The 72,089-nt window shown below is 41.7% G+C and overlaps 3 protein-coding genes across 3 annotated transcripts; 2 read left to right on the forward strand and 1 right to left on the reverse strand.

Moving 5' to 3' along the window:
* Positions 1–26,907: 26,907 nt before the first annotated feature.
* rrn3 (RRN3 homolog, RNA polymerase I transcription factor) lies at positions 26,908–50,160 on the reverse strand. Its single transcript, XM_086288082.1, has 17 exons — positions 49,850–50,160; positions 49,569–49,625; positions 49,406–49,495; positions 47,421–47,550; positions 46,478–46,537; positions 46,272–46,335; positions 43,619–43,688; positions 43,002–43,100; positions 41,431–41,526; positions 39,900–40,023; positions 39,366–39,496; positions 34,751–34,881; positions 34,464–34,651; positions 33,222–33,330; positions 32,764–32,916; positions 30,650–30,734; positions 26,908–27,532 (listed from the first exon to the last, which is right to left on the reverse strand). The coding sequence occupies exons 1-17, from the start codon at positions 49,943–49,945 to the stop codon at positions 27,383–27,385; spliced, it is 1,833 nt and encodes a 610-aa protein (XP_086144208.1). The 5' UTR covers positions 49,946–50,160; the 3' UTR covers positions 26,908–27,382.
* A 10,036-nt stretch (positions 50,161–60,196) lies between these two features.
* On the forward strand, positions 60,197–63,243 carry LOC147331814 (uncharacterized). Its single transcript, XM_086288083.1, has one exon. It carries the CDS (start codon positions 60,323–60,325, stop codon positions 61,184–61,186), a length of 864 nt encoding a protein of 287 aa, XP_086144209.1. The 5' UTR covers positions 60,197–60,322; the 3' UTR covers positions 61,187–63,243.
* Positions 63,244–66,169: 2,926 nt separating this feature from the next.
* On the forward strand, positions 66,170–68,170 carry LOC147331815 (uncharacterized). The gene has a single exon (XM_086288084.1). The coding sequence runs from the start codon at positions 66,354–66,356 to the stop codon at positions 67,188–67,190; it is 837 nt and encodes a 278-aa protein (XP_086144210.1). The 5' UTR covers positions 66,170–66,353; the 3' UTR covers positions 67,191–68,170.
* The last annotated feature ends 3,919 nt before the right edge of the window (positions 68,171–72,089 follow it).

The following is a 72,089-nucleotide window of genomic DNA, read 5'->3' on the forward strand; positions in this document are numbered from 1 at the left end:
AGCAGGTTGTTTCTGTCGCACCACTCAGCCAGACGATCCACCTCCTCCCTGTAGGCGGCCTCATCGTTGTCACTGATGAGGCCAATCACCGTGGTGTCATCTGCAAACTTAATGATGGTGTTGGAACCATCAGCAGGTCTGCAGTCGTGGGTGAAGAGGGAGTAGAGGAAAGGGCTCATCACACAGCCTTGTGGTACACCGGTGTTCATTGTGATGGTAGATGAGCAGCGGTTATCCAGCCGGACATGTTGGGGGCGGTTGGTCAGGAAGTCCAGTAACCATTTGCAGATGAGGGAACTGATGCCCAGGTCTGTCAGTTTCCTGATGAGTTGTGAGGGGTGGATTGTATTGAATGCTGAACTGAAGTCTATAAACAGCATTCTGGCGTAGGTGTTGTTGTTGTCCAGGTGTGAGAGGACAGAGTGCATTGCGATGGAGACTGCATCCTCTGTGCTCCTGTTCCGGCGGTATGCGAATTGGTGGGGGTCCAGGGTGGGGGGAAGACAGGATTTGAAGTGTGCTAGGACCAGTCGCTCTAAGCACTTAGTGATGATGGGGGTGAGTGCTACTGGGCGGTAATCATTGAGGCAAGATGGGTTGGAGTTTTTGGGTATCGGGACGATGGAGGTGGATTTGAAGCAGGCCGGTACCACAGCGTGGGCCAAGGACAGATTGAATATGTCTGTGAGCACTCCTGCAAGCTCCCCAGAACACGCTCTGAGAACACGCCCGGGGATGCCATCAGGGCCTGCAGCCTTGTGGACATTGATCCTGCTCAGCACCGCTCCTACATCGGTGGGGGAGAGAGTCATAGGTTGGTGGTCTGGCGTCATGTCTGCTTTGGTTGTGGTTGTGGGGTTCCCTCGCTCAAAACGAGCATAAAAGTTGTTGAGCTCGTTGAGGAAGGAGACATCAGAGGATGCGGGGGAGGGTTTGGTGGTCCTGTAGTCTGTGATGGTCTGGAGTCCTTGCCACATGCGTCGGGGGTTGGAGTTGGAGAAGTGTTCTTCTACCTTCTTTTTGTAATGGTGTTTGGCTTTTTTGATGCCCTTCTTTAGATTAGCCCTGGCTGTACTGTAGGCGTGTGCATCTCCTGACCTAAAGGCAGTGTTGCGGGCCTTCAGGAGGAGACGAACATCCCGGTTCATCCAAGGCTTCTGGTTGGGGTACATGGTGATCCGTTTCTGGGTGGTGACACTGTCTGTGGTTTTGGAGATGTAATCCAGTACAGATGAGGCGTACTGGTCCAGGTCTGTGTGGGTGAACATATTCCAGTCTGTGTTTTTAAATCTGTCCTGGAGCACTGCGTCTGTCCCCTCTGGCCACACTTTAATTGTCCTCACAGCAGGTTTCACACGTTGGATGAGTGGTGAATACCGAGGTGTGAGGAACAGGGAGAGATGGTCCGATTGTCCAATGTGGGGGAGGGGTGTGGCTTTGTAGGCTCCAGCCAGGTTGGAATACACATGGTCTAAAGTCTTGTCTCCTCTGGTGTGGCAGGAGACATGTTGGTGGAATCTGGGGAGGACTGTCTTTAAGTTGGTGTGGTTGAAGTCGCCAGCAACAATAAAAGCAGCCTCGGGGTGTTTATTCTGGTGTTTGTTAATGGCTGCAGAAAGTTCTTTCATGGCCAACCTAGCATTAGCGTCGGGGGGTATATACACGGCAGTGAGTATGATCGAAGTGAATTCTCTGGGGAGATAATAAGGTCTGCATTTGACCATTAAAAACTCCGCATTAGGTGAGCAGTGACTCTCAGTAGTAGTGGAGTTCATGCACCAAGCATTGTTAATATAAATGCACAAACCTCCACCTCTGGTCTTGCCGGAGTCATCTGCTAGCCTGTCGGCTCGGTGTGTGTGGCGTCCTGCTAACTCGATAGCATTGTCCGGGCAGCTGTTGTTCAGCCATGTTTCGGTGAAAAACATGACATTTGAGTCCATAATCCGTCTGTTGTTAGTGATGGAGAGCCGTATCTCATCCATTTTGTTTGCCAGAGAACGGACATTGGCGAGAAAAATACTGGGTAAAGGCAGCCGGTGTGGTGTTAGCTTTAGCTTAGCCCGTAGCCCTCCGCGCCTACCTCGCCTTTGTTTACGATCTCGGCGCCGTCTGCGTGCACTTCCGCCCAGCCGGGGAGAGTGGGCAGCCTCCGGTGTTCTGGAGATCTCTGGGATGAGTCGGAGATCGGCGATAAAACTGTTGGAGTTGTGAGTCCAGATGTCCAGAAGCTCTTGTCTGCTGTAGGTCAGCAACGCACAGCAATTCTGGACGAATAATCCGGTTAAAAGTAGATAAAAAACCGCTAAATAGCAGATTCTGGAGAGACACTGAGCCTCGCGTTGTTCACGCGCCGCCATCTTGGATCTGTAACGGTCGAGGAGAGAGACCCTTGCCAAGGCGTTGGAGTTATCCAGGTGAGTGCTCTGAAGTTAATCAAAGATTCTGACACTACTCAGTCTTTTACACCAGACCAGATTTACAGAGCCCAGGAAGCAGCTGAAGTTCTGGCAAGGGTGCTCTGGTATAAGTCGCTGGGTAGAAGACCGAGTAGAACTGAGGTGAAGTCAGAGCATCCTGCAGTAGCTGGACTACTCAAGCAGTGGTTGAAGCTTCACGTCGACCAAAATGGTGTCTTGCATTGCCAAACATCACGCCGAGAGCAGCTACTGGTCCCTAAAGCCTATCGTCCCCTGGTTTTTAAAGAACTCCACCAAGACATGGGCCACTTAGGGGTGGAAAGGACGCTCGACCTGATTTGAGACAGGTTCTACTGGCCGCAGATGGCGAAAGAGGTTGAACACTTTGTTACAGAAGAATGTGAGTGTTTTAAGAAGAAGAAACCGAGTAAGCAGACCCGTGCACCTCTGTCCCCGATCCAGTCCACTTACCCATTCCAGCTGGTGTCCATAGACTTTCTTCACCTGGAAAAGTGTAAGCAGGGCTACGAGTATATACTTGTTGTCATGGATCACTTCACGAGGTTTGCCCAAGCCTATGCAACAAAGAACAAAGCAGCTAAAACAGTCGCTGACAAGCTCTTCAATGACTTTGCACTCAAGTTTGGCTTCCTGACCAGACTACACCACGACATGGGCAAGGAGTTTGAAAACAAACTCATGGCAAGATTGAAAGAACTCTCAGGTATCCAGGGCTCCCACACAACACCCTACCACCCGCAGGGTAATGGACAGGTGGAGAGATTCAACCACACCCTGCTGTCCATGTTGCGGACCCTGGAGGACAAGGAGAAGAATGATTGGGAAGAGTCGCTAGCTAAAGTCGTCCACGCGTACAACTGTACGAAGAATGACGCAACAGGCTACGCTCCATATTACCTCATCTTCGGACATTCCCTACACCTGCCCATCGACTTGCTCTTCGACCTGAAAAGTGATGAAGCTCATGTGGACTATGATGACAATCTTAGCTGCTGGAAAAAGAGAATGCAGGAGGCGTACACAGTGGCTTCTCAAACTGTGACCAAGGAAGCTGCTCGAGGCAAAGCATACTATGACAAGAAAGTTAAAGGGAAGGATCTTCAGCCTGGGGATGGAGTGCTCCTCTGAAATCTCACTCCTAGAGGTGGACCCGCAAAGATCCAGTCCTTTTGGGAGAACCAAGTGAAGGAGAGGAAAGTAGATGACAGTCCAGTGTATCTGATCAGCCCTGAAAATGGCCAAGGCAGAGATAAAATGGTGCACAGAAATCTCCTACTGCCCTGTGACTTCCTGCCATCAACATAGACTATTCAGTAGGGCTGCCACAAACGATTATTTTGATAGTCGACTAGTCACCGATTATTTTTGCGATTGGTCGACTAATCAGATCATCATCCATTGGACGTAAAACGTACAGCTTATTGCACCAGCAGCATCTGCTCTTATATAACTATCATTAGCTTACAGCTTTAAGTGTTTAAGGTGCTAACTAAAAATAAAGACAAGAATGATAGTTTATTAAATTTTAATGAAATTTGCAGATTGTTTCGGTGAAGTTTAATAAACTCCTTGCTATCTAAAATATAACAGGACACCAGAGTAAATTCTTGAGCATCTCACACTTCTGATAATCAGCTGTCTGCTTGACGTTTATTCAGCTGTGTAAAAACTATAACTTTAATCTCAGCCAAACCGATTTACTCAGGAACAAATAAAATACTAAAAAAAAGCCAAACAATAACATTTCTAAGTTATCTAAGTGACTTATATATATTTAACCTGAGTAGCGAAAGACGGCGGTGGGTTTGAAAATGATTTGCCGGGACTCCGGTGTTCTCACGGCTCTAGTGACCTTGCCCCCGGCTAGCTATCGAGCTAGTGGGTAACAGACGTCTCCGGAAACGTCGGAGCGCTTTTGAAAATATGTGGTGTCTTGATAAACTGAGCAGATATTTGAGGTTTCCACAGCTACATTCTCGCCTGAAAATATGTTAAACGTTTATTTTGTGACCCAGAAAGAATAATAAGAGTAATATTAAAACTAACTGGTTGTAAACTGAGCTCTTAAATCCTACTACTTATTCCTGCGTCTTTTGTGATCTTTCAAATGACGCGTCGACTATTAAATCAGTCGTCGATGATTTTGATAGTCGACGTAATCGTGACTAGTCGACTAATCGTGGCAGCCCTACTATTCAGCCCCAAAAAGACTCTCCGACTGTGACACGGAAGAAGTTCAAACCTCCACGTAGACAGCAGCAGCCAGGGAATGGCGACACATCAGATGAACACACCATGGCACCTACCAGTGGTACCTCAGGCTGGTTCCAGGGAGACGACAGAGGCAGACTCCGCTTAACCCTTTGGCAGAGTCCTTCCAACCTCAACCTCTCCGCTGTCAAGAAGAGGATGTGCCACTACAGAGCGAAGAGACTGTGCCTGGGCAGATCCAAGGCCCTGACCCTGACATTGACAGGCCACTGAGTTGTGATGCTATGACTGACATTCTAGCTGCAACTGGTGGTGAGACTGACTCTGTGAGGCAGCGACCTCAAAGACAAAGACAGCAACCAACTGCACTGAGCTATGACACTTTAGGTCAGCCAACTTTGGTTCAAAGGAACTGTACAGTGATTACTGCTCAAGTTATTGACTGTAATGGCTTCTGGAGACCATGGGCTGTGGGAGTGTGTTAAAGCTATGGTTGAATAGATGATGCAGACAGAAATGTCAGGAGACATTTAACAGTCAATCGGAGCGGGGCAAGGAAAACCCGACGGCGTCCCTGGCCGTCCTGTCAGTCTCTCCGCTCCGGAGTACTGGAAAAGAGAGGGGCCAGCGACAGTCACTGTTCCTTCGAGTGGACCGGATTATTGCAGCGCAATACGTTTCGGGACTTACCCCGGATGGGCAGAGCTCTCAACTCCGCCCGCCACCTTTCTGTGTCACGCCAGCACTGTGGTCTCGCCGCAGGAGGTAGGGCGCTGTCCCGCTGCCCACCAATTCCCCACTGTAGTGTCGTCTGGCATCAAGCTACTTCAGCAGCAGCACAGCGCCCTCTGCCTCTCCGCTCACTGGTCGTCGTATGCCGTCGCCACGCACTGCTGCACCAAACCGCACCAACGCCGCCACCTCTTGTGGCCGCCGCCGCCTGCCACCATCCGCCATTTCTGCTGCTCCCCGTCTCTTCTTCTGCTTCTTGCCTTCTGCTCGACAGCATAGCTGTACATGCATACAACAGCCCATTTATCTTCATTACTGACACTGGATTGGCCAATCAAATATCTTAATGCGACCGGCCCCTTCTATGCCTTCACTGTCCTCATGCAGCTTGTCAAAAAGTTTTAGTGTGGAAGAAGTGGCGAAAAAGTGGAGCTGAAAAGCTGACAAAAAACAATAAAAAACAAACAAACTAAAAAAACTAAAAATAGATGAAGTAAATAAAATATATGAAGGGGGTGTTTTTTGTTTGTTTTTTCGACTAGTGTTTAAAAAGAACAAGAAAGAAATTAACTGTGTAGCTGTCGATTTGAAATGTAATTATTATGTGACTGCAATGTTCAAAGTTGGGTGTTTTCTCTGGTTGCATGTTGTGTTGTTGCCACCTACTGGTGGACTTGAGAGTTGAGAGTGCTTGTGGTGTGCATGCTTTTGGCGGATGTTCAATTAAGCGGATATTCCGCCAGAGACAGAGGACTTGAGCCAGAAAGAGCAAGCTGGCCGTGTACCGATATTGTGGACTGAAAGTGCCCATGGATGTTTGGTAGAAAGGCGCACACACGTAGACATTGAGGGCTAGCAGGAGGGACCATGCGCTTACCTGCTGCTCTCTGGCAGGTAGCTCCATGCCCTCCTGGGTTTTAAATGCACCTTAGAACACACATGCATCAACACTACAATGAGCGGGTGGAGGGAGGTTTGGAGTCTTCTCTCACCCCCGTTCTCTGCGACCTGCTGGAGCGGGGGGGCTAAGAGGAGGAGTTGGCCGTCCGACTGCGGTCTGGAGTGTGGGGCCTTCCTGCTGCTGCGGAGTCGGGGCGGTCTGCCTCCCCCCACCGCAGGGAAAAGGGTAACACCACCTGGGTCTGGGTGCAGTTCCCCCCTCCAGGGGCAAGGGTACCTAGACCCGGTTTGTAGAGTACGCTTGGGGAGTGTGATCATGTGTACAGCGTCTCTTTATGTCTGTCTCCACGTTGGTTGAGTGTGGAGTAAGTGCATATGAGAGCATGAGGGTGGGAATGGATGTTTGTATCTGTGTGTGCCTGTATGTCTGTGTCTATATGTCAGGTTGGGTGTCAGGCGCCACCTCTCTGGGGACATCTCAGGCCCTCCAAGGTTTGGAGGCCTATCTCCCCCTACCACCACTTCCCCTGCCAGTGGCGGACCCCCTCAGACATCGGTGCGTTGGTGGTTCTTTGTGTCCGGGGATGGGCGTCCAGGTACACACCGGCTCACTCCTTGGCGGCCGCTTATCGGGGCCTGGAGCCTGGGGCTCGCTCGGGCCACTTCGGAGGTGGGGTGCCCCCGGCCTCTCGGCCTGGGGCTCGGTCACTCAGGCGCGGCTGGCTGCCGGCGGAGCTCACGGGCGCGTCACTGCAACTCCCCCTGGCTTCTGCTCCGCGGCTGCTGAGTGAGCCCTCATCTGGGACTCTCCTCAGCTCTTTCTGGGACAGTGGCGCGGCTGCCCCTCTGTTGGTCTTCCTTGGTCTCTTGTGTTCTGGGGGCCTCTGGATGTCTGGAGTTTTGATCTCCTCCATACCTGCTTCATGCCCTGGAGGACGGGGCTGTGGCCCCCCCACACTCCCTAGCAGATCGTTACATGAACCTTTTAAAAAACAAAAAACAAGCGCGTTCATGCTCACAGGTGTACACACGGGTGATCACACCCACAAACTACACCCTTTTTAGCTCCTACCTCAAAGCACACTGTGTTCTGTTGATCTTATGTGCTGCACAATAATGTTTAACATTTAGTATTTACTGTCATATTCCCATATATCATTGTGATGTTGTTTATTCTGTTACTCTTGTTCTCTTCTGCTTGCTTTCTTTTTTCTTTCTCAGCAGGTGATCCAGGTGATTGATATCTGCATTTTTTCTTCTGCCCGTTCTGTTGGTTTTTGTCTTTTGCCCTTCTCCCCCGTCCCTCTTCTCAGCTGTTTCTCTTTCCCTCTTTCTTTCTCCCCTTCTTTCCTCCAGTCAAGTCTGTCCCGTATTCAGTAAGTGAAAATAAAATAAACAATAAAAGGTGAATCAAATGGACCATTACGGCAAGGCTGGGATGGTCAATTTGGTAAAGTAAATCCATTGGGCATCTTTCTTTGCCTTTAGACAATAATTCTGATGGCAAAAGAGCCAAACGGGACAGGCAAAAAAAAAAAAAAAAAAAAAAAAAAAAAAGGCGCACACAGTACGTTTGTATATTTTACTTTGTGTACATTTTATGTTGTAATTTTATTTTGCTGACATAATATCCGTGTTTTCATTTCTTATTTCACCGTATATTTTCACGGTGTTTGCTGGTGAAAAGAAGATTAAAATACTGGTTAAACATAAGTTGGAGCATGGCCCTTTATTCTACTCCAAACATCAAAAAGAATTACCTTCAGGAGCAGTTATAAACTGGACAGTCTGAGCTACCAGAATTTTTTCTGTAATTTTACACGTTTATTTCTTACAATTTAAGACCAAAGAGTTGTGCTGACAGATGTCTTTCTTTGTTGCAGCAGTTTTTTCTTTGTCCTGTGGAAAAACAGTTAAACATGTAACTTATTTATACTGACTGAAGATCCCTGTGATCTTCAGTCAGTATAAAAATCTTTACTGAGGCTGAAGATCACTGAGGTCTGCGGATCACTGAGGTCTGCTCCTGGTTGTCCCGAGATCCAGATTAAAGCACAGAGGAGTTCGGGCCTTTGCTGTAACTGCTCCTAAATTGTGAACCGAACTGGCCCTTCACATCAGGACCTCCCCAACACGGGACACTTTTAAAACCCGTCTGAAAACACACTTTTACGCCATGGTTTTTAAATCAGAATGAGTTTGTTTTACTTTTATTTATCTTACTTCTTGCTCAAATCTTCTTATTTTATGATTGTTTCCTTAACTTTTATCATGTCTGTTTATCATGTTTTATTGCTTTTGATTATCTTAATTGTACAGCACCTTGATCAACATTTGTTGTTTGTTGTAACGTGCTATATAAATAAATTTGACTTTGACTGACTGACTGGTGCGACCCACTTAAGGTCATAGTGGGCTGTTTGACACACCACAGTTGAAGTGTAGCTTTTAATTATTGTAACATTGCTACGGTGTAACTAAGAAATAACCCAACAATAATTGTACCAACCTGATTAACACCCATTTCAATATCAATAATAAAACATATTTGATTAAAAACAAACAATCAAAAGTGTTTGCCCGAATCCTTATTCTAGCAGATAAAGACCAACATTTCTCAAATATAGGACTGCAAAAAATGTTTGTTTTTTTAAAGGCCGGGTTGTAGTACTTCTATAGTCAGTGCAAAGGGTTTTTTTTTTTTCAACCCCTGTAATGTGATGCCTTCACAGCGGTGGCTTTAAGTTATGTATCAACACAAACATACATCCATAGGCTAGAATACGATGGTCGGTGGTGATGGTTTGCGCCGCTTTGGAAACAGAAACAGTTGGTTTGAAAGCCTGTAGTGCCTCCTTGTGGCGGGACTCCGTAAGATGTCCAACAGTGTCAGCTGTATGCTAGAAAGTCATACAAGAAATTTTCTGGGGTCACCATGAAGAGCTTACTTCTTTTCTTGCTCAGTCTACAAAATGTGGCAGTTAATGGATTGAAAAGAAAAAAGATGACACCCTTTAGTTCACACTAGTGATGATGATTCAGGGTTTTAATTTGTCAGGTTTCAATTTTGAGTCGTCATAAATTTTAACCTCCTAGGACCTGGCATCCACATATGGGGACATCCCATTTTGGGTTGTCTAGACCGCAATACTAAATTTGGTTCTTTCAAATGAGCCATATTGCTCAAAGGGACACAATTGTTGCTTCTTGTTTTGTTTTTGTACTCAGGAAAAATGCAGCTGTTTTCAGACACCAAACACAGACCTATCCGGGTGCCACTTGTGTCAGCTAAGAACAGAAACCTGAGGCTATAATTTGTGCAGGCTCACCAAAATTGGACAATACAAGACTGGAAAAGTATCGCCTTGTCTGATGAGTCTCCATTTGTGGTATTGGGTCAGATTTTGGTGCAAACAACATAAAGTACAGAACCATCCTGATCAGCTCAGGCTGATAGTGGTGTAATAATGTGTGGGATATTTTCTTGGCACACTTTGGGATCATTAATACCAGCTGAGCATTGTTTAAACATCACAGCCTTCCCAAGTATTATTGCTGACCATGTCGAGCCCCTCAAGATCACAGTGTACCTATCTTCTGTTGCTTCCAGTTGGACAATGCAACACATGACAAAGCTCAAATGATCTCAAACTGCTTTCTTGAACATAAATGACTTCCACATTCACCAGATTTCAGTCTATTAGAGCATCTTTGGGATGTGGTTTAGCAGGAGGTTCATGGATCGTGAATGTGCAGCTGACAAATCTGCAGTTTTGCAGCTTTTTTTTGCAACTTTGTGATACTGTTATAACATAGTCAAACACAGAAGCCTTCTTATCTCAAATTAAAGCTGCCATTTGCTCCAGGTTATAAATTAACATGTAGGATTTTACATTTGAGCTCATGTTTCCTGTCTTAATGGTTTCAGATAAGTTAAACTCTGTAGTCCATCCATCCATCCATTTTCTTCCGCTTATCTGGGGCCGGGTCGTGGGGGCAGCAGCCCAAGCAGAGAAGCCCAGACCTTCCTCTCCCCATCCACCTCCTCCAGCTTATCCGGGGGAACACCAATGCGTTCCCAGGCCAGCCGAGAGATATAATCTCTCCAGCGTGTCCTGGGTCTGCCCCAGGGCCTGCTCCCTCCCGGGTGAGGTTTTCCGGACATCCGGACATGCCCGGAAAATGCCCGGAAAACCTCACCCAGGAGGCGCCCAGGAGGCTTCCTTGTCAGATGCCCGAACCACCTCAACTGGCTCCTTTCAATGTGGAGGAGCAGTGGCTCTACTCTGAGCCCCTCCCAAATGGCCGAACTTCTCACCCTATCTCTAAGGGAGAGGCCAGCCACCCTTCGGAGGAAGCTCATTTCCGCCGCTTGTATTTGACCAGTAAATTGAGAGCTTCACTTTTACACTCAGCTCTCTCTTCACCACAACAGACCGGTACGGTATCCGCATCACTGCAGCCACTGCACCAATCCGTCCGTCGATCTTCTGCTCCCTTCTCCCATCACTTGTGAACAAGACCCCAAGATACTTGAACTCCTCCACTTGGGGCAGGAACTCATCCCCGACCTGAAGTGGGCACTCTACCCTTTTCCGGCTGAGGACCATGGCCTCAGATTTGGAGGTGCTGATTCTGGTTCCCACCGCTTCACACTCAGCTGCGAACTGTTCCAAGGCAAGCTGGAGGCCATCACCTGGTGAAGCCAACAGAACCACATCATCTGCAAAAAGCAGAGATGAGATCCTGAGACCACTGAAGTGATAGCTTTCAGCCACTTGGCTACACCTAGAAATTCTGTCCATAAAAATTATGAACAGAATTGGTGACAAAGGGCAGCCTTGGCGGAGCCCATCACCCACCAGGAACAAGTCTGACTTATTGCCGGCTATGCGGCCCAAGCTCTTGCAACGGTCATATAATGACTGAATGGCCCGAAGCAATGGGCCAGGCACCTCATAGTCCTGGAGCACCCCCCACTGGACCTCCCGAGGGACACAGTCGAATGCCTTCTCCAAGTCCACAAAGCGCATGTAGACTGGTTGGGCAAACTGCCATGCACCCTCAAGTATCCTTGAGAGCTGGTCCAGTGTTCCACGACCAGGACGAAAACCACATTGTTCCTCCTGTATTCGAGGTTTGTGCTACTACAAATTCTGTAGTAAAAAGTAAAATGTAACCTCTGCGTCCAATGTTTTCTTGTGTAATAAAGTGTAATAAATGAGAACCCTAAAGGATTTTAGTCACTTCTTACCTGTACTTACCATCAGAGCTTCTGTAAAATGGCACAAATGCTTGCAGCCAGTTCAAAAACTCCCAGAAATGTAGACTTTATTTAAGAATCAGTCACTTTTAGACCATATAAACATATCATGTATCAATGTTGGTGCTAATTTAAAAGCTGAATTGTGCAAAACAAAAACAAACAAACAAAAAACCTGCTCCTTTTAAAGCAGTCCATTCAGTGGCCAATATTGACGACAGCTTTTGTTTCATTATCACAATGAATACATTTATCACTGAATTCCTCATTAACAGACCACAATAAATAATCACTGGTCCAATACACAGTGTGTGTGTATACAGTGTGCTAAGCCAATTAAGTAGATATTATACATGCATAGATGTCCTTTGTAGTTAGACACTTTCAGATTTTATCCTGCAGAAAAGGATCATTGGGACAGCCATGGCACATAAGTGAGGGGAAGAAAAGTTTAAAAATTTAAAAACTAAGGTAAGAAAAGGTGCTAAAATGAGAAAAATGAAACATCCATTCACCACATTCATCTTAATACAGTGGGGCAAAAAAGTATTTAGTCAGCCACCGATTGTGCAAGTTCCCCCACTTAAAATGATGACAGAGGTCAGTAATTTGCACCAGAGGTACACTTCAACTGTGAGAGACAGTATGTGAAAAAAAAATCCATGAATCCACATGGTCCCCTCAGGAGGCAGAAGCTGGAGGATGTCTGGTCATTTGTTCTAACACAAGCTGTTGGGGAATTATATAATATTTTTAACCAGTTTATGAAAGAGGATCCAAAACCAAATTTGTGTAAAGTTGCAAATAGAAATTTCCAGTTAACTCTGTCGAATGCTTTTTCTGCATCTAAAGAGAATATTGTAGTTTCTAGGTTTTTACTGTATGAGTAGTCTATCAAATTAAGTAATCTACGTGTATTTGTTGATGAGTGCCTACCTTTTATGAAACCAGTTTGGTCAGGATGAATTAAGAGGGGGGTTATTTTCTCCAGTCTCTTTGAGAGAGCTTTGCAGATTATTTTAAGGTCTACGTTTATAAGGGATATTGGACGATAGCTTGAGGGATATACAGGGTCTTTGCCTGGTGTTAGCAGGAGATTAATGTTTGCAGAATTCATATTTGATGGAAGTCTGCCCTTTTCTTTAATTTCCAACAACGTTCTGTAGAAAACTGGTGCTAGAATCGACCAGAATTCTTTGTAGAATTCTGCAGGAAAGCCATCTGGACCTGGAGCCTTATTATTGTGCATACTTATCAGGGCTTCCTGGAGTTCACCTGGTGTCAGTGGTGAATCCAGTGCCATTGCTTGAGTGTCTAATAATTTTGGAAGAGTTATGTTGTCCAAAAACTGATCAATTTCTTTTTTAGATGGGTTTATTTGTGGTGAATACAACGTTTTATAAAAATCCCTGAAAATGTTGTTTATTTGTATCGGATCATATAATGTGTTCCCAGATGAATCTTGAACAGCACATATAGTTGTTTTTTCTTTATTTATTTTTAGCTGGTTTGCTAGAAATTGACCGGATTTATTACCATGTTCATAATTTTGTAGGTGTAGTCTTTGTACTAAGAATTTTGTTTTTTTTTATCAATTATCTCATTTAATTCTAGTTTTGTTTTCTGTATTTTGTTCAATGTTTCCTGATCTTGGTGGGACGCGTAGGCTTCTTCTAGGGATTTGATGGTTTTTTCTAATTCCTGAATATTTTTGTTTTCTTTTTTCTTTTTATGTGATGAGAAAGAAATTATTTTACCTCTCATCACAGCTTTCCCTGCTTCCCATAGAACAGAAGCTGATGTTTCGGGAGTGTCATTATAGTCCAAATATGAAGTCCACTCTTTTTTTAAATATTTAATAAAGTCTTCATCTTTAAACAGTGATGTATTAAATCTCCAGTTCTTACTTGGCGTAGTATTATTCTTGTGCATTAGTGTTCGCGATACAGGAGCATGATCGCTGACAGCTATAGGGTGAATCTCTGTGTCTGAAATGTCACTCAGCAGTGAGCTGCTGACCAAAAGATAATCCAGACGAGAGTAGGAGTGATGGACATGTGAGAAAAAAGTATATTCCTTACTGGTGGGGTGAAGGGAGTGCCATGCTCCAAAGGGTATAATACTTACTGCTAAGAATTATTGTTCCAGCAAAGAAATAATCAACTAAAAACAAATTCCCTGACGTTTGGTGACAAGTAATAAGGTTATATAATGCAGGTAGTGATGTTTTTTAACGTCAGCAGGCTCTTTGGTAGCAAAATACCTAAAATGACTGATCTAAAATTCTAGTTCTACTCTACATTCTAAAGTACATTCAGATCCAGTGCCCATTACAGAGGTTTTTTTCATGAAGTTCTAGAAATGTACTGTAGGTGAAGATACAAAAATAATTACCCAAGTGTTAAAATCACGTATTATCTGTGAGACAATACAATTAAAACATGGGAAACTGATCTGATCTGTTAGCATCTACCAAGAGGCAAATGTCAGAATTTTTACCTTTTTGTAGGTAAAAATTGTTGACAAAGAATATTTGTTTCTTGTTAGTTTCGCTGCAACCAAAAGACTGACCAGGAAAATACAGGGATGGGTAATATACCATTCAGCACTTTCATGAGAGTAAAGTCATAGCAGCCCTCAGTCTGCCCACTGAAGCAAGGGCCTGCTTTGCAGGTGTCAGTTAGGTAGAAAACAAAAAGCGCAGAAAAAAGTGCTTTTATGAATAGGTGAATGAGTCAAGTTGTAGAAAGTGCTCTGAGTGCTCAGCATATCACATCTTCACCTGTCTGTATTACCTGTCTCCACTAGTTACTGGTGATCTGTTGTTGACACATAGGATATTAAACACGTACGTAACAGTAATCAATATGTAGCTTTTTAGGTGATAATCATAATATCAGATTGGGGCAGCTCTAGGACTTAGTCCATCTGTACCCCTGTTCAGCCCAGTTTAATCTGAGCTGCATTTAACACCAACAATAACTCATATAGAGCTGCTCATCACAAGATTGTGGCTTTTGTGTGTCCTGATCATTCTAGTAAGCTGCTTTGCTCATCTGCCCCCCCCCCCCCCTTTTTTTTTTTCAAGGTTCAAGGTTCAAGGTTCTTTATTTGTCACATGCATAGTTATACAAGTATAACACACAGTGAAATGTAGCCTGACACATGTGCAAAAATTGGGGGGGGGGGGGGGGGTAGAGGAAGAACATTATATATATATATATATATATATATAGTATATACACTGGGTGAATGTGCAGTAGTAGCAGCAAGCAGGTGAATTCTGTACATTAATATGAATAGACATCTGACTATTTTACAGGATAGACAATATAAACATATTTAAAATTAAAGGAATTGAAATGTACATTGTGCCTTGGTTTAGTGTCTGGAAGAGTCCTGACTCAGTCAATTATAGATGATGTGAGAGGGCGGGTGTGTGTGTTTAGGGCACGGATGGCTTGGGGATAGAAGCTCCTCTTGAGTCTCTCTGTCCTTGCCCGGAAGATGCGGAACCTTCTACCAGATTGCAGAAGTTGGAACAGTTTGTTGCCTGGATGGGACGGGTCCTTCAGTATCTGCGCTGCTCTAGTCTGGCATCTCCTGGTGTAGGTGTCCTGAAGCGGGGGGAGAGCAATCCTGCAGCAGCGTTCTGCTGTACGGATCACTCTCTGGAGAGCTTTTTGGTCCTTCACACAGCTGTTCCCGAACCACGATGTCATGTTCTGTGTGAGGATGCTCTCCACAGCGCCTGTATAGAAAACCCTGAGGATCTTTGGAGAAACCCTGAACTTCCTCAGTTGTCGTAGGTGATACAGGCGCTGCCTAGCCTTTTTGGTCTGGACCTGAATGTGGGCAGCCCATGTCAGGTCTGAGGAGATGTGGACACCAAGATACTTGAAGGACTGCACCCTCTCCACTGGAGCTCCATTGATGATAATGGGCTTGTAGTCTCTGTGCTGACCCCTTCTGAAGTCCACCACCAGCTCCTTGGTCTTGCTGACGTTCAGCTGGAGGTGGTTGTCCTGGCACCACGATGCCAGATTCTTCACTTCATCCATGTAGGCCGCCTCATCGTTGTTGGAGATGGCACCCAACACCACTGTGTCGTCAGCAAACTTCACAATGGTGTTGGAGCCATGGGTGGCCACACAGTCTGAAGTGTAGAGGGAGTAGAGCAGTGGCGAGAGGACACATCCCTGAGGTGCTCCTGTGTTGATGGTGATGCTGTTGGAGAAGCACCTGCCCACCCTCACCACCTGAGTTCTGCCAGTGAGGAAGTCCAACACCCATGCACACAGACGGCTGTTAAGTCCCAGATCCCTCAGCTTTGTGAACAGTCTGCAGGGCACTATTGTGTTAAACGCTGAGCTGTAATCAACAAACAGCATTCACACATAGTTACCCTGTTTCTTGTCCACGTGGCTGAGAGTGGTGTGTAGGACGTGGGCGATGGCATCCTCTGTGGATCTGTTGGATCTGTAGGCGAACTGCAGCGGATCTGTGGTGTCTGGGATGGAGGAGGAGATGATGTTCTTCAGCAGCCTCTCAAATCTTGGTCCAAGATGGCGCTGGAGTGACGGCAGCCTTTCCAAGTAGCTCTGCAACACCGCACCTTTTTTGTTAACTTTAACTTTTTTAGACTAGGCTTTTCAAACTTTTTTTCACCTTCCTCTACTTATACCTCTTAGATATAGCGATACAAGATGGATAATGCACTTTCAAAACTTCTGGAACCAGCTCCTTCATCTATTCGAGAGCGGAGCTGCTGGCACTAAGAACAAAGGGACAGACCGGCATGCGACACAACATCCCGGCCGAACTAAAGAGGAGCTACAGAGGCTGCAAAGCTGGAGCGAGGAGAGCGGATCACCGGAGGCGATTCAAACCATCAATCCCGACAGTGATCATGGGCAACGTGAACTCGTTACAGAATAAGATTGACGAACTGTGCGCTCTGAACAACCACAGACTATACCGTGAGTGCAGCTTGTTTATCTTCACGGAGACGTGGCTAACCGAGCTAACGCCGCAGGCTAACGTAGACCTATGCGGTTTCACATCCGTGAGAGCCGATAGGGACACGCAGGCCAGCGGGAAAAGCAGAGGTGGGGGACTCATTGTCTACGTTAACAACAGATACTGTAACCCTGGACACGTCTCCGTTAAAGTTTCGGTATGCCGTCCGGACCTGGAGCTGCTAGCTGTTAGCTTGCGGCCATATTATCTACCTCGGGAGTTCAGTCATGTGATCTGTGTGTGTGTTTACATCCCTCCGAGGGCCGACGCAACAGCTGCCTGTGAGAAAATACACACAGTCACAGCAAGACTTCAGACACAAAACCCCGAGGCTTTCATTATTATATCTGGAGACTTTAACCATGCCACACTGGACTCTACTCTGGCTGCTTTTCACCAGTTTGTGAATTGTCCCACAAGGAGCAACAGGACAATTGACCTACTGTATGCTAATGTGAGAGATGCATACAGAGCCACCCCCCTCCCCCCACTAGGGAAGTCAGACCACAACCTGGTTTACCTACAGCCACAATACACACCCCTCGTCCAAAGGCAGCCTGTCACAACGCGCTCCATCCAGAGATGGACCCCAGAAAAGGAGGATGCTCTGAGGGACTGTTATGACACCACAGACTGGGATGTGCTCCTGAGCCCACATGGTGAGGACATAGAGGGGGCGACACACTGTCTTACAGACTACCTCAACTTTTGTGTGGACACAGTCGCCCCTGCTAAGATGGTACGGTGTTATCCTAATAACAAACCGTGGGTAACACAGGAAGTCAAAGCTGTCCTCAACATGAAGAAGAAGGCTTTCAGGAGCAAAGTGAAGGAGGAGATGAAAGCAGCACAGCGGGAGGTGAAACGCTGCCTGAGGGAAGCAAAGGACACCTACAGGAGGAAGGTGCAGAAGTTGGAGAGGAACAATATGAGGGAGGTCTGGAATGGTGTGAAAACCATCACAGGCCACAACACCAAGAAAAGCACAGTGGGGGGGGACTGTGGAGAAGGCAAACGAACTTAACAACTTCTTCAACAGGTTTGACCAGCCCACAACCCCCCCACCCTCACCCTCACCTTCACTACAGAGTCCTCTCCCCACTCTCCTGCCTCCCTCGCTTCCCCCCCTTCCTGACACCATGACACCCCCCTCCTCCAATCAGCAGCAAGACATCTCCCCCCCTCCCCTCCTCCCAAACATCTCCCAGTGTCACAGTGGATCAGGTCAGGAGGCAACTGAGGAAGCTTCGCCCCAGAAAGGCAGCAGGCCCAGACAAGGTGTGTCCTAGGATGCTTAAGGCGTGTGCTGCTGAACTTGGGGAGCCGCTACAACGAGTCTTCAACCTCAGTCTGCGACTGGGGAGAGTGCCCGCCCTATGGAAGACATCCTGCATCGTCCCGGTCCCCAAAAAGAACCGGCCCAATGAGCTGAATGACTTCCGACCGGTGGCACTGACGTCACATCTTATGAAGACTCTAGAGCGGCTCTTCCTCAACTTCCTCCGACCACAGGTACAACATGCCCAGGACCCACTACAGTTTGCATACAAGGCGGGTGTCAGAGTGGAGGATGCCATCCTGTACCTCCTACACAGAGCCCACTCACACCTGGATGAGGGAAAAGGCACGGTCAGGATACTGTTTCTTGACTTTTCCAGTGCCTTTAATACCATCCGGCCCTGTATGCTTCAGGAAAAACTGAACAGGATGGAGGTGGACCCCTGCCTGGTGGCTTGGATCTCCGACTACCTCACCGACAGACCACAGTACGTCAGGCTGAAGGACATCACGTCTGACACAGTGGTCAGCAGCACAGGAGCACCACAGGGAACTGTGCTGTCCCCCCTTCTCTTCACCCTGTACACCTCTGACTTCTGCTACAACTCTGAATTATGCCATATTCAGAAGTTTGCAGATGACACGGCCATCATGGGGTGTATCTGGGATGATCAGGAAGAGGAGTACAGAGGTCTGGTGAGGAACTTTGTCGCATGGAGTCACACAAACCACCTGCAACTCAACACCTCAAAGACTAAGGAACTGGTTGTGGACTTCGGGAGGTCCAGAGAAGGTCCACTGCCGGTTCAGATAGAGGGGGAGGAGGTGGAGGTGGTCAACAAGTACAAGTACCTCGGGCTGTGGGTGGACAATAAACTGGACTGGTCATGCAACACAGAGCACCTGTATAAAAAAGCCCAAAGCCGACTGTACTTCCTCAGGAGGCTGAGGTCTTTTAACATCTGCAGGAAGCTCCTGAGGATGTTTTACCAGTCGGTGGTTGCTGGAGTACTTTTCTATGCTGTGGTGTGCTGGGGGAGCAGCACAGCAAAGAGGGACTCATCCAGGCTGGAGAAACTGATCAGGAAGGCTAGCTCTGTGGTCGGCATGAAGCTGGACACTCTGGTGACAGTGGCAGAGAAAAGGACATTAAAGAAACTGATGGACATTATGGACAATGCTGGGCATCCTCTGCACACGGCCATTAACAACCAGAAGAGTCTGTTCAGTGACAGGTTGCTTCTCCCCAAGACAAGAACTAACAGACTTAAAAACTCCTTTGTCCCACACGCCATCAAACTGTTTAACTCCTCTCTGGAGGGGAGAGGGAGGGGAAACAGGAGGACAAAGGAGGGGGGAACAACTAAGCTGTAGTGCCTCTTCACCTCACTGTACAATACCTTGTGCAATACTTTTTGTAAATAGTCAACGGTGCAATAGACTCAATACTTGAAATGTGCAATTCACTTGTATTTTTATTTTTTATTCCTATTTATTCTATTTATCCCCTTTGTATATTTTATTTATATTTGTCTCTGTATTTATATATGTGTGTGTGTGTGTATATATATATATATATATATATATATAACAATTCTGTAACTGTAACTTCGGTCGTTGCTGTGCTTTTTGGAAGTCGAATTTCCCAGAGGAACCCACCCGAGGGATTAATAAAGTTCTATCTTATCTTAAACACCTTCATTACTACCGAGGTCAGTGCAACTGGCCGGTAATCGTTCAGGGATGAGGGTTTGCTGTTCTTGGGCACAGGGATGATGGTGGATCTTTTGAAGCATGTGGGGACCACAGACTTCGTCAGGGACTCGTTGAAGATGTAAGTGAACACACCTGCTAGCTGGTCAGCACAGCAGCGCAGCAGACGGCCGGTGATGCCGTCTGGCCCCGCCGCTTTCCTTGTGTTCACTCTCCTCAGTGCCGCTCGGACGTCATGCTCCGCGATGCTGGTCACCGGTCTCTCGCTGATGACGTCACTGTCCTCGGTAGTCAGGCGGTAGATAGCATTAGCCGCCTGGCTAACCTTGAAACGGGCGTAGAACCGATTCAGCTCGTTGGTGAATGCAGAGTCGGCGTTGATCGGCGCAGTGTCCCTGGCTTTGTAGTCCGTAATGGTGCGTAGTCCGTGCCACATACTCCGTGTGTCGCCCTGGTGGAAGCGGGACTCCACACGTTCCCGGTACCGGCGTTTGGCATCTCTCACCGCGCGCCGCACGCCGTATGAGGCCGCTTTTTTTCCAAATCCAACAAAAGTGGTATCAAACGTTTGTGCTACATTTGTGCTGGTTTGTGCTGCAAAACATTTTGTTTGTGCCACTATCATTTTAAAGATATTAAAGAAAATTTCTAGAGGTCATCGGAGGTCAAGCAGCCCCCCCACATTAATTAAATCCAACAAAATTTATGTCAAACATTTGTGCTACATTTGTGCTGGTTGGTGTTGCAAAAATTTTCGTTTGTGCTGATATCATTTTAAAGATAATAATAAAAATTTCTAGAGGTCATCAGAAGTCAACCAGCAGGTCGTTGTTGCTGCACCACTTGGCCAGATGTTTAGCTTCATTCCTGTAGTAGGCCTCATCATTGTTGCTGACGTGACCTACCACAGTTGTTTCGTCTGCAAACTTGATGAAAAGGTTGGAGCTGTGTGATGGTGTGCAGTCGTGGGTAAGCAGAGTAAAGAGAAGGGGGCTCAACACACATCCTTGGGGAGTCCCCGTATTCAGTGTTCTTGGGCTGGAGGTGTTGCTGCCGACCCGTACTGTCTGCTGTCTTCCTGTCAGGAAATCCAGCATCCAGTTACACAGTGGGGTGCTGATCCCCAGCAGATCCAGTTTGTGAATGAGTTACTAGGTAATGATGGTGTTGAATGCTGAACTGAAGTCTATGAACAGCATTCTAACATATGAGTCTCTAGTGTCCAGATGTGTGAGGGCTGAGTGAAGGGCAGTTGAAATTGTATCATCGGTTGAGCGTTTTGACTGGTATCCAGGTTGGGGGAAAGAGATAATTTGATTTGATGCATGACTAACTGTTCAAAGCAATTCATAATGATGGAAGTGAGTGCAACCGGACGGTAGTCCTTAAAGCAGGAGATAGATGACTTCTTTGGTACACTAATGATGGTGGAGGCTTCAGTGCATGTGGGAACGACAGCCTGACCCTAATGATGTGTCAAAGATGTCTGTGAAGGCATTTGTGAGTTCCACAGCATAGCTCGTCCAAGGATATTATCAGGACCTGGAGCTTTGCATGTATTGATTTTGGCAAGGGATCTCCACACACTGTCTGGGGATTATGTCGCCACGGTTTGCAGAGTGGGCTTGTAGTCTGTGATGGTTTGTATTGCCTCTGATGGCACGTGACAGGTTTGTCCTTGCTGTACTTAGGCTCACCTAATCCCCGGCTCTGAAGGCTGCATTTCTCAACTTTAGGAGCCTTTAGAACTCACCTGTGAGCCATGGTTTCTGATTGGTAATAGTCCTGGTCTAGGTGACATCATCGATGCATTTTGGGATGTAGGCAGTGACAGTTTCTGTATATTCCTGAAAGTCTGTGGTGTTGTTGTGTGTCGCAGACTGTTTAAAGATCTCCCAGTCTGTAGTGGAAAAGCAGTCTTGCAGTGCCTCTGAGGACCCTTCTGGCCACACACGTACCTGCTTACGAACTGGTTTGGTGACTTTGACCAGGGGCCTGTATGCTGGCATTAGCACAACAGTGATGTGATCAGAGGCACCAAGGTGGGGGAGGGAGAGGCCTTTGTAATCTCCTCTCTGGGTGGTGAAAACATTGTCCACAAAACAATGACACAAATGAACATAATGACACCACAGGGAAAGAGAAACTAAACACATTGAAAAAGACACTCAAGACTAGGGATGGGTATCGTTTAGGTTTTATCTGATACCGGTGCCAAACCGGTACTTTTGAAACGGTGCCGGTGCTTAAACGGTGCTCAAACCGGTGCTTAAAGAATGGAGAACACAAAATTGGTCCAAAACCTCTCATGTTCAGCTGTTTTTTTGTAAAAAGGTAACAATGTTAGCCTTTTCTGCAGCTATGGGTCATATATGGTATCACTCTTGGCTGGAAGCAGTGCTTAAACAATGGAAAAAACACAAACTTTGTCCAAAAACCTCTCATGTTTAACTGTTTTCCACTTTTTCTTTGGTCATTTTAGCTTTTTTGGCCAGGGTGAAGGGAGTATCTGCCATCAAACAAGAAGACAGCAGCATGTAGCTATGATGGTGTTTGCTAGTTCATCTTACATGCATTAATGTGATAACGTGGTTAGCCTACTCAACGTAAATTACACACGAACAACATTAAGCTACTCACGCAGAGAAGAACGGCTGCTGCTGCATCATCATCCTCATCATTTCTGCTACACTGGCAGGGCTAGGGGCCAGGACTCTCCTCTTCAGGTTTTTGGGGGATGTTGCAACCCACCCGCAGTAGATGTGCACGGTGTGAGGTCTCGCAGCAAGCTATCAAATACGGCGCATTTTTCGGCTTTTAAAAAAAACGCTATGCGTTGCCAGGTGTTTCATCAGATTCTTGGTGTTACCTCCTTTGACAGTATCACAGTATCAGCTTAAAGCACTTGTTGCTGCTGAGTTTGCATCATTTGCTGTGAAGTACAGCCAGACTTTTGACCGCTTCGCCTTGGGCATTTTTAATCTGTAGCTCTGCTCTAAAAGAACGTACGTACCTGGACCCGCCTACTATCCTCAGAAACGTAAAATGATTGGCTAGAATCTAAAGTGTATCACAGCTCAGGAAAAAAAAGCACCGAAATAAAGCACCGAAATGTGCGCTGCTTTTCCGTCTGGTTACTACCGTTTATGTCAGAACCGGTGCCATCAAGGCACTGGATACCGGTACCCATCCCTACTCAAGACTCTTTCAAAATAAACCAAGAAAAACTGAGAAAATAACAATAATCAAAGAATAAAACTAGAACACACAAAAAACTGTGTCGTAGACCCAGTACCATGACAACATGGTACTGGGTTGCCTCCCTGGCTGCTGTGTCAGTGGGGATGGTGTTCGCTCTATGTTGTAGCGTCCTGATGACACCCAGTTTATGCTCCAGTGGATGATGAGATACTGATCCGTATGCGTAGGTTTACGGTACACGTCAGCTTTTAGATGTCCCCTATTAATGATGGAAATCTCACAGTCTAAGAAGGCTAACCTGCCACTTTCATATCCTCCCTACTGAATTTGATGTGTTGGTCCACCAAATGTGATCCGTAAATTTTGGTATGTCCTGAGATTTGATTTTCACCCTGGTGTCATCCGCATACCTGAACCAATGACTTGGTGGTGTTCCTGGGTAGGATAACTGTCACGGTACTGGGTCTGAGACCCAGTGTTTTGTGTATTTTTGTTTTATTTTGTTGATTATTGTATTTAACTCTGTTTCCTGTTTTATTCTGAAAGGGTATGGTGTGTTTTTGTCATTGTGTTTAGCTTCACTTCCCTGTGACATCATTATGTTTAATTTCAGTCAGTTGTTTCCCCATGTGTTCTCACTTCCCCTGATTACCTCCTGTGTATTTAAGTCCTCTGTTTTCTGTGCTTCATTGTCAGGTCGTCCGTTTTCCTACACCATAGTCTCGTCATAGCTTTTATAATTTGGTCACCATTTCATAGCCTGTCCTCAGTTTAGTAGTTACTGTTTTTACCTCAGCGTTCATTGAATAGAATGAATGCTTTATTGGCCATATGCAGGTTGCCCCGCAGAGGAATAGGACTACCTCCAACGCTTCCGTGACTGGGATGTAAGTGAAGAGAGATATAACGTCTCTCTTCACTGTACAGGTCCTGTTTATAAGATTGGGGAAACCTGCAGTCAGCTGAGACTGAAGAAAGGTTTCTCCCACTGAAAACGCTACGTCCAGATGAACAGAATCAACCTTTTGGGATTTACTTACCTGGATGATTAACCCTCTGGGCTCTATCCTGGCCATTTGTGGCCAGTTCACTTTTCTTTTTTCAACCATTTTTGTTCTGTTAATGGAATGAAACTTCCCAAAGGTGTGTATTTTTTTTCAGATTTTTTAATTTTCAACATCAGCTCCTTAATAATGTCAATAATATTCACTATACGCCAAATTGTTCCTCTTGACTCTATCGTGACCATTTTGGCCAATTGAAACCCATTATAACCACCTTTTTTGATCCCTTGTTATTGGCAGTACTATATCATGCGATTTAGATAAAATTGCTTTCATTCTAAACTCAACACATGAAAGTTGTAGTGTTGTGGAAGTTTTCCATTTAATAAAGCCCACAGACGAGCAGTGAGCGTAGTAATAATCTGACTGATATTCAAAGGGTATAATATCTGAATTTGAATTATATTTTGGCTTTCATGACTAGGACTGGTGCTAATTTAAAAAATCAAGTCAATGAAAGTAGAAAAATGTTTTAATATATATTAATTTTATAGTATTTTGTAAACGCAAACAGGGGGTGGCCATTTTTGGCCACGAACAAGCTGAGAGGGAGTGTTTTTGTTTTTCTGTCACTGCAAAAAAAACAAAACAAAGATGCATAAAACTCATTGATACTTTTAATTATTGCTACGCATCTAACCTCCGTCATGGTTAGAAAATAAATCAGTTTGCATTTGGGATTTTATGCTTTTATCTAGGGCTGGGTATCGTCACTGATTTCTAGAATCGATTCAATTCCGATTCACAAGGTCCCGAATCGATTTCGATCCACGATTCGATTTAATTCAATTTAATTCGATTTGATTCGATTCTGGGAAATTTTGACAGTCAGAAATATTATAATTCAGATCAGTACATTTACATATTTTTGTATCTATTAAAAGGAAGCTGACACACGCAAGACTTTATCAAAGGTGTGAGCATCACAGCAGAGGCCTTTGTGTCAAAGTAGCTGAAGATAAAACACAGAAAAACATGAAGGTGATTTTCCTGTTCTGGGATTTTATAAAAATATTCTGCAGTACATCAAAAACGAAAGAAAACCATTAATCAACATATGAACATCACCTCTGAAGTTACAGCGGTTTTATTAGAGACACGGCTAAGCATTTTGCATTTTGCTTAATTTTAAAAAGTTTAAATTTGTTCAATATTGAACGGCAGAAATTAGGTTTACTTTTCGGAAGTAAGTAAAAGGGAAAAAAAAAACGTCGGCCGACAGCCTGTAAACAACAGTAGACTGGTGCGTAACAAGCAAGCGAATAATACAGAAAAGAGAGAGAGAGAGAGCTGTGCATGAAGTGTGATTTTTATCCTGAAAAGTCAGCAAAAGTCAGAGGGAATTCATGACGATGTTTATGTGAAGCGTGGTTTGGATCTTCTTTTGTTGCTGGTTCGGTCAATATTGTTTGGAGAGAGATAAAACTAACAGCCATATGATCAGCGCAAAAAGGCAAGGCAAGGCAAATTTATTTGTATAGCACAATTCAACAACAAGGTGATTCAAAGTGCTTTACAGAGACATTAGAAACAAAAACAAATAAAAAGTATGATTTAAAATTGATTAAAACAAACTAACTAACTAACTAAACACACACATTTCACACCTGTTCGCGCGATCTGAACCCTTATCGTAAGGGGAGCTACCAGTCCTTCTGTGGACGAGCTACTTTCTATTTTAAATTCCCTGAATTTAAAATCTCTAGACCCAGTCTAGACCCAGTTGGGGAGCTACCCAGAGCTCTAATCCCACACCTGTTCGCGCGATCTGAACCCTTATCGTAAGGGGAGCTACCAGTCCTTCTGTGGACGAGCTCTCTAGACCCAGTTGGGGAGCTAAAAAAAGGGCGTAAACACACAGCGCGGACCCGCGGATCAGAATCAGCGAGCTGTCGGCTTTCAGCCCCGACTGTCAGCTGAGAAAGGCGACATCTCACTGATTCTGATCCGTCGGCGCTGTGTGTTTACGTCTTTGTGCAGAAGCCGTGTACCTGCTCTCATTTACTGTCTTAGCTGTTTGGTGGTTGTTGAACTTTTGTGATCTTTCACCTGAGATTCTGGCATTTCGGGCAAAATAAATTAATATTAAAAAATCGATTCAGGATTTTAATGAATCGATTTTACGTTATCCAAGCCAGAATCGATTTTAATCGATAAATCGATTATAAAAACCCACCCCTACTTTTATCCCTATGTAAATCATTAAAATTATGTGATTTAACTGGTATTTAAAGGGTTAAAATTATGGTTTTGATTGAAATTTTGGTCTTGATGAACAGCACTGATGCTAATCTAAAAAAAACAAGTCAAAAAAAGTGGAACTTTTTCTTAATACATATGAATTTTATAGCATTTTATAAACGTAAACAAGGGGTGGCCACTTTTGGCCACGAACAAGCTGCGAGGGAGTTTTTATGTTTTTCTGTCACTGCACAAAAATAACAATGCATTATAAACAATGTTGATGTGAATCAATTACATGCCCCAGACTCTACTATTAATAATACAAGAAATTTCAGTAGCAATGCAATTATATAAAATTGCGAGATTTGAGGTTGTCTTCCAGCTAGTGCAGCGGACAAACAAACTGGTGTTTAAAGGGTTAAAAATTTAAAAAGTAATAACTATTTTATATTTATGAAAAGAACTAAAGTTACTTAAAAGCTTTATGCAGAAAAAAATGGCAAAAAACATAAAAAAAATAATAAAAAATTACAGACCTAATGATAGCAGCACAAACCAGCACAAATGTTTGACATCAATTTTGTTTGATTTGGGTAATGGGGGGGCTGCTTGACCTCAGATGACCTCTGTAAATTTTCTTTAATATCTTTAAAATGAAAGTGGCACAAACCACCACAAACTTTTGATACCACTTTTGTTGGATTTGAAGAAGGTGGGGGGGCCACCTTCACTCTCACTGGGCAAGATACTGAGTCCTGAATTTCCCCGATCCATGCATTGGACTGTCAGTATGAGAATTTTAGGTTAAAAGAGATCAGGAATATAACAAAGTGTTTGTGTGAATAAGGCTTGTAGTAACAAAAGTGCTTTGAGTGCTCAAATAGAGTAGAAAAGTGCTGCATAAGTCGCAGTTCATTTATTGGTTACTTGAAAATGACTAAACATAAATAACCTGTACACAATGGTTTCTTACTAAGTCTGCTTTAACTTGCAGCGTCATGCATTTTCCCAATTGAAAAGATTCACTCACTCATGCACGCACGCACGGAGACACAGACACACACACCTAAACAAACTAACAAGGTTGGAGAGAACATTTTAGTACTGGTGCACACTCTCTGTCACTACCATAAGTATTTGTGGGTGGTGAAGAACATTAACATAAAACTGATCAATGTCTGAATTCTGTCACTTTAATAAAATAATGTTATCCCAGATCTAAAAAGTGCTTCAGTCACAACCATGTTGTCCTGGGCTGGTGTTCTTCAGACTGTGGTTGGAGCTTATAAAAGCATCATATGGTACAGGATCTGCTGTCTTTCTTCACAACTTGAAGAAGTCAACAGCCCTTACTAGTACATGCCATACAAATGAAACTAAAATGGCCTCTGGAGGGTGTTGGGTGGTGAGCCTAAGCTGCTTGGACTGTGGAAATTTGAATCATAGGAGTTGGGCGTCAGTCCCACAATGCCCTCGGCTTGAGGCGTCTCTCCACATAGGAAGTCATCCTCATCCTCCTTCGAGCCCTGAAACACACAGAATGAACAATCACAGTCAGGCATTTACATTTTAATGTTCTCATGAGTTTTAATATTTCCCCTTGCAGTTGGTTGCAGTCTGAGGGGGAACAGTATTGAGTTCTTATATAGTGCTTTTCTACTCTCCTGGAGTACTCAAAGCGCTCTATACAACATGTCACATTCACCCATTCACACAAGGACTTTCTTCTATGCTTTTAAGTGCTCCCTAACTACCATTCACACAGATTCTTACTGCAATGGGTTAATATGAAAGATATTTGGCATGCAGATTGGGGGGAGCCAGGGATCGAACCACCAACCATCTGATCAGTAGATGACCTGCTCTACCTCCTGAGCAGGTCCTCCAACTGCTAGCAACAGCAGCCTCCTGTAACTGTGCAGCCAGGTTTCTAGTAGTCGTTGGTACTACTCTTCACAGTGCAGCAGGCCCAACAGCTAACATGTTGGCTATTTGACAAATTTAGCTGCATTTATTATTAGTTTCTTTTTATTGTCTTCTCTCAGCTTTTAGGTCTTTTCCACACAAATATTAAAAGCCTGTATTTGTCATGTCTACATTTTCTATGCTGTTAAGAATTTATGCTTGTGCCAGTGCAAATACACCTTGCTGGCTATAGAGATATAATCTCAGTTTGTGTTATGATCGAAGCAGATAGTGCTCTCTAGTCAGAGGCATGCACTTTCACTGCACCTGCAAGTGAACAAAAGTTCCACCAGAGAATGGTACAAAAGAAAAGATGATGGTGTGGGTTTATGTTTGTGGATCTGACATATATAGTGTGGCTGAGGTGGTAGATTTGGTGGTCCATCGCAGGTTGCTCCAGTCTGTATGCCCGAGTATCCTTGGGCAATATACTAAACCCACGTTGCTCTAGATAGGTTCAACTCAGAGTGAATGTTAGATAAAAAGCCCTTAGATGTTGAAAAAAAAGTGCTTGTGTGTGAAATGTGTGTGAAAAAATAGTAAAAAGTGCTATAAGTGCTCAAGCAGAGTAGACAAAAGAAAAGCGCTATATAAGAACCATAAGTCCATTTATCATACTAGCATAAATGTAACTTGATAATCTCTAAACTATAAAAGAGAGAAAAGTTAACTATTCATTATTTTGCTTTTACATGTTAGGCAGTGGGAAGCGCAGTGGTGTGATGATTAGCACTGTTAGTGGGGTTAGGTTCATTGGTGCTTTAAAAGTTTATGAACCAGGTTATAATTTTATGCATGGTATGTGTGCCTCCACACCTGGGTGTGTAACTGTTCATTTTGTCTGTTGTTTCAGGTGGCAGCTGATCAGTGCTTGGAGACTGAATAGGGCTGAGTATAATTTGGGACCTGTCCAGACTGGCAGGTGACGCTTTTCCATCGTGCATCAGAAATTTCTGCTTTTGTGGCACCACCATTGTTTAAAACCTTTTCTCTTGTTTAGGTTAGGAAGACTGGTAAGATGCTTGGATTTTCTTTTGGATTCTCAGGTCGAGTATCAGACGCCACCTCTCTGGGACAACGCAAAGCAGGAGATGAAGCATCGCTGAAAATGTTTCCAGAGCAACTTCATTCTAAGCCAAAGACTAGAAAACATGGTGAAGCAAATCTTCCCTTTGGCTTCACCTGCACAAGTGCCGAGGTAGGTCTCCCTGCAGGATTAGTTTTTCCTGTGTCGGGAGCAGCGCTGGGCTGTTCAAATCACAGATAAACAGGATCCCACATTCTTGACTTTTAGTTCACAAACACTTGTTGTAATGACTAACTGCTCCTGACATGTTGGAGATGTTTGCTCTTTCTACAGTAAAAGTTACAGCTGGATACAAATAACATCAGGCTGATCCTGACACGATTTGTTCCCTCGGTTCAAATCACGGACAAACAGGATCCCACAGCTGTTTATGTTTTTAAACCTATTTTGCACAGAGAAGCATTTTTTGAAAAATGTATTGATGCAATGTTGAACATTATTACTCAGGAAAAAAACAACTACAGTAAAATAATGACACTGTGACGCCTCTGCCTTTGTAAATGGAGGGACAGTACCTGCGCGTAAAACCTGCAGACAGTCAGATTAACAGTATTTTGTCTCTGTCATTCTGCAATTCATCCCATGTAAACAATAACGTGGCCACAGTGTGACGTGAAAAAGGCACATACCTTTGACGTTGTGTGACCAACTCTGTATTCCTCGTCCACACGGAAACATAAAAAAAGGAGTTTTTAAAAATCTCAGTTTTCGGTGATTCGAAACGCCGTTTACATGGACGAAACAGCTGCGTGTTCAAAAACACCCGTGTAGGTGCGGACGCAGCGTAAAAGAGTTAGTAGTTCATTTTCTTACTACCTGTAATTTATTGCAGATTATTGTATTTGCTTAATTGTTTACTAAATGTTTGAGGTGTGAAATAAACCACAATGGAGCAAAATATGGGTGTGTGTGGTTGAAGGATGTGTGCATGTGCACGAACATTTTTCTTGTAAAACAAAGGTGGGCCCAGCAAAAAAAGTTTGGGAACCACTGCTCTAGCAGATCATTACATGAAGGAACCTTTTAAATAAATAAATTCAAAGCACACTGTGCGCTGTCAAACTTACGTGCTGCACAATAATGTTTAATATTTAGTATTTACTGTTATATTCCCATATATCATCGTGATGTTGTTTATTATGTTGCTCTTTTTTTTTCTTCTGCTTGTTTTCTCTTTTTTCTTTCTCAGCAGCTGATCCAGGTGATCGATATTTGTATTTTTTGTCTGTTAGTTTTGTTGGTTTTTGTTTTTTGCCCTTTATCCCCGTCCCTCTTCCCTGCTGTTTTTCTTTCCCTCTTTCTTTCCCCCAGTCAAATCTGTCCCATGTTTAGCAAGTGAAAATAAAATAAACAATAAAAGGTGAATCAAATAGACCATTACGGCACGGCTGGTATGGTCAATTTGGTAAAGTAAATCCGTTGGGCATCTTTCTTCACCTTTAGACAACAATTCTGATGCAGAAGAGCCAAATGGGACAGGCAACAAAAAAAAAAAAAAAAAAGAAGTTATAGGCCTGCTTATTTTTTTGTCCTGTCCAAATCCCCTACTTTTAAAAACCCCCTCATAAATCTGTTACAATCATCATCTTACCTGTTGCCCTCTTTTGGTGGGAAATGGCTCTGTGTCTGATAGATCATCCCAAACCTGGTACAACGGTTCAATGAGCTGACCAGACCTGTAAATATACAGTTTATATTTACAATCCTGTTTGTGCAGACATAAGTGCTGGGAAAACTATCATGCTTCAGTTTTTTCCATATAATCAGGAATCAAATTTCCAATAAACATATTGGAAAGAGTAAAATAATCTAAGTAAAATGGTTTAACTGCTAAATCGTGGAAATAGTAGAAAGAGGACTAAACAGAATAATAGAAGTGCGAGATGCACTTAAACAATGAATGTATGGAAAATAATCAAAGGAGCTTGCAAAGAAAAGCGTCTGGACTTCTGTAAGTTGCTTGAAGACGTTTCACCTCTCATCCAAGAAGCTTCTTCAGTTCTAAGGTCAAATGGTGGAGAGTCCCAGATATAAACCTAGTGGGAGTGACCCCCCACAGAGGGACAAAAGGACCCCCTGATGATCCTCTAATCGCCTGAGCCAAGGTGGGAAACTGGGCGTGGGTCCCAATCAGCCAGAGTTTCGGGTGAGCTCATTGTGAAACCTGGCCCCACCTTATCATGCGAATTCCTGAGGTCAGATGGCCCAGGATGTGAGTGGGCGTTAAGGCGTCTGGGAAGGATCTCAAAACTGGATTATAGATGGCAGAGAGTTGGTGTCGTAAGCCCCGCCTCTGTTCAAAGATGGTCGCTCACAGTGGACATAGATGCTTCTTTCACTCCTCTTTCAAACCATCTGTCCTCTCTGTCCAAAATGTGAACATTGGCATCCTCGAAAGAGTGACCTTTGACCTTTAGATGCAGATGGATGCTGAGTCTTGTCCTGTGGAGGTGGCTCTTCTGTGTTGTGCCATGCGCTTGTGAAGTGGCTGTTTGGTCTCTCCAATGTAGAGGTCTGAGCATTCCTCGCTGCACTGTACAGCATACACCACACTGTTAAGTCTGTGTTTTGGCGTTTTGTCTTTCAGGTGAACCAGTTTCTGTCTGAGCGTGTTGCTGGGTCTGAAGTACACTGGGATGTCATGCTTGGAGAAAACTCTCCTGAGTTCCTCTGATACACCGGCTACATAGGGGATGACAATGTTGTTGCGTCTGTCCTTCTTATCCTCCCTCGCTGGTGTCTGGTCTTCTTTTCTGTGCCTCTTTGCTGACTTTAAGAACGCCCATTTAGGATAGCGTTTTGAGTGCTTCCTTTACATGTGTGTGTTCCTTCTTTTTCCTTCAGGCTTAGAGGGAACATGTTCTGCCAGGTGGTGTAGGGTCCTAATTACTCCAAGTTTGTGTTCCAGAGGGTGATGGGAGTCAAAGAGGAGGTACTGGTCTGTGTGTGTGGGCTTCCGGTAAACTTCGATGTTGAGTTTGCCGTTCTCTTCAATGTGCACAGCGCAGTCCAGGAAAGGCAAACAGTCGTCCTTTGTGTCTTCCCTGGTGAACTTTCTGTTTTTATCCACAGCGTTAATGTGCGCAGTGAAGGATTCCACTTCTTGTGTCTTGATTTTGACCCAGGTGTCGTCCACATATCTGTACCAGTGGCTGGGTACTCTTCCTTTGAAGAGGCTCTTGGCTCTTTCAAAGGAAGAGTACCCAGCCACGATGACCTGGATGACTGAGAACCTTCACAGACGTATGGAAAATAATGGAAACGTAGCAGAGCTTCCCGTTCGTTTCTTTTAATGTGAGAAAAGTTACATTTTCCCCATGTCTCCAGCTTCTGCTGGAGCTGAAGTCACATGCTTCAAGTGGCTGATTTAGTACAAAACGTACAAAAAGTGTACGTTTTGTACTTTCAAGCAAATATGATTTTAGCTGTTTGTTTACTCTCGTACTAATTTTCTTTTCTCATCATGGTGGAAGTGGGAGATAAACTCCCCCATGGGTGTTCCCCAGCACCAGTGTCATAGTGAAGGATGGATAGCACCATCTTCATGGGTGCACATTAACTCGACCCCTCCACTCCAGAGACTTTGGTATCAGTATTGGTGATGGGGAACAAAGGGAGCAATCGGAGTATGAAGAATGTCGCTTAAGCCTAGCTGCTGAGTGCGTAAACCAAAATAAATGGAAATAAATCAAACAATGAGTGTACCTCTTGAGCAGGTAGGGGTCGAAGGGGAAAAAACTGTCGAGTGGGTTGGTGTTGGTGGTCACACAGTCTCCTCCTGCAGAGCTGCGGACCACTGGCAGCACACACCGGTTGTTCCTCTCTATGATGGTGTAGCAGAACACCACTTGGTACTTCCTGCAACAAAAACAACTGCTGGTAGGAATGACGAGGAGGAAAAATACCAGCATTTTATAACTGATGCAAAGACTTTCTTCTAGTCTACACACTAGTGCGTGCACTGTGATCTACTGACAATGCTGTACACTTTAGCGTTTTTACATCAGTTAGAAAACAAATGTAGAGCTTTTACTTGAAGTCGACCAGAGGCCCCCTCAATATTAGCATGTCTAATAATCATTTAGTTCTTGAAAAGTTCCTGGAAAATAATCTAGAGGGTTCAGGATTACAGGAAGGTCAATGGTATTTGGGGGCATGTGCACCTTGTGATGGCAGCAAACATGTTGGTGATTGAAGGTAGGCAGACTCTGAGAGGATTCAGCTGACACATCACCACCTGCTCCAGGTTCAGACTCTGCAGGTATTCCAGACCTGACGTACACACACCCAGTGAGGAGGAGTCAGAACATATTCGACAAGGTGTGACCAAAAGGTCCGGAGAGCATCAAAAACAAAAACCATACCTGATTTAAAAACAGTTGATCAAGCTCATGTGTTCTAGTCAGTCTAAATGAATTCCAGCATGTCTGCCATTTTCCCTAAAATCCTCATTCTGACAGCTTACACTGTGCGCTATTCTTTATCATGGATATCTCAAACTGACTGGAATTTTGCATAAAGTATCGTTTCTGGTGATGACCAAGCAGTTTTCAAGTTAAGAGGCTTAAAGTTAGTCAACGCCAAGTTCTAAGAAACATCCTGAGGCATCTGAGGGAGAAGAGTCACAGGAAATGTCCTAACGGGCGATCGTGGCTCAAAGAGTTGGCAGTTCGTATTGTAACCGGAAGGTTGCCGGTTCGAGCCCCGGCTCGGACAGTTTCGGTCGTTGTGTCCTTGGGCAAGACACTTCACCTGCCGCCTACTGGTGTTGGCCAGAGGGGCCGATGGTGCGATATGGCAGCCTCGCTTCTGTCAGTCTGCCCCAGGGCAGCTGTGGCTACAACTGTAGTTGCCTCCACCAGTGTGTGAATGTGAGAGTGAATGAATAGTGGCATTGTAAAGCGCTTTGAGGGCCCCGAAAAGCGCTATATAAATCCAATCCATTATTATTATTATTATTATTAAACCATGCTGTGTGCCATTGTGTCATGGTGCGTCAGCACAGTGCTTTGAAAACAATCTTTGTTCCCCATCTGGTGGCCTCAACAGATCTGACAGCCATCTACTTCATGAAAATTAAAAAGGATCACTGTTGTGGCATGCAGGAAGAGAGAAAGCACCCATCCCAGAAATGAAGGGATTTCTACAGAGTGAACTCAAATAATTGCCTTGCTGAAAGCCATTAAAATACATAATGAGACATCTTTAATGTGACACTAGAGACAGTTAAATCAGGTAATGATTCAGACCCATTGCTGAAACCTGTGCTTACATCTAACTGATTTTAGTAAATTAAACCAAGCAGCCTGAGGTAATTTTTGCTCCCATGCTATTTTATTGTTGTTGTTTTTTTACCTGTAATTAAAACAAATAAACTGATATTAGCTCAAAGTTTTCTATTCTACCTTTCTTCATGTTGGCCTCTAGCAATGCTCTGTGTCTGAAGATGATCGTGTAGAAGACAGCCTGGCAGGAAGTGTAGAAGGGCCCGTGCAAGCTGACGTCACAGCAGACTTGTTTCCCACAGCTGTCCTGGCTGTAGATGTACTGATGGATCCAGGAGCTCAGTAAATCAAGACAGGCCCGCACAGTGCTATAGGAATCATCATTGACACAGAATGAGAGAAGAACCCGTTAAAAACCTGCACCTGCTGCATTTGTGCTGTCTTAAGCAGGTGTCGCATAAACTCACCTCAATGGGATGAACTTGGCTCGGGCCAGGAAACTTCCCAGGTATCCAGCAGCAGCCTGGCGAAGGACAGCAGGCAGAGACGGGTTCTGCAGGATCTTCCACAGGTGATCCAAGAAGGCCTCTGCCAGGGCCTGTGACATATATCACAGGAAACACATAATATACACAACTCCAGAAGCTCTTAGTCTCAAAGTAATGAATGATAAACGTCAGTACGAATAAACCAGCTAAATAAATACATGCATTATAAATCATATATTCTGAATGTTGAGGACAAGGATGATTTAGAAAAAGCCAGTCTACCCATGAACATGAGTAAATATAATATGCGTAGCAACGTCAGTGGCAGCTGAGATATAAGAGACAGGGCACTCTGAAAGCCTGAATCTATGGAAGAGCTCTACAACAGCAGTAGGAGACACACTGGGCGGCACTCCTGTCAGATCCAGTCTCACCAAGACTGGACGATAGAAGCAAACTGTAGTCTGGTCTGATGGATCCATCCTGTATCAGTCAGGCTAATGGTGTGTCATGTTGTGGGGCGTTTTCCTGACTATAGTCAGGGTTGGATCAGGTGACCATCCCTGCTGCGATAGGCTGCTGGGGCCTTCCTATGATGTACTGAGCGTTTCTTCTTCACTCTCTATTAGGGCTGCGTATCATCACTCATTTCTATAATTGATTCAATTCGATTCCATTTGGACTCAGAGAGAAATATTATAATTCTGATCATTATCCATATCAGATACATATTTTTATATCTATGTATAAAAACAAAGTTGGCACTTGTGAGACCTCATCACAGCAGAGGCCTTTGTGTCAAAGTAAGTGAGCATAAAACAGAAAAACATGAAGCAGATTTTCCTGGCCCGACTTTTTACAGCAGCCTTAAAAATATTCTGCAGTAGAACAAAAACTGAAGAAAACCACGAATCAGCATCTGAACATGACCTGATGCTGCTGAAGTCACAGAGGTTTGATTAGAGACACAGCTGAGAGTTTTGTAAAAGTTGACATTTCTTCAGTATTGACAGCAGAAATGAGGCTTTCTCGTCCAGAGTCGTTTTTGAAGTTTTGCTGTACAAATTAGAGATGGACCGATCCGATATTACGTATCGGTATCGGTCTGATACTGACCTAAATTACTGGATCGGATATCGGAGAAAAATAAAAAATGTAATCCGATCCATTAAATATCACGAAAGCACCTCACAAAACTTGCAACACGCCGTAACTCGCCTCAGAACATCGGAGCAGTATGCATCACGTGATAGAGCGGCTGTGGCATGCGGGACCTGTCGGTGGTCTGGATAGCATGTGGAGCTTCGCTAGCAACCTGGCATTTCATCTCCGACAAAGTTATCCCGAGAGAAGTAAAGCAAGTGTGTAAGTCCACCTCTGAATGTTTGTAAAGCATTCCTGCGTTAAGCTTAACAAGCGATATATGGAGCGACTGCCTCTTCTTGCTGCTACTTCAATCATGAAACTGCTTAATGATCAGCTGATCGGCTTTTCTGTCGCGAGTCCGTGTCTCTTGTTTGTTTTTGGCCCACTTTGCACCAGAAAGAGGAAACCAACGGCTGAACAACAGCAGCACGTTTAAGCTTGATCAGCTGTTGTTAGAATTTATTTATTATTAGTTTCTACTCGAGGATCTTTTTCTACATAGCTGACGTAACTGTGCAGGGGCGGATCTAGCAAAGTTTAGCCAGGGGGGCCGATAGGGCATTAACAGGGAAAAGGGGGCACAAAGACATACTTTTCTTTCTTATTCTCATTTAAAATGTCGAGCTTTTAATAAATAATTATCTGAATCTTACACCGAAAGTTTTAATTTGATGTAAAATGAATAGAAGTCAATTACTGTATATAGTGACTATTAAGTCTAATATATATACCCTAGTAAGCTATAGTACTTTTTCCTTTGGGAAGGTACCATCTGTGCAGTCTGCAATTTTGTTGAAGAAAGATGTTGAATCTATTTAATATTTCTTGAAAAATAATTGATTTCTGTGCATTTTTTTTCACACTGCATCAAATTAAGGTTGATTACGTCGATTAAGCATCATGAGGTGGAGCGTGAGGGGTGGTTCCCTATTTTTTATTTATTTATTTTTGTTGCTGCTGGGAGTTGGAACCCTATTAGTTAGGTTGCTTAATATTTACGCTAAGTACTCTTTAAAATACCAGAATAGGGAGGATGGTGTAGGTTTAAGTTTATTAGATTGATCAGTATTGCTGAACTATGAAATATTTTTTTTTGCATACAGGTATAACAGAATAGCTTTAGTGTAGTTGTTGTTTTAAACTTGAGTATGAACTTATACAAAATGCAGCAAGATATTAAAAAAAAACAAAAAACAGTTTTATTGATTAAAAAACACTATATCGGATTCATATCGGTATCGGCAGATATCCAAATTTATGATATCGGTATCGGTATCGGACATAAAAAAGTGGTATCGTGCCATCTCTAGTACAAATAATGCAGAAAACAGAGATCTGAGACTGGAAGCTGTTCCTGAAGTACACAGAGAGACAGAGCTGCGCAGGAAGTGAGATCTTATTGTGGCGGAAGCTAAACAGCCAAAGTCCGAGTGAATTAATGACGATGTTGATCAAACATGTAGTTTGATCTTCTTTTGCTGCTGGTTCAGTGAATTTTGGTCCGAGTGATGAAACCTGCAGCATCAGAGTCTGTGAGGTGTCGGCGTTCAGCAGCGACGTGTCTGCACACGTGCTGTCGGGGCTCCATCCACGCTCCGTGTTTACATCTTTGTGCACAATCCGTCTTCCTGCTCTCATTTACTGCTTTAGCTGTTTGGTGGTGGTGAAATAGTTTCGTGAGCTTTAACCCGAGTTTCTGGCAAAATACATTTATATTTAAAAATGGATTTAGGATTGAATGAATCGATGTGGCTTTATTCAAGCTAAACTCGATTTGAAACCGAAAATCAATTTTTTTAAACCCTCCCAGTAGAGCTGGGCGATAGAACGATAACGATATGTATCGCGAAATAACTTTTTCTCGATAGAAAAATTAAACTATCGCGATAGGCCTCACCGCTCTTGTCCTCTTAAAAAAAAAAAAAAAAAGAACAGCCAATCCAAATTAAGTAGTGCAGAGCCGAACCAATCACAGCCACAGCGTCACGTCACGTGACTTGTTACGTACAGCGCAAGTGCCAAGCCGCACATGTGTATTTGTTTGGGAAGCAGCCAGCGGTAATGGAGGAAGTGAGTGCGCTGACTAGAGAAAAATCAACGAGAGCGTGACCGAAGAGAAAACAGATGATGGTTCCAACGCCGGAGAGATTGTTGAACAGAAGAGCCATAGAAGTCCCGTAGTGTGAAGGTATTTCGGCTATTTCAAGTCTGACAAAAACAGAGTAGCGTGCACTGTAAATTGTGCCGAAAGCAAGTCTGGAAATACAATAAAGCGGTGCAGCTCAGTCTCTGACTGGAAGCGCTAATTCGTCATTCGGCTTTTGTCAGACTAAAGTAACTGTTAAAACTGTTTGAAAAGCTCAGCTATACAACAAGGAGAGATTGAGAATTTCCTTTTAGTTCTCAGTTTATTTGATGTTGACAAAAGTTAGTCAGTTTTGTCTGTTCTTCTGTAAAACAAACTAAGATTTATTTTTAGAATTAATATTTTGTTTCTAAGTGGAATTGACAGTTTAGTCTGTTTCGTTTGTTCTATTTTGAAACTTAAACGCTTTAGCGGCTGCCTTTTGTGTAGTTTGCAATATTTGCCTTTATTTATCTGAAAAAGTCTCATGTTCCTTAAGTACATCTACCCTGTTGAACTTATTATGGGAAATAAATATTTAAATAAAAACAAGCTGCTGATTATTTCACATTTTACTTGTGAGCAACGGCACATTTAAATCTTACAAATATAGTTATTTGGCTGATATCGTGATAGATATCGTTATCGCCTGAAATGAAAAAAACATATCGTGATATGAAAAAATCTTATATCGCCCAGCTCTACCTCCCAGTGAGAAAGGTGACAAAGAAACACCCAGTGCATCATGGGAATCCCCGGCAGCCTACGTCTATTGCAGCATAACTAAGGGAGGATCCAGGGTCACCTGGTCCAGCCCTAACTATATGCTTTAGCAAAAAGGAAAGTTTGAAGCCTAATCTTGAAAGTAGAGATAGTGTCTGTCTCCTGATTCCACAGGCACCCACACCAGCTGTACTTTGTCATACTGTGCCATTTGTGAGGTAAAGCAGCCCTTACAGATGCAGAAAGTGGTGTTTACATCAGATAAAGCTATCCTACTTCTAGGCTGGAATATTACAATTTCTAATTACCAGGCTGCTCCAAATGCTCCTTTAAAAGCCTTGAGTTGATCCAGAATGCTACAGTAAGAGGACTGACACAATTAATATTATTATTATTATTATTATTATTTTTCTCATATATGGCTTCTCTTCTCCAGAATTGAATTTAAAATCATTCTCAAATTATCTATTTTATCTTTATCTAAGATGTAAGAGTTTGGAAACTTTCCTGTGCCTGTACATCTCGTCGCTGAAACCCAGACTGCCAGTAAAATGCAAAAACCAAAGTTAACTGGTCCCAGTATATGTGGGGAGTACTGACCGGTTTGAAGCTGCAGAGGTAAAAGAGAGTGTACTGCACATGACAAGAAGCATGTGTTGGCAGAATGAGCTTGTCAAATACAGTCAACAAATCTCTGTACAGCTCCTTTGTCCTTTCCGCATGAAAAGACCCTGAAACACGAGACAATACAATACATAAAAATATTAACGTACAGCTTAGTATAAATATTCTCCATCTTCCTACATTACAAAAGTTTAGAAACTGAAGGATTCAGTATCAGTCGGGCCTGGAAAAGATGGTCTAATCTTAAGAAGTCAGGGTTAAACAATGGTTAGTATTTGGACTAAAATCAATCAATAAAGATGTGATTGAATCAGGCTTTGAGCTTCAATTCAATTACTTAAAGTAGTGCATGAATGCATTAGGAGCCATTTTTATTTAATAAAACCCTTTTCAAAGGTTGCTTGATTTAAATGCACTTTAGTAGTATATAAAGACAAAACGACAAAAATATAGTCACTGTCCAAATATTTATGGATTTACATGTATAAAAAGCTTTTTTTCGGCATCTACCATCAACGTAGCAGACATCCTTGATGTAAGCCATAAGCACGGCCATGAGAGTATCTAGTCTTTCTGCCACTGGATGGGCCATCACAGTCGTCCTGGTGGGCTCATCTGCTGACACGTCTTCATCCTAACAGAAACCCGGATACACACAGAGGTTATCAGGATTAAAAGAAAGAATAAAGAGAACAAATTCAAATTTGGGTCCAGGACGCTGCCCATGTTTCCTTATTTAGATTTTATGTCTAGGAATAGTTTTATTCAGGCTGTCCACTTAGATGTTTCAGTTATAGTCCAACACACCCAGGTCTCATGTTCAGATGACTTCATGTGGTGCCTTACACATGCAGTTTCAGTGGCGAGGTGTTGGGTTCAACCACAGACTTAAAGACTGAATGAATTACTGGGTCTTTAACGTATAAAGGAGGACAGTATGTGAGCAAAGGAAGTGTGACACACCTCTCTGTGCTCATGAAACACCAGGAATGTTAGATCAAGAAATGTTATTAAATGGAAAATGTAGATCATACCACGCTCTCCAGTTCGGGGTCACCTGAAAGACCAGCCAAGGTGTGGAACAATCATCTGCTCCAGAGCAGTATGAAGGTTCTGACACCATCTTGGTTTCTGCCTCACAGACACCACTGACTCAGCCTTACTGCTGCCACCTGGCTGAACCTCATCGGCTCCCAAGACTGCATTAAGTCATGGTGGTTGGTATTGGTACTTCTATGGTCTGACGTGTGGCCGTACCTTGTGCTCTGCTGGTGTCTGTGTGACAGATATTGCTCCAACTAATCTGCAGCTGTTGAAAACCACAAGGCCTTTGCAATCGTTGTCCATACTAATGACTTCTGTCAGCCTGTGAACTTCAAACGAGACTTTGTGCACCTTGTGGACAGCCTATGGGCCACTGGAAAGCAGCGTATCATCTCCGGTCCACTGCAGTGAAGTTTAGCCATCTCCATCATCTGCATATTTGGCTTTATGAGTTACTGCAGGAACAGAGATCTTCCCTTCGTCATCTTTCCTCAACTGCCCTGAACTTTTTAAACAAGATCACCTGCACACTAAACCACTGCACTGACCTAACCCTACACCCACTCACCCACTACAGCCTGACACTTGCACCACTAGTACACCCAGACTCAACCTTTTAAAAGAACAGCAGCCTGACTTTTTGTGCAGAGTCGTTATGTTTTACGCAGAAAGTACATTTATTGACATTTTCTATATTGGTGTTTTTTCCCTTAAAGCCTGAAAACTTGGTTTTAAAAAACTGTCGCTGATTTAACAGCACAACAATCAACAACATGTCACCTCCTGCACATCAGATTTCACATGTGCCAAAAATGTCCAATAACCTAACCCAACTACAGTTTCATTTGAGCTCTCATACATGCTGGCCGAAAACGTTGACTTCTTAAGTTATTTAATTTATTCACTGTCATGACAATTATTCATATGCTTTGGAATAAGTCATTTTTATTTTATCTGTGGAAAAACATTACTATCATCAAACCCTGCTGGCTCTTACCATGTCAAAAAGACACTCCTCAGTCTGCTCCTCTGCTTTCTGGGTCTGCACTCGGTTTTCTTCAGCCTCCTCAATATGTGTGCGGGATGCGTTGACCTAAAATGTACCGCACACATGTGCACCTTTGACATATCTCACCAGTTTCCAGAAGAAAGCAGCAGGTGATGTGTGAACTGATGCTACTTGTTCAGAAAAAAATGAATTGATCAATTTTATGTCTGAACATGTCCTTCTGCAACAGATAAGTCAGATATGACTAATTTATTTGCATGCATACGTTTCTACATATTTTGGTATTGACAGGCCTCTAAGAGACTATACAACAAGGTCCATAAGTTTTTGAAAGATGATACTTTTGTGTAATTTTGTCTCTCTAAAGTCCCATGTGTTCCATAACCGCATTGTTCCTCCTGGATCCAAGATTCGACTAACTGATACTTTCCTCTCCAGTATCCTGGCAAGTGTTGATCCGGAGGTACTGTCGGTGATTCCACATTAATCAAGTCCACTTGTGACTCGGTGGAATCACAGAGTACACATATATCAAATTCAGGGAGAGAGAGTTTCAGAGTCTGGGGGCTACTGTTGCAAAAGCTCTGTCTCTTTTAGTTTAGGTACAATAAGTAGGCCCTGATCACAAGGCCTCAGGAACCTGCTGGAGATGCATAGCTATGAAAGTTCACTGATGTAAGCTGATGCTTCTCCATGAAGAGCTCTAAAAGTCAGAACCACAATCTTGAAATGGACTCTGAATTCAAAAGGTAACCAGTGATGCGGTGAGCAGGAAGTTATGTGACAGAAACGTCTCAAGGAAGACCAAAATTATTGCTCCAGGCTCTCAGTGAATTACTCCCATACCCACATTTTTGCTTCAGCCTTTCCCAGAGACTTGGCCTGTCAGCTACCTCCACATTCCACGGGCTAACAAGTTCAACAGGACTCGGCGGTAGATCTGATGTTAATAACACAATTATTGACTTGTGACCTAGGTTGTCTTGTTACTAAGTGCATGCTCATGCTGGTGATTTCTATGGACATAAACTGCAGGTCTCAGTCACACTGCCAAACAGCACCCGAGACTCGAAAAAGACATGAAATGGTTATTTGGCACATAAGCAGAGAAAACAGTCCAGACTCCACTGTGGTGAAACCCAATGGACAGGCACCAAATCAGTGGGATATGAGCGCTGTCTCTTATCTTTGAGCTGGAGAAGTGAAGAGGGCAGGACCAGAAACTTCTCTGAACTTCCACGCGCTGAAGCAACTACCAATAAGAGTGCAGGACAGTGCTGAGTGAGATACAGCCATTAAAGGATTATCTATGAAACTGGAGCCTCAAAATGATGCGTGATGACTGAATCACTCCCTGTATGGATGCAGCTTCTTTTGTTAAACCTCTTGAATGAAAGCTCTGCACTACAGCGATAACCAGAGACAAAATCAGACAAACTGTATCACTATCCAAAACTTAATAAACCTACCTGAGCACCTACCACACAACTCATGTTGAGTTACTACTGTTACGTTCAAATTAAACTACAAATAGCAGAATTTGGAGGTGCACCACTCACATCCAGCTTCAGCAGTTTTCCAATGATCAGCTCAAGTAGGTCTCGTCGAATGGAGGGGACGTACACTGTTATCCTCAGGAGGTTATGGACGTAACACTCCTGTAAAGCATCCATCAGTTAACAGAGACGTACACTTTGAAAAAGAATCAAAAGCTTTTTTGATAAAACTGATGACGTCCCATTTTGTACAGTCTTTTTAATCTCCTCAATGTCTAATCTACAAAAAGTTACATTAAAAAGCCTTTGATAGGACCCAAATTAAACAAACAAACACACACAAAAATATTCAGAGGTACAAAATGACGTCTCAAAGGATCAATAAAAACACATTAAGCTGAAAGAGCTGTTATTAAGACTAGAGATCCCAGTCTGTTATGAACTACAATAAATACAACTTTAGAGGTTATTAGCAAGAGTTCTAAAACAAAATAATAATGAAAGAAAAAAGATGAAATTATGTAAGGACATTTAATTAGGTGAAATGAAAAGGGAAACAGCACCTCCTGGAAGGAAGAAGTTTTAACAATGATCTACAAAGAAGACAGAGTGGACTCTTTAAATTATAGACCACAGCCTATTAATAGTATGGGGACGTCAGGGTCTTGCCTGTATCTTACCAGTGTTCTTGAGGATTTCTGTATGAAGGGAAAGTTTTCTTGCAAAATGGGCATCAGAAAGCGACTTGTGCTAAAAGAAGAGGAAAAATCTTTACATTACAAAAACATTTAAAAAATGTAACACGAGGGGTGAAAATCACAGTGAAACCACAATGCAGGCTGACTGACATCAAATAAAACAAAGTGTATACAAAGTATCCATTTATGCAACAACATTAGTTACAAGATAACTTTTTTTACAGTAACAAGCTAGTGGCTACTTGTTTGTATTAGTAGGTAAATTAATGTCAAATAATAAGAAGAAAGCAAGTTATACTATAATAAAGCCTGCTGAGACAAAAGGGAAGAAATACACTTGCAGCAATTACAAGATAAGAATACCACCTTAAAGGGAAAAGATAAGCTAGTTAAATCAAATCCGTGGGCAGATTTGGAAATGGGATTTTGCCAGATTTAAAGCTAGCTGGATATCTATATCATACTTGCTCATGTTATGACTACCAAAAACATACCTAGCATGTGAACATGTGGAATATACTGCAGTTTATTAAAGGTCAGTACCACCAACCCCGTGGTTTTGTGAGGTTTTGTGAAGTTACAGCACTAGAGACATTACAACCTTTACACACAAAGGGGTTGAAAGAATATGGAGGACCAGGAGTGCCAAAAGGAATTGATTAAATACACCATTAAATAATTAATTAAATCTTTCATTAATTCATTAAAATTGGAATTAATTAAATAAATATTTAAATAATTCAATAAATGCCCATTCATTTCATTTAAAACATTTAATAAATTATGTGTTTATTTATTCCAAATTGTATTTAATTCATGACACATTTAATTATTTCATTAATGACAAATGTAATTAATTATTTAATGATTTTTTTGGCACTCCTGGCCCTGCGGCTGTGTTCCTGAATCAATGTTATCTGTCAGCCTCACCCAGCAAACCCGGGGGCGGGGTTAATGCTGCCGCTGCAGCTTGTCTAACATCTGATTGGTTACTGTGCAAAGTTAATCAAGACAGGTCGATCCTAGATAATCAATCACTATGAACTGGTGGTAGTGTGGGGAAGCAGGTATCCCAGAATGCATTTCAAAATGTAGTGGCGTAATCTTCACATCTCTGGTCAGGTTGTCAACATAGAACATGATGTTTCCGGCAACGTTCCAGCTGACTGTTAGCAGAGCGTACTGTGAACAGAGTGTACCGAGCTCACAGCCCCGGTGTTCCAAGTTAACTTTAGTTAAAAAGTCCGACAACTTTTTTGTAATGAAAAACGTAAACACTCATATCGCCAGTAAGTTACAAAAGTGCCAGCTGTTTAATGTACAGCAGGGTCCTGCTGTAAAACTGTGAAACACATGGAAATGTGTTGATGATGAAAACAGCCCGTCTGCCTCCAGTCTTTGTGTTTCCCTGATGGCTATCAGTAATATAAAGTCACAGACACAACTATATTTAACTGTCTCATGTTGGCCAAGAACAATTTTACATATATGATCTTAGAACAGGACACAGACACTAATTACTGACCTCATGTCAAATGTGTACGTAGACCGAGTCTGTGTTTTATATGAAATCTTTGCTCTTAACCTTTAAACAGCAGCGAGTGTGCAGCTGAGACAACACAAACTCAAACAGCAGGTTTGATCATTGCGATTATAAATCAGCTGGAAGCGCCACGTTTTCACTCAGTCTTTTATTTACAGCATGTTTGAAGTGTTTGAAGAATGATGTGGGGAACATGTTTTAAATGCTGTACTAAAATCACTGCGCAGACAGTGCGTGGCATTGTCGATTGCCATGGAATTCGATTCGTAGATGACCGTTAGATTCGTTTGATGCTGCCGACACTTTCATGTGCCCGTGAAGCTGAGTTAACTCAGAGAGCTGATAACCAGCTTCATGTGACCGTTTATCCTGCTCCCAGTGTTAGGGTCAGTGATTCCAGATAACCGAAAGATATCCTGGATATGCTGACCTCACTCCGTGATGGCGGCAGCTGGACTGCCCGTTTAGCCTCATGATTAATATTCACAATTAAAATATTAGTCAAACATTTTGAAATCTGTGTCTCACAAGCTTTGTACACGTAAACCTAACAGTTACTACATGACAGAAACCAGTGATGTCTCTTTCTATAAAGATTACTGATCACTGATTATTTATTTGCTCTCTTCTCCTTAAACATGTTTTTAATGTTAGTTATGATTCAGAATGGGCGACTGAAACAAGTATGCTTAATGTTATTAAATAATTAATTAAATGTGTCAATAATTAAGCTGGGATAGGCTTAATTATTGATAGGATAGGCTGGGATAGGCTCCAGCGCCCCACCGCGACCCTGAAAAGGATAAGCGGAAGCGAATGGATGGATGGAATAATTAAGTACAATTTGAAATAAATAAATAATTTATTAAATGCTTCTAAATGAAATCAATGTGCATTTAATTAAGTAATTAAATATTTATTTAATTAATTCCAATGTTAATGAATTATTTAATGGTGCCTTTAAATAATTTATTTTGTCACTCGGGGTCCTCCACAGAGAAGTCCAGTGATGAATCAAAGCTCAAGTGTACAAATTCAGAGTTTAAAGGCCAAAAACAGCAGCCAGCAGAATAACAGGTGACACAGACTTACGAGGGCACGTATCTGATGATGAGCTGCAGCGCCTGGTGACAGTGATCGAAGTTTCTGGGTAGATCTTAAAAAAAAAAAAGCCATACAAGCTCTTAGTGAACATAACGATGCTTTACAAAGCACACCTGCATCTCGCTTCTTTGTGAACCACTGCAAGGTTAAGATGTCTGAAACCACCACTTCATAGGAGAGGAGAAAAAACTTACTCTCATCTTCATCATCTGAATCGGAGATATCCACTCCTCCTTCACAGATGGTCACTCTCTCTGAAAAAACACACAAGTTGTTTCTCCATCATGCAACAGAGATGACAACAAGAAAGACAACAATACTGTACAGGGTTGTCAAAAACTGACTATCAGATCCTAAAAGTGACTATCAGATCAGATACTCATTGGTTACAGTACAGACACTGCCTTTGCCTCATCCAGCTGTCACACAGCTGCCCGTCTGCACACAACCCCTCCCCTCATTACACCTGAACACGGAGGAGGAGTTGACATGCAGAATTTCAAGGGTTAGTAAAGTTCCCATTTCCACAACACTGAAGTATTAAATATGTTCTTATGTTTCAGGTACATGGGCCATGCTTAGGCTGCTGCCCCCGCGACCCGGCCTCGGATAAAGCGGATGAAGATGGATGGATGGATGAAGTATTAAACAGGTATCATAAAAGTTAACCTGGCCGGCACACACATTAGCATTAATCATTTAACCCTTTAAGTCATCTCTTCAGTTACCATTAAGTTAGTGGCGATCGCTAAAAATATAACACTAACATTAATTTAGGAGCTAAGCAGTGAAAGTTATCAGTCCTGCTCCTCATAAACTTGCAATGTTTGGTGTTAATTTAAAAGGATAACACAATTATATGTGACCGGTGTTCTTTTTCAGACTGAAGCTGGGAAAGGTCTATCATCGACTACACAGAAATGTGCAAACATGGAGCCGAGTCACCAGAAGCACAGCACTACCTGAAAATATTCTTGACTTTTGTTTGTTCTCCACATCTAACAGAATTTGTGACTATTTATCACATTTAAACATCTGACAGCATGTATTTCCTTTCCATCCTGTCGACCATCACAAGCCTACTACTGTAACACGTTTATGAATCATGATTAATTCAATACCATCAGAGTAACATACTGGGGGTGAAGTGGGAGACCACCATGTTAAGGCAGGCACACAAGTAGACAGTCTGTGCTGACACCAGGTTACCCAGAAAGGCCAGGTACTCGTCCACCACAGCCTGGCTCCGGCCCAGCCAAGGAAGCCTCTATAAAACACACACACACACACACACACACACACACACACAGTGTGTTTATATGCTGAAACAATCAGCTTTTTGGACGTCTGCTGATTCACACCACATGAAGGGTTTAAAATGTGCACCAAAATGACAGAATAGATGACACATTACCAGCAGCATATCATACTGACAAAAGGCTTGTAAAGGTTTGTCCATGTTAAATCAACCACGGCTTTTCCTGGGAATTTTTTTTTCATTTTATATTTGACTCTAATATTGGTCCTGACTCAAACTTGAATGCTGGTGGGGGAACCAGTGATCAAGGGTTATTGTCTGGCTACTACAGGAGCAGAAGGCTAAATGGGTGTGGATTCAACTAAGAACAACGGGTCAGCGTTCTGGATGTGTTGTTCTCTCTAAGCTCTGATCACAATAATACTTTCCCTGTTGACTGTAGAGGCAACTGCTGTTGTGATTTGATGCAATATAAAGAAAATTGAATTTCATATTGGAATGAGGTCGTAACAAATTTGGTGAAGGCATACATGTTCCATATCTTGTATATCTACCCTCTTTTTTCTTGGCTCAATTTAATTTCTTTGTTTTATTAATACACACTAGTTTAAGACGTTGCTTTAAAAAGCAAATGATCTCTCACCCACACTAAGGAGCAGGGCTGGGTTATAAGTTATATTAATTTTATATTTCAAAGAAATATGTGATGACAGTCATGACAATATAATAAAAATATACTAATCAAGGTATTATGAGTGTGGCTTGCAATAGGCATTTATTTATTAGAGAAAACAAAATAAAAGGCATTTCCAGCCTCTTTTTGAATGAGTCTATAATGACAGACTGCCTCATTCAAAGTTTGAATTTACTGCCACAAGATGCCAGCAACAGCATTGGTCCTGTTTTTAGGCTATAATAGTGCTGTGAAAAAGTATTTGCCAAATTCCTGATGACTTTGTTTGGATACATTTTTTAACATTTACATGTTTAAGATCAAACAAATTCATTTTTTCTCTCAGTTGTGGGGCAGTTTGGGTGGGTTGCGAGGCAGCAGGTCCTACACAGGCCAGTTCGTCTTGCACTCGCTTTTTTTGCCTGTTGCTGACGGAGTGGACGGCTGGTGTTACGGCTCAGTGTGCAGGTGGGCCCCACACATGAGGACTACAGTTCATCCTGTGTTTGACTCTATGTTTTTGTGTCAGGTGACATTTGTTCTGTAACTGTGGTGATTGGTGTGAGTAAGTTAACTTGGGGTTTGCCCTGCGCACTCACATGACAGGGGTGGTGTTGGCAGTATCTAACTAAACTATAATGGGCATTTCACATGTCATGTGAAAATCCCACAGTAAACAGAAAATTCATCACAGCTCCAACAGAAACATTATCAAATAAATGTAAAAATCGACAGAACATATAAATATAGTGGTAAAATGCAACATGTGATTAATGCTGCAGAAACTGGTTAACCTGGTCATTTAGTGCACTGCCTGCACTCAGAGCTGCTGTTTAGGTCTAAAGCTGCATATTAAAGCTCTGATCCATTTAAAAATTAAAGCTTATGCCACTTTTCCACTCGTACCTACTCTGCTCGGTTTTGGTCATTTTACAATATAACTGAGAACCACCTCAATGTTCGTGGGTTCGTTACAGCGACACCCAAAAATGAGCTCATTTAAACACTACACAACAATGGCGGACACTGAGGCAACGGTACACCTGCTGCTGAGCCGTCTGCTTGCCATGCTGACAGGCTAATCAGCAGCATACAGTTTGTTGATGTGATGTTTGTTTCAGATCAACTCAGACCCCCGGTGGAGTAAATACAGTACTCTTCTCCTTGCATCATGTTAATATTTACACTCACCAGTATAGTATAAATGAGCTGTTCATGATCCTTGGTCAGGTGGGTCACACTAGACCGAAATTCTTGCAGCCAGTTGATGATCTGAGCATCCTGTCGGAGGAGAGGGCGTTCATTGAGAAGCAAAGTCCACCACACCACAGGGTGCCCTCACACTGACGCTTACCTTTATCTCAGGATCAACCAGCTGATGTTTCAGGAGTTCATAATCACTCGAGTCTCCCTTAAAAACAAGCAGAAACAGCAGTTCGCCAAAACCGTAAGAAACGTAGAGGTGTTTGTAAACAACTTTACGAAGGTCAGCAGAATCCACAGACAAGCCAGCAGGAAGGTCTAGATTCATTTAATAACTTAGTGGACCATCTCGTGGATGTGTCACCAAAATCAACAACCCTAATATCTCTCTTTATCATTTTCCAAGACTGACAACCCTAAGATACAACTCACGTGTTTGTGTTTCTCTAACGTCTCCGCAACACTACCTCCAAACCTGACCGTCTTCACAGAAGGGGTCTTCAGAAAGTCTCGACCGTCTATTTCCATAACCCACCAGGCAGCTAACGCTGGTCTTTGCTTGTTAAGCTGAAAGACAGAGCTGGAAAGGAGACTCGCTCGTTACATCTCTCGCACCGTACAGCTCTCGATACTGTGGCGTTAACCAGTTTGATCAAAGGAATCACGCTTCCGGAAAACAAAACCACGCGAAAGTAACAGGAAGAGAACTGCGTGTTTACGGAAGTGATTGTTCGGAGCAGCAGCGTCACATTAAAGGGGGACGTTCGAGGAATCCATTTCGCTCAGGAAGGTTCCTACCTGAGTGAAATAACTTTATTGAGCTTATGTACAAACAAACAAAGGCTGTGAGTCCAGGCTCACACCGTAACAATAACACAGGCTGAACAAATACAACGAACGAACAAATAAAGAAAATAAATGTAGCTGGTATAAACCAACAAAAAAGGAAAGAAACGCAGAGTAAACAGATTAAATCAAGGTTAGAGCTAAGATAACACATTTTTAACTCACTATCAGAGCATGCAGCCATTTACATACATTTCTATCAAGTCAGCCAAATTATTATCATTGGATAAAATTCATGTATCCAACAAATTATATGCACCACTGTCAAAGAAGCACATATCAGTATGAATATTAAAGACCTCATACTACTCTATATCACCCCAATGGAGCACTCGCTCTCACACTGCAGGCTTACTTGTGATTCCTGGGATATTTAAAAATATAATGGGAGGCAGAGCCTTCAGCTTCCAGGTCCCTCTTTTTAGAAACAGCTCCCAGTATTTTTTCTAACACTTTAAATAATATCTTACTGTTCAAATAAGAAAAGAAAAATAGAACTAGAACAAAAAATAAAATCATTAAAAGCTGCCTAATGATTGCCTTGCCTCGCCACAAGAGCACATTATTAACAACCCGAGAAAGCTAAAACTAGAATGAAGTAATTAACAAGAAAACGTGATTTCTGATGCAAAGGCTGTGTTTGGAGTGCTTTAAACAAGGCAATAAATCTGGAAAATTCTTTGCTAAGTTAAAACTAAATAAAGAGAAAAACAACTATTAATTATATAAAGGATTTGACTGGAAACTTTACTTATGATCCTCAACAAATAAATAAATCTTGAGACTTTTATATAGCTTCACACTCATCACAGTGTTATCTCCAATGACATCTGATGCTGTCAGATTTGGGACTCGTCTGCAAGACCACCCTTTGTGGTGGGGGCAAGCAAAGACCAGCGTAGCCAGGCTGACAAACAGTCAGAGCTCTGTTGAGCCAAACATCCCTTTAACGTTAACTAGTAATGACTTCATGAACTTCTTCACAAATAAAATTTTACTCATTAGAGAAAAAATTACCAATAATCATCCCACAGATGTAATATTATCTACAGCTACTCTTAGTACCATTGATGTTAAGTTAGACTCTTTTTCTCCAATTGATCTTTCTGAGTTAACTTCAATAATTACTTCCTCCAAACCATCAACGTGTCTTTTAGACCCCATTCCTACAAAACTGCTCAAAGAAGTCCTGCCATTAATTAATTCTTCGATCTTAAATATGATCAACCTATCTCTAATGATCAGCTATGTACCACAGGCCTTCAAGCTAGCTGTAGTTAAACCTTTACTCAAAAAGCATCTCTAGACCCAGCAGTCTTAGCTAATTATAGGCCAATCTCCAACCTTCCTTTATATCAAACATCCTTGAAAGAGTAGTTGTCAAACAGCTAACAGATCATCTGCAGAGGAATGGTTTATTTGAAGAGTTTCAGTCAGGTTTCAGAGCTCAGCACAGCACAGAAACAGCTTTAGTGAAGGTTACAAATGATCTTCTTATGGCCTCTGACAGTGGACTCATCTCTGTGCTTGTCCTGCTAGACCTCAGTGCAGCGTTCGATACTGTCGACCATAATATCCTATTAGAGCGATTAGAACATGCTGTAGGTATTACAGGTACTGTGCTGCAGTGGTTTGTATCATATCTATCTAATAGACTCCAGTTTGTGCATGTAAATGGAGAGTCCTCTTCACACACTGAGGTTAATTATGGAGTTCCACAGGGTTCAGTGCTAGGACCAATTCTGTTTACATTATACATGCTTCCCTTAGGCAGCATCATTAGAAGACATATTAGTATTTAGTATTTAGTATTTATTTATTTATTGTCATTGTCAAGAACAATGAAATTGCGTTTGGGGCTTCCATACAACCCAAAAAAAGAAGAAAATAATAAATACCCCTTAAAACCCAAGTGTACATATTTAACCCAGTGTGACTCCATAGCATACATTTACACTGCTATGCAGATGACACCCAGCTCTATCTGTCCATGAAGCCAGATAACACACACCAATGAGTTAAACTGCAGGAATGTCTTAAAGACATAAAGACCTGGATGGCCGCTAACTTTCTGCTTCTTAATTCAGATCAAACTGAGGTTTTTGTACTCGGCCCTGAAAATCTTAGAAATATGGTATCTAAGCAGATTCTTACTCTGGATGGCATTACCTTGGCCTCCAGTAACACTGTGAGGAACCTTGGAGTCATTTTTGACCAGGACATGTCCTTCAACGCACATATTAAACAAATATGTAAGACTGCGTTCTTCCATTTGCGCAACATCTCTAAAGTTAGAAATATCCTGTCTCAGAGTGACGCTGAAAAACTAGTTCATGCATTTATTACTTCCAGGCTGGACGACTGTAATTCATTATTATCAGGAAGTCCTAAAACCTCCCTGAAAAGCCTTCAGCTGATCCAAAATGCTGCAGCAAGAGTCCTGACAGGGACTAGAAAGAGAGCAGATTTCTCCTGTTTTGGCTTCCTGTTAAATCCAGAATTCAAAATCCTGCTCCTCACATACAAGGTCTTAAATAATCAGGCCCCATCTTATCTTAATGACCTTGTAGTACCATATCACCCTATTAGAGCACTTCGCTCTCGCTCTGCAGGCCTACTTGTTGTTCCTAGAGTATTTAAAAGTAGAATGGGAGGCAGAGCCTTCAGTTTTCAGGCCCCTCTTCTGTGGAACCAGCTTCCAGTTTGGATTCAGGAGACAGACACTATCTCTACTTTCAAGATTAGGCTTCAAACTTTCCTTTTTGCTAAAGCATATAGTTAGGGCTGGACCAGGTGACCCTGAATCCTCCCTTAGTTATGCTGCAATAGACGTAGGCTGCCGGGGGATTCCCATGATGCATTGAGTTTTTCCTTTCCAGTCACCTTTCTCACTCACTATGTATTAACAGACCTCTCTGCATTGAATTATATCTGTTATTAACCTCTGTCTCTCTTCCACAGCATGTCTTTATCCTGTCTTCCTTCTCTCACCCCAACCGGTCGCAGCAGATGGCCCCGCCCCTCCCTGAGCCTGGTTCTGCCGGAGGTTTCTTCCTGTTAAAAGGGAGTTTTTCCTTCCCACTGTCGCCAAAGTGCTTGCTCATAGGGGGTCATATGATTGTTGGGTTTTTCTCCTTGAGGCGACTTTTGTTGTGATTAGGCGCTATATAAATAAAATTGAATTGACTTGTGTGGTGGAGATAACAGATCACTTGGTTGGATTACTGGTTGGTAATTTTTGCGTCATAGTATCTGTGTTTGGGTAATCCTTTTGGTTTTTGGCTGTTGTGGTCAACTTAGTGCTATTTACATGTTACATTTGTGTCTTCAGTGCAGGAGCTTGTGATTGTCATGTAGAATCATACATGTCATTACAGGGTTTTTTTTAAGAATTTCCAAATTGAGAGTATTTAGTTTTGCTGTGTGGTAAGATATCTGCTGATTAACTGCTCAAGTATGTCCTTGCTTGTTAATAATTGGGCACTGCAAAGATGAGAATTCTTAAAGCTTTAATGATTTTTTCTGTCCAGTCAGTCCACTTAATGGCTTGTGACCATAAATGCCTGCAGTTTGCTTCAAAGGGCATCACTGATGATAGTCTATAAAACTGAAAACTACTTCTTCCCATTTTTTTTATAAAACAGCCTAGGAACTAGATTAATCTTAGTGTGTGGAGAGGTGTGTCCATTTACATACTCAAATTGGAATCTGTTAGATATGACAGGACTTACAGGTACTGTGCTGTAGTGGTTTAATACCTACAGCATACTCTTATCTCTTTAATAAAACATTATAGTCAACAATATCGAATGCTCCGCCTCTGGACTCTGTCATCCTACTGGAAGAAGTCAATGCTGATGAGCAATGAAAGTGAGACCTGCACAGGTGCGATTGGTTGGAATGGCCTGCTGGATCGGAACCTGAGTGTGGTTTTTTTTGTTAAGAGGCTTCACTGCAAACCACAGTTTGTCTATAATAAACACTGTGTTTGAACATAAGAGAGCCCATAAGTGCACGTGGCACTAGGACATTGTAGGCCGCAGGTCAGTGATACATTTTGTAATCATATCATTGGATCTGCGGCAGTATGCTCTGGACATTCGGTCGAAGAGAGGTGCTGAGCTGTCAACTGACCTGGTGGTGAGTTGGATCAGGTAAACATCTAGTGAGAGTGTGCTGGGAAGACCGGGCAGAGGTCCCGGTCTGAGAGATCTTCAACTCCCACCTCCGGCTGAGCTTTGACAGCATTCCGAGAGAGACTGGGGAACAATGAGTCCAAATGGACCATGTTCAGAACCTCCATTCCTGAAGCTATGCCCACAAGGTTGTTGGTGCATGTTGTGGTGGTAACCCCGAAACAAGATGGTGGACACCAGAGGTGAAGGGAAACGTCAGACTGAAGAAGGATTCTTATCGGGCTTGGTTAGCCTGTGGGACTTCTGAGGCAGCTGATAGGTACCGACAGGGCAAGCGGAAGGCGGCTCAGGCAGTGGCTGAAGCAAAAACCTGGGTGTGGGAGGAGTTTGGCGATGCCATGAAAAAAGACTTTCAGACTGCCTCAAAGAGATTCGTGTAAACCGTCAGTTGACTCAGGAGAGGAAAGCGGTCTTCTACCTGCACCGTGCGTAGTGCCAGCGGAGCACTGCTGACTAAGGGTATTGTTGGGCGGTGGAAGGGATACTTGATACACCTCCCTAATCTCACCGGCACATCTTCTGTAAAGGAAGGAGGATGAGGGGGACGACTCTTCTATCACCGGGGTGAGGTCACTGATGCAGTTAAACAACTATTAGGTGTGTTTGGTGTATTTGCAGTTAGTGAGCTGCTCTCTCTTTTTGACTTACGTTTTACTTTATAAACCAACGCTTGAGTTTTGTTGGTTTCCTTAAATGGTGATAGCGGCTTGTCCGTCTCTTTTAGTTGAATATTAATAGGAACTTTAATAAAACTCTTTAATTTAACCATTTTACCTCTTTCTCCTTTTTCTGACCAGGACACATTTTGTTATTCCCTCCCCCCCTCATCGCCTAGACCCCTTTTAGGGGAACGTAACAGGGGGGGGTGGCACCTCAGGCAGAAGAGATTGAAGGACACGCCCACACAGGCACCTTCAGGAGGAGGCCCTGCAAGGGCCGTAACAGGTGGAAGAGTTTTGCCCCGAGTTCCTGAAGGCTCTGGATATTGAAGATCTGTCTTAGCTCACATGCCAATGTTTAATGGAGATCAGGGGCAGTAGCTCTGGATTGGCAGACCGGGGTGGTGATTCCCATCTTCAAGAAATAGGACTGCTGGGTATGCTAAAACTAAAGAGGGATCGCACTCTTCAGCTTCCCTGGGAAAATGCCACGGTGCTGGAAAGGAGAGTCGAATCTCTGATAGAGGAGGAACAATGCATGTCCTGGTCGTAGAACACTGGACCAGCTGTTTATCCTCCCCATGATACTTCAAGATTCAGATTCAAGATTCATTATTTGTCACATGCATAGTTATACAAGTACAACACACAGTGAAATGTATCCTGACACTCCTCGACTGTGCAAAAGGGGAGAGAAGAACATTATACATTAGGTGAATATATACATGGGGGACATTGTGTGCAGCAAGTAGGTGAATTCTGTACAGTAAGTAAGTAGCATTTTATGCAGTAAGTATTATGTGCAGTAGTAGTACTTGAAGGTGCATAGGAGTTTGTCCAACCAGTCTGGCTGTGTTTTGTGAACTTTGAGAAGCCATTCGACCTTGTCCCTCAGTGTGTCCTGTGGGAGGTGCTTCAACAGTATGGGGTGTCTGGCCCATTGCTACAGGCCATTCGATCATGTACATCCATTACAAGAGCTTGGTTCAAATAACTGGCAATGTTGGACTCCTTTCTGGTGGGTGCTGGACTCTGCCAGTAGTAATGGGATTTCCGTCTCTTTTTGGAAAACCGGCTCAGCTCACTAAAAAGAGCCGGCTCTTTCAGCTCCCAACCAGCTCTTGAGGGTGTTTTGTTGCTTTAATTGATTTATTGTCAACAATAATATAAAATTATGCACAAAAGGAATTACTGATGTAAAAAAAAAAAAGTGGTTTTAATTATATATGTTTATAAATATATGCGGTGGCTCCTAGAGAAAGCACGTACAAACTCCAAAGCACATTTCTAGCGTTAACTGAACTTCCAAAACAGAACTACCTAGATCACTTAAATTACACAATTGAAAGCATATGTGTATGGTTTGTGTATTTATACACAAGCACTCATATGTAGCGAGTAAAAGCCACCGAGTAACCGCTAAGGGCCTCTATACTACTCGTGCAAACTTTCAGGCCCAAAGCTCTTACAGGAACGAGCCCAGAATAAACGGGACAAGAGGGTCAAATATCAGTCAGATACGTTAAAATTTATTATTTTAAAAGAAAACAAAGGGTTTGCAAAAGGCCTAAAACATCAAAATGGAAAAGGTCACTAACGACCACAATATAGTCTTATTGGTGCAACCTGCCAGCAATGCAACTTTCACCTGTGGGCTTGCTCTCCCTCGGCGGTCCCAGATGCTCGTTGCTTTAAAAGAAACAAATCCACCCAAAAATAAATACAAGCCTGTGATGGACCAAGCAGTGAAAGAAACTTAGGCACAGGTTAAAGTCCAAAAAAATGATTTTTTTAATTTAACCCAAAAAACATAATTGGTTAACTCATGCAAAAAGAATCAAAATCTTGGGCTCATAAAAGAGGTCAAAATAACAAAACTCTACTCAAAGTTGACAACACAACTGATAACTCAAACAAACTGACCTAACTTAAGGAGACAAAGGGGAAACTTAAATAGTGGCTGATCAGCCCACAAAAACAGGAGAAGGGGTAAAACACACAAAACCTAACTAAACCTAACATAATGAACTCCAATTCCCCCCCATGGTCCCGAGTTATGGCATGAACCAATTTGCAGTCTTCCTTTAAAGCTCGCTCCGCCCCTTTTCCACCTCTTGGCTCCTTAATCAAGGGACTGGAACAGCTGCAACTAGTGAGGGCCAAATGAAGCTTTCCGAAGCACTGAAGCTTGTATTGAAAAACGGTTCATTACTCGAAGCTTTTCAACACAGTCCTCTCCGGTGACATCTGGTGGTGAAAATTTTGAAGAGCAGCTTGAATCTGCAAAATAAAACGGACTGCTCAATTATCACTGCTCACTCAAGAGTGGAGTTCTCTCTGATATTGGGCCACCGTTCCGTTGCTTTGAACATGTAATTGGTTTTGTTTTCTCGATTGGGGGGCTGAAAAAAATGTAATGCGTATTTGCGTAATACATTTTGATCAATAAACTTTCCCTATTTAAACATGCACTATGGTGTGGCCTTTCTTTGCTCATAACTCCTTGATGTTGGTAAATACAATAAGTGAGCAATATATATAATATACATATGAGAATGCACAGCACATTATGGAGTATGCCCCTGCTGTGAAGTCCTGCCTCCATCTACTTGTCGTTTAATCACAGCTGGACAGGTTCATACAAAATATTAGATGAGGCCAATTGTCCTATACATATTTTTGACCTAGGGGTGGGATTGATTGTGAACTGGAAAGGGAAAATGCTTAGGAAGCTGAGTACGGCTGCATCGTCACTGATTTGTAGAATCATTTTGATTCGATACAGGATCCGATTCAATTTGATTGGAATCTGGAAAGTTTTGCCTCAGTCAGAAATATTACAATTCTGATCATTTAACAGTATATATCCATAATTTTGTATCTATTAAAAGAAAGCTGACACATGTGAGACTTAATTAGAGATGTAAACAGAGAGTTATGAAACCTGCAGCTGCAGAAGCCAGCGAAGAAAAAAAAAAAAGAGGCAAACACAGCGCGGACCCGACGACGCACCAAAATCTGACTCTGACGCGTCGGGTCCGCGCTCTGTGTTCACGTTTGTATGCAGAATCCGTAAACCTGCTCCCAGTTACTGTTTTAGCTGCATGGTGTTTGACGACATGTTGTGAGGTTTAACCTGAGATGCTGGCGTTTCAGGCATAATAACGTTAATTTACAAATCGACACGGGATTTTAATGAATCAATATCACTTCATTCAATTTAGCATGGATTGTAATCAGAAAAGCGATAATCAAAACCCACCCCTAATCAAGAACTTGCAAAGTAAAAACATGATCTATGTAAGCTAGCCCTTTTGTTATTTACATTTAAAAGGAGGATTAGTGTTACTGTGTGCTGGCTGAGTCTGTTTCTTTTCTTAGAAATAGTTTCTCCTGCCCTGGAGAAAATCCACTTGCATGGAACAGAAGAGGCTGTGGAGTGCAGGAACTACACTGCAAGTTGGTAGATATGCAGGTATTCCTGGGTCCTGCAGACTATCACCTAAAAACAATAAACAAAATGATTTTCTAAACTGTAGCAATGTAATGTACGTATAGTGCCAAATACATTTTTGTAGTCTTCATTAGCTTTAATTCACATGGAAGTGTTCCTGAAGTCATATGCTGTAATGATATTTACATTATGAAAACATGATTTTGGACATTTCAAGTTTTTCACTTCGGCAGATAAAATGAATTGAGCAAAATCAACTCAAAATATTCCCACACGCCAGAACGTCCTCTCTTCCTCGCTGGCTCCATATCTGTCAGTGGAATGATCACCTCGTCGCTATCTGTCACCATCAACACACTCCACGAATCCCGTGGATGATTCACTTCCTTATATCTGTTTGAATCAGGTACCGAAGCAGTTACGTGCGTAATGAAGCTTCGGACGTCACTGGTCACGTGACTTTTGCCAAACGAAGCAAGCCTCGACACAGTGCTTCTGAACCAGTGTGTTGTTTTTTTCGACACACGCTCCGGAGCGTCAGCTTCAAGCGGGCCATCACTAGCTGCAACTAAGGTAACTCAGAAAACAAAAGATTAATCATACATAACAGTGTAAACTAAAATGTGCGCACTTATTTTAGAATGCAGTGTTATGTGGATATGTGAATGAATTCTAAACCAAAACCAGTTATTTGTCCTGTAAATTAATTCCTATATTTAAAGAAAGACAAATGTGAATGCAATGTTACTTATAAGTCTCTACACTAACATGGTGGGTATTACCACTGTGTGGCTGTAAGTGCAGCCATCACAGAGCCCAACAGAACACTTATTGCATGCACTCGCAAATCCACACAGAGCACCTCTAAAAGACCTAATTCCCCTAAAGTAAGAGCCCAGCTCAGGGATTGCACACTGCCCGACTAATATTGCACCAGCCCACTGAAAATAAAAACAAACCCAGCATAAAAAACAAACAGTTTTAAAAGGTGACCCTACTCTAAAACCAACCTGGGAGAAAAATGCAACGAAAAAGAGGAGGAAAAAACTGACAAATTCACATGTGCAGCCTGTCCTGCAGGAGGCAATACAATATAAATTAGATTGTAGCGCATAAATATACTTTTTTTTATGTCAAATATATTAAGTTAACATACCTCCAGCAGACAACTGTGTTTGCTGCACACCTGGCTTGTCTTCTAAAATCACTACTAGAAACATCAAATACAATAAACATCAAATACATTTCAACAAATTTAAAAAAGCACTACAAGAAAAACAGCCTGTACCTCGAACCTCTGCTGTGGAGGTTTAAAACAACCGTTTGTGTAGAAGACAAAACTTCTCAGGCTCTTCACCTACTCACACAACCATTGTTCACAGCCGCTCGTCAGTACAAATGAGAGAAGAAGAGCACCTGCTGCTACTTCCTCTTTTATACCCTCCCTTGGAGCCTCTGGGTCCTAAAGCCTTCCCATTACATATATTCAAATAATTAAAAAAAAAAAAGTTCATTTACCTGTTGTCACTACCCGATCCGTACCGGAAGGGGACTGGGAAGATGGCGGAGTGAGCGGTTCAACTTGAGTGGGCTCCGAGGCTTTTCCTGAAAAGAACTTCCTTTATGTCTTGACCGCAATCAAGTTAACCGGAATTAGAAGCAGACTAGTTATACTTCATCTCTAAAACTCAAAAACTTCCTCCCTGTGTTTCTCTCCGTCATTCTCGGCCACCTTCTCCGAAGCGGCGAAATGGCTAACATTAACAAAGATCATGGCTACCACCTAGCGGCTCTTCGACAGGCGTGCGACGAAGAAGATATTGAATGGATGGAACAGCAGCACGACTTATCACAAGACAGACCGCAAGCTGATCGTCACCACACACCAGTTAAAAGTCCAAATCCTAAAAAAATGAAGGCTAACGAATCGCAGACGCAAAACGAAGTTTCAAACACAGTTCTCCTCAATGCTATCCAAAAACTGGTATGTAAATTTGACACCCAAAGTGAACATTTAAAGAATTATGAATTCCAGTTGCAAGAAAACACCGACGCTGTAAGAAAAGTAAAGGAGTCCGTGGATGCTAATACGGAAGCTGTTAAATCTGTGGTGGAAGATGTGAAACGTATTAAAACGCAGATGGCGACGCTGAAAAAAGAGAACGAGGCTCTTCGTGAAATGTGTCTGGAGCATGCTAGATACAAACGGAGATGGTCTTTGCTGCTAACTGGCGTTCCTGAGAAGGAGGGGGAGAACACGAGAGAAGAAATAATCAGAATTCTGACCAAGATAATTCCTGCGAACGCCGAGCAGCTGTACAACACAGTGGATACAGTGCACCGGCTGGGTCAGAAGGGACGAGTTGGTGACAAACCCAGGCTGATTGTCATACAGTTTGCCATGAGAACTGTTCGAGACCTAGTGTGGAAGATGTCCAAGGAGGCGAAGCTCTGCAAGGAGATGAAGATTCGGTTTAGAGAGGACTTTTGTAAGGAAGACAGAGAAGCCCGCAAACGTCTGTGGCCGAGGGTGGAGGAGGCAAGGAGCAGAGGGCTCAAAGCTTTCCTGAAGGACGGATATGCTGTCATCGATGGTCGTCAAATCAAAGAATGAAAGAACTTTATAACGACCTAGATAAGAAGGTATAACTGTTCAACTAAATTTAAGCCGGTAACTTGCTCAATGGTCCCTGACTTTGACTGGGTCTATTAGTTAATAGGAGGTAAAATGTTCCATTGCCTTACTCTAGTTATTACAGCACTTTCAAGCTATATTCAATGGTTCTTTCAATATTTTCTTTAAATGTTCGAGGTTTAAGAAGTAACATAAAGCGTAAAGCGATTTTTCTTTTTTGTAAGGAACAGCCTAACACGAATTGTTTTTTATTTCAAGAGACACACAGTAGTAAAGATGATCATATATTTTGGAGAAAGCAGTGGGGAAGCGGTGATATTTATTTATCTCATGGTACCTCTCATTCAGCAGGAGTGGCTATTTTTCTACATCGTTTTAATGGAAGAGTTCTTGATCATAAAGGTGATGAGGAAGGTCATTGGTTAATGGTTAACATGGAGTTGGATGATACTAAGTACATTTTAGTAAATGTTTATGGGTTCAACAATAGAGCTAAAAACAGGAAATTGATTTCTGATTTGAAAAAAATGATAGAAGAATGGAAGATCATCTATTCAACTGAAAAAGTCGTTGTTGCAGGTGACTTTAATATGGTACCAGATGAAAAACTGGATAGATTTCCAACTAAATATAACTCTTCTCATTTTAACCAAATATTAATGGATTTCTCCTGCACCCTCAACCTAATCGATATCTGGCGTAACTTAAACCCAGAAAAACTGCAATACACCTGGAATAATTCTGAGCGCTCTCAATGCTCAAGACTGGATTATTGCTTAATAACTGGTAGTCTCTTCCCCCTATCATCCAACTGTAAGATTCTTCACTCCCCTGTTACTGACCATTGTGCCATAACACTTTCAATCTCCCCGGATAATAGATTATCAGAACCGAAGAATTCTCACTGGAAGTTTAACAGTAACCTCTTACGAAGCTCGTCTTTTTGTATAAAAATTAAATCATTGATAGGAGAGGTAAAAGCAATGGAGGATTTTTCTTCTACTAGTAAATGGGAATGGTTGAAGTTTAATGTCAGAAAAATTGCTAGTGAAGAAGGAAAATTAATGGCTAATAAAAGGAGACAGAAACAGGCTGAAATTACTGCACAAATAAGTTCATTGTGCAATTTATCACATCTGACAGAGGAAAACTCTATAGAACTAAACCAGTTGCAGTACAAACTAGATGAACTTTATATAGACAAAGCAAAAGGTGCCTTCATTCGCTCAAGGGCTAAATGGATTGAGGAGGGGGAAAAGAATTCTTCTTATTTCTTTAACCTGGAGAAAACTAGACAAACAAAAAAGACTATAATGAAGTTACAAATTAATAATACCCTGACTGAAGACCAACAGACTATAAACAACTATATCACAGAGTTCTATTCAGCCCTCTACACTACAAATTATTCCAGTTCGGAGACTAATTCTTTTTTTAGCTCTATCCATGGAAAAATTCCTCAAATTGACTCACACTTTAAAAATCTCAATGAGTCTGAAATCACTTTAGCTGAATTGGATGCTGCTGTTTCCCAAATGGCGAATGGTAAATCACCAGGTCCCGACGGAATCACGATTGAATTTTACAGATATTTCTGGAATGACATTAAAGATCTATTACTAGAGGTATTTAATGAATGTATAAATGATCAGATGCTATCTCCAACTATGAAACGAGGAATAATTTCTTTACTTCCTAAACCAAACAAGGACCCTATCCTTTTAGATAACTGGAGACCTATCACACTTCTTTGCTGTGACTACAAATTATTAGCTCATGTCTATGCCAACAGATTAAAAACAGGAATAACTCAAATAATAGATGAGACACAGTCAGCCTTTATAAAAGGGCGTCATATCCATAATCATACCCGTTTAGTATTAGATATGTTGGATTACAATCATTTAATTCCTCATGATAGCCTTATTTTATTTCTTGATTTCTTTAAAGCTTTTGATTCTTTGGAGCATAATTTTTTATTTAAAGCTCTGGAGGCTGTGGGTTTTGGTCCCAGATTTGTTAGTGTAATGAAAATGTTGTACAGAGATATAACAAGTAGAACTGCTCTCAATCAGGGGTTTTCTAATAGTTTTAAAATTCATCGTGGCATTCGGCAGGGATGCCCTATTAGCCCGTTATTGTTTATTGTTGCAGCAGAAATGCTTGCCATTTATATCAAACTCTCTTCAGATCTGGAAGGCATAAACATTCTTGATAAAGAATTTAAAATTAGTCAATTTGCTGATGACACTACCTTATTTCTAAGGAATGTAAATATGGTCTCTACTGCAATTAATAAAATCCTTTCATTCTCAAAAGCATCCGGCTTAACACTAAACCTTAAAAAATGTGAAATCTTAGCTGTACACAGCTGTAATCAAAATACTATTAACAATATTCCAGTAAAAGAGGAGGTAAAATACCTTGGTTTAATAATCAGTAAAAATACTAATGATCGAGAGAATAATAACATAACTCCTAGATTAAATGTAGTTAAAAAAATATTTAATCATTGGTTAACACGTGATTTATCCATATTAGGTCGTATCTTACTGTCTAAAGCAGAAGGACTTTCAAGACTCATATACCCCTGTTATTCAATTTTTGCATCTCCTAAAATGATTAAACTGTCCAATTCTATTATATTCAGCTTTATCTGGAAGAATAAAACACATTATATACGCAAATCACAATTAGTTAAAGACTATGAAAATGGGGGCTTGAAAGCTTTAGACTTTGAATCTATTATTGCTGCATTCAGGCTCAGATGGATAAAAGACTGCATTTCCTGTCCTCAATCTATGTGGTACCATATTCCAAACAAACTCTTTAATAAGGTCGGGGGGTTAGATTTTTTGCTCAGATGTGATTATGAAATATCTAAGCTTCCTCTTAAGTTGTCTAGTTTCTATAAGCAAGCTTTGAATTTTGGGAAACTAAACTAATTTTCACCCACAATTTTTCACCTCACAATTCTGTGTTGTGGAATAATAGGGTTATAGTCATCAATAAGAAGTCCTTATTTAAATCAGACTGGTATGATAACGGTGTATGTTTTGTTGTTGATCTGCTTGATAGAAATGGAAACTTGCTATCTTATGAAGAATTTATTGATAAGTATAAAATAGAGATTTCATTTAATAATTATAATAAGGTTTGTAAAGCGATACCCACACCGTTGTTAAATCTTATCGTAAATACTTTAAAGTATTCATTAATAAGAACATGCTTACCTTCACTGACGATAGGTAATACCTCAATAAAGGACAAACAATTTAATAATAAGTTCATCTCTAATACCTTTAAGCAAATAGTATTCTGCAACTACAATGTCAATGTCAGACATGACCTTGATAGCATATTGAAAGACAAGTCATTTTCTTTTTACTTAAAATACCCACTTGCGCCTAAAATGAAAGAAACACACTTCAGAATCATATCAGGCATTTATCCAGTTGGAGAATTCCTGCATAAAAGGTTTAATTTTGAGGCCGACTCTTGTGCTTTCTGTTCTTCCGATCCAGAAACACTAGAGCATCTATTTTTCACTTGTCAGTATGTTAATGCTTTCTGGTTTGAAATACACTGTTGGGTTTCACTCAGAATTTCCAATGTACCTGCCTTCACATCTAAGGATATTCTTTACTTTATGGACAATCTGGATTCTGAAATCTCAGATGTTGTCAATTTTGTAATAGTGCTATGTAAGTTTTTCATTCATTTATGTAAGTGGAAGAATGCCTCTCCTATGTTTACCGTCTTCTTGAATTACTTTTGTCAATACTTTAAGTCACTTAAGCTTATTTCAAATATGAACAAAAAAACTGCTGTACTATACTGTAAAATCAAAAAATACTTGCTCTTCTAATTTTCTTGCCTGTGTCAAAAGGTCTATGTTCCTTATTTCTTTACTCTAGAAACTTTTATTTTCTCCCTGTAAAGTTATGATGACTTGCTTCACCATCTTTATAATGTAAATTGTTACAATTCTGGTCTGTTTCCTTGACTTGTTTTGTATATGGAAATTTGTTTCAATAAAAAAAAAAAAAAAAAGAAAAAAAAGATCCGTACCGGAAACCCGATCGGTACCCCGCATGCGCGAAAGGTTTCTACTTCCGGTCGTAGCGTTTTACGATAGTTATGGGTCAGAGTATCTGTTAAAATGTTAAGAATAACAAGTATATCTTAAAATGTTTGCAATAATGAAGCATTTCAGTACAATGTAGACAAAAACGAAAAATAAAAAAAGTTACGGATCAGGACTCCCCGATCCTTACTGCGCATGTGTAAAGTCTGACCGTACAAATCGGGTCTACCCGATCCGTACCGCGCATGTGCAGATGTTTTCTTCTTCTTCTGTTCTTTTAATGGCAGTTTACTCCCCAGTGTACGAGGATACCGCCACCTGCTGACCGAGCGAATAAACCCTATTATAAACTGAATTATCGTCATTACAAACGTGTGTTAAATCTGATTTAGCGAAAGTCGAGTGTGTTTATGCTCGTCTGTGAGGAGAGGATTGTTGGAATAGTGATGATGATGTGCGCTATCACTGTCAATTGTCAGTAAACACTTCATCTGGCTGATGAATCTACACGTGAGATATTACAAAATCTGTATTATTAACTCTGTAATTAGGCGCCATTCTTCTTATTTTATGGCGCTGCTGCTCAATCGGGGGACGCTCTCTGTTGAGGAGAAAAGCATGAATTTCTTTGTATACGGATTATCCATTGTTTAAATGTCCCGGGCAGTCGAAAAGGAGGCAGAGCTGTTGAGAAATGCTAGGAGCTAACTGGGCGCTAACCGTACCATTCAAATATATTGAATGTCGCAATGTTGGCAAAGAGAGGAAGTGACGTAAGATTTGCGCATGCGGGGTACCGATCGGGTTTCCGGTACGGGTCGGGTAGTGACACCTGTTACTACTGTCACACACCAAATCCGGTCGTGAGTGGAGAGAAAGATGGCGGAATAAGCGGTTGTACAATCTGCGGGTCTGATTAAGAAACGTGATTTTGATGTCCTGTAAAATACTTTACTGACAAACTGTTACTCCAAAGGAAGTAGAACGCAAGCGAAACCCCCTGGAAGTTACTTTGACAGACCTTCAGGCAGACACAAAGATAAACTTAGAGCGATAAAAATGGCTAACCCCAAGCTAACAGGTAGCCTCTCCGACCATGATTACAACCTTGCTGCTATGCGGGAAGCATGTGAGGATGAAGATATAGAAGAGATGGAACTTCAGAAAGAGATCGGAAGACCCATAGGTGACCACACTCCGTTACCAAGTCCCAATCCCAAAAAAATGAAAAGCAAAATAACTGAGAAGCAGGTGAGCATCGAGAATGTATATGAAGTTTTACTTGGCTTCACAAAGAGATGCGAGGAAAGGTTTGATTCGCTTGAAAAGAAGTTGGAAGCCTTCGAACAACGCATTGAAGTAAATACACAGGCGACCCAAAAAAACAGAGAGGAAATTGACAAGCTGAAGACGAAGGTGGAGTCGCTGATGAAGGAAAACAAAGAATTAAAGGAGAGCTGTCGGGAGAGTGCACGTTACCGCAGAAGATGGGACCTCAGAATTTTGGGTCTGACAGAGAAGGACAACGAGAATACACGTGAAACAGTGATCGGCATTCTAACAAGAGTGGTTCCTGTATCAGTGGAAAAACTGCAGCTCATGGTTGATACAGTACACCGACTGGGGAAGAAAGACAATGCAGTGAGCAACAAGGTGCCAAGACCAATCATCATACAGTTCAGCATGAGGACGGCAAGGGATGAAGTATGGAGGAAATCCAAAGAGGCCAGGGTCTGCAAAGAACTGAACATAAAATTTAAAGAAGACTTCTCCAAAGAAGACCGTGAAGCTCGGATCAAGCTGTGGCCCAAGGTGCAGGAAGCTCGAAACAACGGCAAAAGAGCATTCCTAAAGGAGGGTTATGCAATAATAGACGGTAAAAGGATCGATCTGTGAGATGCACTTGAAGAAGTCACTACAAGTTAACCATAAAATGTGGGTATGTGTGTGTGTATATATATGTTTATATATACATATCTGTTAAAAATACACAAATAAAAAATAGGAGAGGGTCAAAAAGCAAAGTCGTAGTTAAACGTGGGCTATCCAGAGCTAAAATTGCCGCATATATAAAGGGGTAGTACTGTGATAGGGTCGGAGTACTGTTATGATTACATAGGTAGGACACTAGGCTTATTCCTGCTTCAAGCACTTTTTTTTCTTCTAGTAAGTGCCAAGGAAGCCGTTACTGTTCTTGTTTTGTATTTTGTTCTTGCGTTTTTGTTTTTTCTTTATCTTATAGATGGCTGTTCTATTAAGTTCCTTAAATGTTCGAGGCTTAAAAAACAATGTCAAACGTAAGGCCATGTTCTTATTCTGCAAGGAACTTAAGGCAAACATTTTGTTTTTACAAGAAACACATTCTGGTAAGGAAGAGGAAACATTTTGGAAACATCAATGGGGAGATAGTATTCTTTATTCACATGGTACTACTCACTCAGCAGGAGTTATGATCTTATTCAACAAATTTGCAGGGAGAGTTATTGATCATAAAAGCGACGGAATGGGGCATTGGATCATGGTGTTGGTAGAAGTCTGTGAACAGAAAATTATTCTTATTAACGTGTATGGATACAATAACAGGTCGCTAAATAGAAATATGATGTCTAACTTAAGTAAATTAATTGCAAAGTGGAGTACTACATATGGTTCTACCCAGGTGATAACTGGAGGCGATTTTAACCTGGCTCCTAACTCATGGCTTGACAGACAACCACAAAGAGGAAATCAACCAGAACACGATAGCATTATTTGTGACTTTTGTACGACAACCAATATGATCGATTATTGGAGGATGACAAACCCAAATACGAAGAAATATACTTGGTTTAGTCCATCAAATAAAAACGTATGTTCAAGATTAGATTATTGGCTTGTCTCCCAAAACAGTATCATCATATGTTACGAAATGTGAGACCCAGTCAACCCCACTTACTGATCATTGTCTGATAAGTCTCTTATTATCTCTACGTAAACAACAAAGATCTGACAACATATGGAAATTTAACAATAGTTTATTACAAAACGAAGACTTCTGTAAACAAGTTAAAGAACTTAAATCAGAAATTAACAATATGAGCATGACTAATGTCAGTAAATGGGAATGGTTTAAATATAGTGTGAAACAATTAGCTATAGAAACGGGAAAGAAAGTGTCTGCCCTACGCGTATGTGAACAGAAAAATCTAATTGAACAAATTCATTTATTATGTGGTAAACCCTGTATGACTGCGGAAGAGTCAGAACGCTTACAATCTTTACAAAATAAGCTAGATGAGGTGTACTTGATTAAAGCTAAAGGAGCATATGTAAGGTCTAGAGCCAAGTGGATTGAACATGGAGAAAAAAATTCATCTTATTTCTATAGTCTAGAGAAGCGTAGACAAACAAAGAAAAAAATAACTAAATTGAGTAAGGATGGTACTATAATTGAGGAACCAAATAAAATAAGTGAGGAAATTAACATGTTTTATAGTAATCTGTATAAATCAAGAACTGAAAAAGAAAATGCAGATATCTTTTTTGATATGATTAAAGATCAGGTTAAAAAATTGGAAGAGGATGATAAAACATGGTTAGAAGAAGATTTGAAAATATCCGAATTAGATACAGCTCTAAAACAAATGAAAAATGGAAAATCGCCTGGAATTGATGGTTTAACGATTGAATTTTATAAAACCTTTTGGCAAGACATTAAAGATTTGTTATTTAATGGCTTTTTGGATTGTTTAAAAAATGAAGAACTATCCCCAACAATGAAAACAGGATTAATAACCTTATTACCCAAACCAAACAAAGATTTACAAATGCTAGACAATTGGAGACCCATAACACTTTTATGTAACGACTACAAATTATTAGCCTTAGTATATGCAAATAGGCTTAAAAGCGTCTTAACCAAATTGATTGATGAGTGCCAATCAGCGTTTATTAAAGGAAGGCAGATTCATAATAACATAAGATTAATATTAGATATGATTGACTATCGATCCTTTATTAATTCAGAAAGTTTAATACTATTTATTGACTTTTTTAAAGCATTTGATTCAATAGACCATAATTTTTTATTTAGATCTTTAGAACTTTTTGGATTTGGAAACAAATTTTGCAAAGTGATCAAAACTGTTCTACAAGCAAATTTATAGTTATGTTTCGCTCAATCCAGGCATAACATCTAGGATAGACATATTCTGTGGAATTCGACAGGGTTGCCCAATTTCTCCAAAATTATTTATTCTTTGCACTCAATTAATGGCTTACCTCATTGTGAACCATTCAGACATCGAAGGAATAAACATTTTTGATATTGAACTGAAAATAAGTCAGTTTGCAGACGACACAGTAATATTTTTAAAGGATAAATCAATACTCGAGAAAGCATTGAATGTCATTTCAATTCTTTCTAAAGCTTCAGGCTTGTGTCTGAACCTGAAGAAGTGTGAACTTTTGCCACTTTATGATTGCTTGGAAAATAGCATGAGGACGATTCCAGTGAAAAATGAAGTTAAGTATCTAGGCATCTATTTAGACAAAGACATCAACACTAGAGAATCAAAAAACCTAAAAGACAAAATTGATGGCATGTCCAAAACACTAAATCATTGGTTGACGAGAGATATTACAATTTTTGGATGCAATCTATTATCCAAATCAGAGGGCGTCTCAAAGATGGTTTATCCAGCATACTCACTATACATTACCCCGAAAAGCATTAAAAAGATTAACTCTATAATCTATCAATTCATTTGGCGCAATAAAACACATTACATTAAAAAATCACAACTTGTCAAAGATTACGCTAAAGGTGGTATAAAGTCAATTGATTTTCAATCAATGGTTGGAGTATTTAAAATAAACTGGATAAAAGCCTTCCTCTTGAAACCTGACTCCATATGGTTCCATATCCCAAAAAATATTTTCAAAAAGGTGGGAGGGTTGGATTTTCTCCTGAAATGTGATTTTGATATATTGAAGTTGCCTGTGAAACTGTCAGAATATCATAAGCAGGTCTTGTCTTATTGGAAGATGGTGTTTGCCCATAACTTTTCACCACATTGCTCCACCTTGTGGAATAACAGAACAATTACAATTAATAAGAAGTCATTGTTTATTAAAGAGTGGTTTGAAAAAAACATAATCTTTATAACAGACTTACTTGATGAAAGGGGTCAGTTTCTCTCAGTGGGTGTTTTTAATGCTAAGTTTAACATTCAGTGTTCCCTTAGAGCATAGGTGTCAAACTCTGGCCCGCGGGCCAAATTTGGCCCGCGGGCCAGATTGTGTATTTGAGTTTGACACCCCTGCCTTAGAGAATATGACAAGGTTTGTAAGGCAATCCCCTTACCTCTGTTGAGTTTGATTCAAGGTTATTTGTATTACTCTAAGGCACAAATTAGTCTACCTTCTTTACATCTAAACCAGATTCCTTTGACGGATAAAAACTGTAATAATAAAACCATGAACAAGATATTTAAAAACAAATTATTTCACGACTTTAACAGTAACACAAAACTAAAAGGGAGTAATATTAAAATAACGAACAAATATACGCACTTTTTAAAATGGCCTATCCCCCCAAAGTCAAAGAAATGCAATTTAAAATAATTAATGGATATTACCCAGCAGCTGAAATGCTTAAAAAAAGGTTTGGGTTTGAGGTAGAGCCATGTGGATTTTGTTCACAAAATGCGGAAAGTATTGATCATTTGTTTTTTTCCTGCTCAGTAACAACTGACTTCTGGCAAGATTTAGTAGACTGGTTGAGTATAAGAATAGATGGGATGACCCCACTGACTCTAACACAAGTTTTATATAATAATGGTGATCCATCTAAGGAACTGTCCATGCTACACAAGGTGGTGATAATTATGGGCAAATACCACATACACAAATGCAAATGGCAAAGTAAAAGACCTTCCCTAACTGTATTGAAAATTGAATTAAAATCTTTTTTGTCATCTTTAGAATTACTGAGGGATTCATGTAAAGAGGCTGCTTTGATATGCAACAATGGGACTCAATCTCTATCCTTTTAATGATTGTGTTTTTGGTGTACTAAGTAAGCCACATGTATGTTAAAGTGTTCGCAGAAAGGAAACTGTTATATGTCATAAAAATGGCCTTCATATATTTATGTATATATGTGTTTTTGTTTTTTTGTTTTTTTGGGGGGTTTTTTTGGGGTTTTTTTTCGTTTGGTTTCTTATTCAACCTTTTCAAGATGTTGTTGCACTAATGTTGTCTCCCAACGAGAGATTGTAATATGTGCATAAATTTAATTAAAGTATGAAAAAAAAAAAAAAAAAAAAAATCCGGTCGTTGGTACTTCCTGGCTTGTGTAGCCACGAGGTAACAAAAGCTCAACACCGCCCCCTAGCATCCTGGAGCACTTCTGTTGTACGTGCTTTGGAGTCTGTATGTGCTTTGTCTCTAGGGGCCATCGTAAATTTACTTTTATTTATTCACTCCACATGAAATGTAATAAATAAATCATATAATACAAAAAACAACTATTCGCATTTCAACTTTTAACTATTTAAATTTTCAGCTTTTTAAACAAATTTAAAGTGAAACAACACAAAACACTACAAACCACAACACAATTAAATATAAAATATGAAAACAAAAAGAAGATGCACATTCTCTGTCATATGGACCTGCATGAATAAACTTTCTGAATCCCTTATCATCTGCAACTGAAAATAGTTGTGGATGATTACTATACCTTTCTAATGTGACGTTGTTGTCCCTGCTCTCTCTCTCTCTCCCTCCCGCTCTGTTCCTGTGCTACTGCCA

This window comes from Aulonocara sp. 'chitande type north' Nkhata Bay, linkage group LG4 (genome assembly GCF_057382095.1).
Source record: "Aulonocara sp. 'chitande type north' Nkhata Bay isolate Kocher_YH1m ecotype deep benthic linkage group LG4, A_spYH_male_GT1.1, whole genome shotgun sequence".
Taxonomy (NCBI): Eukaryota; Metazoa; Chordata; class Actinopteri; order Cichliformes; family Cichlidae; genus Aulonocara; species Aulonocara sp. 'chitande type north' Nkhata Bay.

Excerpts from the sequence above, each read along its gene's own strand:
- rrn3 (XM_086288082.1), bottom strand. The coding sequence starts at position 49,945 with ATGGAAATAGACGGTCGAGACTTTCTGAAGACCCCTTCTGTGAAGACG. Across the intron at positions 49,496-49,568 it reads TGGTTGATCCTGAGATAAAG|GATGCTCAGATCATCAACTG; the intron begins GTAAGCGTCAGT and ends CTCCTCCGACAG. Across the intron at positions 43,101-43,618 it reads AGAAATCCTCAAGAACACTG|GAGTGTTACGTCCATAACCT; the intron begins GTAAGATACAGG and ends GATGCTTTACAG.
- LOC147331814 (XM_086288083.1), top strand. The coding sequence starts at position 60,323 with ATGGCTAACATTAACAAAGATCATGGCTACCACCTAGCGGCTCTTCGA.
- LOC147331815 (XM_086288084.1), top strand. The coding sequence starts at position 66,354 with ATGGCTAACCCCAAGCTAACAGGTAGCCTCTCCGACCATGATTACAAC.